This window comes from Ixodes scapularis, unplaced genomic scaffold (assembly GCF_016920785.2).
Source record: "Ixodes scapularis isolate PalLabHiFi unplaced genomic scaffold, ASM1692078v2 ptg005017l_1__unscaffolded, whole genome shotgun sequence".
Taxonomy (NCBI): domain Eukaryota; kingdom Metazoa; phylum Arthropoda; class Arachnida; order Ixodida; family Ixodidae; genus Ixodes; species Ixodes scapularis.
The window spans coordinates 1-68,037 of NW_024610437.1; the positions used below are offsets into that span (position 1 = coordinate 1).

The 68,037-nt window shown below is 46.7% G+C and overlaps 2 protein-coding genes across 2 annotated transcripts; one reads left to right on the forward strand and one right to left on the reverse strand.

Moving 5' to 3' along the window:
- Positions 1-19,419: 19,419 nt before the first annotated feature.
- On the reverse strand, positions 19,420-50,057 carry LOC8052920 (galactosylgalactosylxylosylprotein 3-beta-glucuronosyltransferase 2). Its single transcript, XM_042288453.1, has 6 exons — positions 49,875-50,057; positions 32,076-32,166; positions 27,651-27,877; positions 25,406-25,609; positions 22,133-22,417; positions 19,420-19,539 (listed from the first exon to the last, which is right to left on the reverse strand). The coding sequence occupies exons 2-6, from the start codon at positions 32,161-32,163 to the stop codon at positions 19,420-19,422; spliced, it is 924 nt and encodes a 307-aa protein (XP_042144387.1). The 5' UTR covers positions 32,164-32,166; positions 49,875-50,057.
- Positions 50,058-57,033: 6,976 nt separating this feature from the next.
- LOC115328884 lies at positions 57,034-59,274 on the forward strand (the record flags this gene model as incomplete). Its single annotated transcript, XM_042288452.1, has 1 exon — positions 57,034-59,274. A coding segment is annotated over exon 1 (2,169 nt), but the record flags the coding sequence as incomplete, so codon positions are not given.
- Between the last annotated feature and the right edge of the window lie 8,763 nt (positions 59,275-68,037).

The window sequence follows — 68,037 nt, forward strand, 5'->3', positions numbered from 1 at the left end:
CAGCGTAGATTTCTTAAAATGAAAAGTATTGCCTGTGCTGGACCTGCTGAGGTCGCGAAATGTTGCAGAAGTCTGAATATACCCAGAGTCTTTCGTTTTAGGGTTTTATATTTTTTTTAATCGGGGCAAAAGAGGGGGGGGGGGGGGGGGGGGGGGAGCAAAAGTGGGGTGCTTTATTCCGAGCTGGTAATCAGAAAGAAATCATTTTCTTCCTGATAATGTTGAAATTCAGGGTTTTCAATTAAGTAGTTAGAAATGAATATCTATAAATAATTGCAAGCATGGCGCCTCCCATGAGTGCATGCACGTTCAGCTTGCGCGTGAACATAGCTTTGGCAAGCTTGTCCGCATGAGCAAAGACATGACGGGAGCTGTTTAAGAAAAAAAGAATGTTTTTGCAATGAGGTTATTAAAGTGTGGAAAACACATTCTAACATGATATGAGACATGGCCCCCTCTAAGCGTTTTAGCTGAAGGGCCGGATTAAGGGTCAGACACAGTTTTGAGGGTGGGGAAATAAATAGGAGAATATAAATAATGAAATACTAAATAAACTGATCTAAATGAACACTTAAAGGGAAGTTAAAGCGGTTCTGTATGTGAGTAAAAACACTAAAATCGTCTTTAGTTGGCTTCCAGGATCAGGAATATCACGATGATTTTTCAATTTGGAGCACGGAGGCTGCGGAAAATAATTTTCAAAGTGTCACTGAAGCCACTCCTTCCAGGTGCGTTACGCCATAAAAGGAGTATGGCAAGCTTTTCTCCACACGCCCACACGAGCGACGCGCGCTTGGCGGCCGAAATATCATTTCATGACGTAACGACTGGTTGGAGGTTTTTCGTTTTTTTTTTTGCTTTTAGATACGCCGTAGAGGAAAACGAACGTGATATTCCGATTCACGGGATAAAAATACTCTAGAATTCATCTCTAACCTAGAGCTAAAATTGAAGGGGAAAAAAATAATAACGTGAGTATATGAATATACGAATTTTCGAGTAGTAGTTTCGAATAATATGCTATTCGATATTCGCTTCGAGATGAACTGCGATATTAGTACTTCCGAAGTGTCGATCGTAGCGGGTGAGCTACGCTGAGTGCGCTTTTTACGGAGCAACTGTGCACTGCGGGGAAGCAATGCCTGCAGAGCCCGCGGGATCCGCCGGTATTGCTTCCCCGCAGTGCATGCCTGGGGAGAAGCGCGCTTAGCGGGGGTATCCGACCGCAGCAACGATGTCTTGACAATCCGCATTCATAATTCTCGCATTTTTTTCCATTTTTGTTAAATGTAAAATTGGTATAAAATTGTTATGTGGCAAACAGACTTAGAAATCCCATTAATTGGGTCAGCTGCAACAAATTTGATGTTTACATGCCGCAGTTCATAAATATAGTTACCTAGTATTATTTTAAAATTAATTGAGTTTAGAAGTGGACAAGTAATTAGGAAAAACATTCACGAGTTAAGCTGAATTTTCGCTTAATCATGGTGCACGGTAGTGAGAAGCTCGGAGAAACTATTTGATATTCGATTCGTAGAATATTCGGACAAATCCACTATTCACTTCGAGCTCAAAATGCATTATTCGCACATGCCTAATACTTAATTTTAATATCAGTGTGTTGCTACTTATGTCATTACAAAATATTTGTGACCCAGAAAACTTACTTGGCATAAATCAAAGCGCATAAGTACTTTGGTATATTAACACAGAGCAGAAGGCTAATGAGAATGGTAGATCAGACAATATGCAATGGTTATGACACGTGACACTAAACATCATATACATGAGAATACAAAAACAATTAACATAGTTACACAGTCATTAAACAGCGGACTACGAATAACAATGCTGGTGATGACAATGCACAATAAATAATAAGGCGAGGAGCCCCTTTTTTATGCAGTTTTTTTCTAATTCTTTTTTGATACATTAATTTGCGCTTTTGATATGCGTCGGAACGCACTCTCTTTCTTCCTTTCTTTAGGCGCGTTTCGTTTTAAATTGGCGGCTGCGGGCCGGGCGTCACTGGAAAGACCGTGGCCGACCGCGGGCCGGGGTTTGGAGACCCTTGATATAAGAGGTCAATTGGTCTTTTCGATTTTTTATGAAGCATTGTTCTTTACATATAATCATCTGCATGCGTGGCATCTTGGTCTCCATCTCATGTATGCCTGTCCGGTCTTTGGAGATATCTGAATTGAGAGATCGCTCTCTCAACATCACAGCTCTTACAATGCACTCTTTTTTTTTTTTTTTGCTGGTCAAAATGGAAGGAAAAAAGGACAAAGGATAAGTTGCAATGGTCAGACAAACAACATTTTATGGCGCGTTTATACTTACGGATACGCGCAGGCGGAAAGTGAATTTTGTAGCCGAGTGGCGAAATCGACCCGTCGCTGACGGAAAATCTGGATCAGCCTGGGACCGCCCGCGAATCCCCGCATGGGTAAATGCGCCATTAAAGGTGTACTTCGACGGCCACACCCTCTTCCCGAGAATCTCTTTTGCGTGTCCCAGAAGTCGCTATTGTCCCCCTACAAGGTTATAGAGGATTAACCGGTCACTCCAAATTCGTAGAAAAGCAGCCGCTTCGGTGACTGGAACGACTAGGCTATCCTCTCGACGTCAGCCTCGCCGTAGCTTTGCTCGTCCCGAGACGAACTACGTCACGATTGCGTTGGATGTCACGTGCTTTCCGCTGGCCGTTCTCCGAGCGCTTGGCCGTTTATAACGAAAAATGCGGCCACCAGGTTGACAATACAAACGTGCGATTGTCATTTACGGACATTGGTGATCATATTCAACCTATTTTTGAACACGACGGGTATATATCAAATTTCGTTGAAGCATCTGTCACTCCAGTTCAATGGTGACATGATCTAACATTGTTTCTGAGTTCCGGAGCTAGCGTACGTGTTCCTACCAACTTTTTGTTTCATAAAAAAATATTTCCGGGGCAAAGTAATTCTGAAAATGGTATAAAAGTAAATTTTATAAATTCAAATAAAAATTAAGATTAACCCGATTTAAAAAAAAAATGTTCGGGATGTAAGTATTGGAAAATATCGAGTTTCTTTTTTTCTCGTTTTCCATTCGTTTCTTGTTGCAGTATAAGGTACACTGTTAGAAAATTGCATCAATCTACGTGGAAAAATCGAATAGAACATGTCCCGTTTTCTGGAAATGCATACAATGTGTTGTTTGCTTTCAAAAACGGGAATTGTACCATATGCATTGAAATGTGCTATTTAGGCATTAAGTATGAGCTTATCCGTATAAATAAAAAAAAACCTTACAAGACTACAGTTTATAGTCGGTTCAACTGGTATAAGCGAATTGAACGCGCCCAAAAGTGCCGGATATCCAGCAATTTTTATGGAACTCTATCAGACCGCGGAAGTACAGTGCCCGTGAGCCGTGTTACGCCGCGAGCAGGAAGACATCTCTCACCCGCGCATGCGCAAGCCGCTGCCGGCCGGCGTGGGCCCGTGAGCTGCGGAGTGCTGCTGCCCGTTCGGAAGGCGAGTTCGACGTCGTTATCGCGTCGTCAGAGGCGTTCAGCGGTGCGTAGACGGCTTTGTTTTCCAAGGTACGTATACTTTGAGTTGTTCCTAACGCAGTGTTATTTTACTATCTCTAAGGGTGTCGTATATTCCAAGTTCGGGATGCCCAGCGTGTAGCGTCTCGTCTTCCCAGCTGCATAAAGCTGAGCCTTTTATAGTTCCTGATTCGGGGCGGCATACGGCCCGACCCTACTTAGTATTGATGGTATGCTGCGCTGCGTAGTTACGCGGAAAAAAACTGGAGAAATGAAGTTAATGCAGAAGGACAGACAAAAACATGCATGAATTGGCGCAGACTAACAACTGTTTAATTTCTTTCTCTTCTTTCTCCCCCGACCCGTATTTCCGAAATTGCGGCTAAGAAAACGAATGGTTGATGTTTTGAATTTGTTGGCTTCTGAACTTGATGGTGTTTGCTGTAGCTGCCTCTTTGATATACGAACTGGATGGTGTGTTTTTGTAGCGTTTACCTGGGGCCTGATCAGTCTTGTACACATTACTAAAAAAAAGTAATCGATTACAATTACTATTACTCTTGGCTAAAAAGTATTCGATTAGATTACTTGATTACTCGACGGCAAAAGTAATTGGACATTACTTAAAGAAGTAATCGTTACTTTTCCGATTACTTTATTGCGTGAAGACACATCTGTAGCGCTCATAACAATGAGCTACTTCCAACCTATATTTCACATTTGCGCAAGTATTGAAGAAAAACTGGCTACCCCTTCGTGGTCGTTGCACCTCCACAAAGCGGACAGAAGCATATAATTCGTTTGAAGACGTTTAATGATTTGGGCGTTCGCCAGTGTGTGTGTGTGGGGGGGGGGGGGGGGGGGGGGGGGGGGGGCGGGGCGGAGCGGAGGGGCTTCTAGATCTTGTTAAGCTTGAGCAAGGGTTGTCGCTGAAAGTTTGCGTCGCTCATTTTATTATTCACATGTGGATGAGCTCGCATGTTATACAAAAGAGCAGCAGCTCTAGGATTTGAGACAAATCATATGTAGTATCCATTAGCGGAAGAGATCGCCCCGACCACTTCTCAACTCGAAACATTGCTTGTCACAAAGACCACGTAGGGGAAATGGGAAAATATTTCAACTGCCTTTGTTATAATTTGCATCCGCTTTAGGCATTCTACGGTTCTGGTTCTCCTACAGGCTGCGAGTAGGTCTAAGCAGGATTTTTTTATTTTTTTTTTATTTCTGTGTGTGTAGGCGTGAGGGGGCTAGTTTGAACAAAGGACTCACAAAGCTACATTCTGCTTCCTCAAACTTCGCCCTGAAAGGCCTTTGTCACGCACTGTGGCTTCCCTGGGGCTTTCCACTCCCAGTCCCAGCTGGAAAAAAAAAAAAAAAACGGACATTCCACAGGAACTTTACATAGAAAGAGATTGACCTCGTTTCCTACAGCTCCGCAAAAATCTTTCTTTTTTTCTGTTCGAAAAAAAAAAAAAAGCTAATTTTATTTTTGTCATATCATAAAAAAAAGGCGTGTGCCCGGGGGGTCCCGTGGACAAATTGTAACGGTTACAAGTAATTTTATTACTTCAAAAAGTAATCAGATTACTCTTGTGATTACTGCCTAATAAAAGTAATCAACTGATTACAAAATTACTCCAAAAAGTAATCGATTACAAGTAATTTGATTACTTGTAATGCGTACGGTACAAGTCTGGGCCTGATGTTTGCTCCGACAAGTTTGGTATCTTATTGAGTAGATCTATTTCTTCTTGTCGCAAAGCTAGTGATGGCTCACTGACGCACGCTCCGTGTCTACCCGAGGCCATGTGAAAAGCCTCGATTATTTCACGCTTTGTTCTGTCCTTTGATCTGGCCAAGATGGAAGTAGTGTCAAAAAGAGCTTTGCAGTTGCATTTTGAACAATGCGCTGCAAGGTTGCCAGGTGCTTGCAGTTGCCCGCATGCATGGTTGTGCTCCCTTAGTCTGTCGTTAAGGCATCTCCCAGTCTGCCCGACGTAGGGTCTTTCACACGACAGTGGTATTTTGTATACCACACCTTCGACTCATTCAACAAATTTGCTCCTGTGTTTCACTTGACACAGTGCCTTGCTGTTAGTCTCGTCCACTTCATTGTTGACCTTCCTGCATAATCCTTTGAGCCTGAAAGGGGCAGATAGTGACACTCTGACTTCGTACCTTGCGGCGATGTTTTTTATCCTGTGTGAAAAATTGTGTATAGACCTTTTCACCCTCCGCCGCATGGGCGCTGCCATCTTGGAATCACGTGATGCGGCCGCCATTAGGTTGCTTCAACTTGTTGCTCCGCTCTCCCGTCCGCGCCCGGGCGGATGCGTTGAATTCGTGTTTTTCGTCACGTTGCACCGCGTCTCTTGCCCTACTCCGTAAAGTGTCGTCCGATACTTATACTTACCATGCAATTGCATTACATCAATACGCGCGCAACTTTTGTAGTTGATTTTGTAACACGTTTTGAATATTTTTTACCGTCGGCGTGCGGGAGACGTGTGAAAGGTTTTATAGGAACAGGAATCAGCGTTAGCACTTGCGCACATTGAATACATATATGACTTGAAGAGAGCCTCGAGGGTTCAAATACCAATAACTTGTGAGAACTGAGGTTTGGTTGCTAATAAGGGCGGAACATTTACAATAGGAAGCCCAATGTTTTTATATATATGAGTGCGCATTGGTGTCAAGGAAGAAAACAAAAACACTCCGCGTAATTAGCCACGTGTTTTTCCTGAAAACATGGTAGTTCCAACATATCGAAAACAGTTTCTTTTGATTACACTAGGGAACTAGTGGACAAGGCGCGGGAACAAACATTTAGTTTGAATTATTTTTTATGCTAGAAATAATGGTACCTTAACATTAGGCAACTTGTTTGTTCGCAATATCACACCTATATTTGTTTTACGTTCTTAATCGCATGTGTGATTCGCTTTGTCGGTTTATTTATGAATTCCACGGAATTGTGTATCGTGCTTGGTCCCATGTCCATAGTTTTTCAGTTGCTTAAGTCATATTTAATATAATCATGCAGTTTCAATTAATTTATTTGAACACAAATATTTGAACTCCCCGCGTAAGAAACTGTCACAGACAGTTTGATAGTGCCTATGGTTCATAAAATGTGACGCTGAAAAGAATCCTTCTGCATGAAAATCACCCGAGTGCAGCCGGTTGTCGACGGCGAATAGGGAGTTATTTTCAGTAGATGGCGACGTCAAAATGTGCAAAGCGCATCGTTTCAAATCAGTGAACAGCTTTCTACACAGAGTGGCGCCTGGCGTTCGACATCAGCCACACTTATCGGAGATAATTTCTTTTGCACTCTTCAATTTCATTCGGCAAATTTTGCGGAAGATGAATATCAGACTTTATTTGAAGTCTGGCATTCACTTATCTTACCATTCTGATACCTTGAGAACGTCGTAAGCAAATGTCCATATAACAAAAAGTTTATTTCATAAGGCCAATATTTTGAAATGCTGTAAATGAGCACTTTAGTTAAAGAAATTTTCTAGTCAGCCTAGGCTGGTCTATCAAAATATCTTTCGAGCGCTTAATTTCTTCAAATAGAACAGGCCGAGACATTATCACTTTTTTATATTATCTACGTGATTATATTAAACTTTTCTAGTCATTATAAAAGACGTTTCCAGTCTCGAAGTTAGAAAAGGTTGGTGTACGGAAACCAAACATCGAACAGTAAACTCGTCAGTTCATCTGTTCTTGGTGATTCAGCAGATTGTTAATCATGTTGTCGACCTGATTTTTCCCTAAGCACTCATGCAATATAGTCTGTTGCAATATAAGATGATCACTTCAATATATGACTTGAGCGCGAGCTTTCTACTTCCGTACCGCTCGGTGCCCGCACAGCCAAAGCACGGCAGCAGGCAGCGGACGCACGCTGCAGGCGGAGCTTGTCCTGCTCTTTATTTTTTTTTTCTTGAAATTAGTGTCCGCGGGTACGGCCGTGGACAATGATACTTTTCCCTGTGCATCAGCGCAGTTGTTTCACCGCCGAATCTGGCCGAAATTAATGATGGACGGAATCAGACGCATATAGTGTTAGTAAAAAAAAGATCGCAATTTAGGCTCGAAACCACTTCGTGTTTGGCCAAGTGGCTCAATACTATTGTTTCATTCGCTGTGGGCAACTAAAAAAAAAATCATATCGCAAAATTATTCGAAAGTGGCATGAAACAGCATCACAATCGCGTGTACGTTGAAACCGAAACCGACCAAATTGAAGCAACCTAATGGCGCCGAATGCGCCAGCGCCCTCTGCCCGCCGGTCAGGCAACTACTGAAATGAAAAGGTCTATATATGGCAGTACCACCATTGGTCTTTTGTCCAAGATCTTCTCCTTGGTTTTGCACTTTCCTGTGAGTGTGGAAATACATTTTTCTGCGACAGCTACCAGTATGGGTTCAGGATAATCGCTTCCGTGTAGTCTGCTTGTCTGCCTCTGTAAACTTTCTGAGACTTTATGGTGACACGATTTTTGAATTGCTCGCCACATGCATCCTGAGGCAACACTCCTCTTTACTAACTTTGTGTGTCCAGAATCATACGGCAGAATTCGTTTTTTTCCTCTAGTTTTGTACATCCAGCATGTGTGTCTGTAATCGAAAGCCATGTGGATGTCCAAGAACTGAAGGCTGCTTTTCTCAGGTAACTCAAAAGTAAAATCCAGTCCTCTGTGCGCTTCTCGAAACTTCTCCATGATGTACAGGGGGAACAGCGCACCCGCAGAACAGTCATTCAAATCAACATACACACAAAAGAAAGAAACACTTACTCAGCGCTGACTGACAACTCTCTATATTTACACTTTTTCTTCTTCTATTTGTGCTATATGCAAGGGCCGGGGAGAATAACTGGTCTTTTTTTCTTTTCTTTCGATATGATGCTAAATAGTGAACTAAATTGAAATTAATGTAAAGCTAGGTAGTCTAATTCTTTTTGTGACAAGGTTAAAGACGGAGTACTAACGCATGTGCCGTTATGTTTCGCAATGTTCTCTGCCTCGATAATTTCTCTTGTGAGCTTGTTATGATGCTTGCCAAGCACGCCGCAGTTACTCAGCTGCACTGAGCACCATGATCTTTGAACATACCTTGTCTGTTAGTTCGTGTATTGGAAAACACACCAAAAAATCGTCTACATATCTAAAGCACTTGCTGACTCCATTTTTCTGGAAAAACCCCTGTAGTTCTCTATTTCCTTTTGCCATGTACAGGTGGTACTGCCATATATACACAATGTTTCACTCAGGATAAAAAACATCGCCGCAAGGTACGAAGTCAGAGTGTCACTATCTGCCCCTTTCAGGCTCAAAGGATTATGCAGGAAGGTCAACAATGAAGTGGACGAGACTAACAGCAAGGCACTGTGTCAAGTGAAACACAGGAGCAAATTTGTTGAATGTGTCGAAGGTGTGCTATACAAAATACCACTGTCGTGTGGAAGATCTTACGTCCGGCAGACTGGAAGATGTCTTAACGAGAGACTAAAGGCCCGTTCACACGATGCATTTTTCTCGCGCATCTAGTGTCGCGAAACGTAGTTTCGCGAAATGGTTGCGCCGTCTGAACGAGTCCGAAAAGGACGCGCGCATCTAAAAAAGGTTGCGCGCACACCTCGCTTCTGGAGCGATCTTTTGCTGAAACTTTGCCGAATCCTGTCAATCACTCTGAGGGCGCCGCCAATGGCCGCTCAGAAACGCTCTCACGTGGCCTTTGAGGGGGGAGCGAGCTGTTTGAGAAGACCACTTCACTGCCGGTGTTGTGGCCGAGCCAAATCTGAAAAAAACCGAAACCACGAACGATGGATACTGCCGGCGCTTCCGCGAGCACGTCAAGCACCACTGAAGGAAAAGTGAGTAGCATATCGGAAAAAAAATCCAGCGATGGACGAAGACGTAATTCGTGATGATGACAATTCGCGTCTATTTTTAGTCATAATTAAGAAATAAAACCTTGAGACCAGGAAACAAAAAGGGACGTACACAGTACCGTCTCAAAACCAGCACAGCGTACAGCTCTCATTTACTTCCACAACAGTCTTCTTCTTTGTCAACCTCCATCCAAATTATACATATTCAACAGTAAATATAGTAAATGGCAGTAAATGACAATTCAACTAGTAAATGACAATTTAAGAGTAAATTAAGTAAATGAAAGTAAATGACACGACGCTGAATGGCTAATGGTGATGATGATGATGTTGGCTTTCAACTGAAGCGCCACTTTATGGTCAACACCGAAACTATTTTCGCGAGTCTGAACGTCATCGTTGTTGCACGTGAAGGGGTACGTGTGAACGAGCACATTTCGCGAAACTTGAGTGTCGCGAAACTGTTGCGCGCCAAAAAGATGCCTCGTGTGAACAGACCTTAAGGGAGCACAACCATGCATGCGGACAACTGCAAGCACCTGGCAACCTTGCAGCGCATTGTTCAAAATGCAACTGCAAAGCTCTCCTTGACACTACTCCCATTTTGGCCAGATCAAAGGACAGAACAAAGCGTGAAATAATCGAGGCTTTTCACATGGCCTCGGGTAGACACGGAGCGTACGTCAGTGAGCCATCACTAGCTTTGCGACAAGAAGAAATAGATCTACTCAATAAGATACCAAACTTGTCGGAGCAAACATCAGGCCCCAGGTAAACGCTACAAAAAACACACCATCCAGTTCGTATATCAAAGAGGCAGCTACAGCAAACACCATCAAGTTCAGAAGCCAACAAATTCAAAACATCAACCATTCGTTTTCTTAGCCGCAATTTTGGAAATACGGGTCGGGGGAGAAAAAAGAGGAAGAAATTAAACAGTTGTTAGTCTGCGCCAATTCATGCATGTTTTTGTCTGTCCTTCTGCATTAACTTCATTTCTCCAGTTTTTTTCCGCGTAACTACGCAGCGCAGCATACCATCAATGTAAAACCAACTAGCCCAACTCCAAGCATTCATTATTCCTACTTAGTAGTTGAACACTAGGAGGGCACAGTTTTCGCAGTACTCCCGCATTATTATGCCAAGCCGCTGTCAACACGCGTGCTTCAGCGCGTCGAATTAAACTTCTTTCGCCGCCAAGTTCAACCTCACATGGTTCAAAGTTTAGCGCTTGATCGAAGAGGGGGATGGGGCAATTGGAGGATGAGGGAAGATTGGAATAGAAGGCGTGAACATTGGTCAGTTATGTTTTAAGGAACGAAGTATTTTCATAAGGTTGAAAGCGTAATATATTCACAATAGAGCGTTTGAGAAACGGAGCTTGTTTTTAACTTTCTTTTTTTAAATGCGTCTGAAAGCATAATGAAGCACTGCGTTCCTCTGCTACTCGACCGTGTGAGCGATCATGGCAGCTTGCTAAATATGCGGTGAAATAAGGGTGGCACCTGCTTGATGCAGAGAAATAGTGCAGGCTTTTGCATCTTAGGAATAGTAACGCATTATCGTGCTATATTTTGAGTCGCCCAGTAAACTTATCCGCGCTGAGCCAGTAATCAATCATCGTCGTGGTAATACTCGTGTGCGTGCCGCGTATGCTCCGGGCGTTTTGCGTACTCAATTAATGCCATTTTTTCAGGACTGATATTTCCTAAATAACTTGAGCTTCTGATAAACGAATTTACTTCGAAATTACCCCGGTCGAGTTGAAACCTTTATTGTAATAGGTGGTATTCACTGGACGCCACATCGGAGCTCTCTGAACGCTGCGCATGCTCAGAGTGAACTCCCGCTTATGGCCTGAGGACACCCTTTTTATGTAGAGTAATGCTACATGCACGACGTCGTGCAGCTCAACCAGAAGTGGCTGTACGCACGACGCGCGTTGATGTTCTTTGATTGGACGACCCGAATCGTGGCCATAGTGGCAGAGCTTCGCTCTACCAATAAAAATACTGCAGAGCCCCCCAAACAAATATTTTCGCCCCATCATGACCTAACCAACCTCGCAATTCACGAGCTTGCTCGTGAATATGCGACATGCTCGTGAATTGTAATTGGGTTTTAAATGTCAAGATCACTTTTTTTTTTTTTTTGAGGATTGGATTTGACTTGTTTTCATCGCTTATCAAGTTCATTCACCTCAACGGAGTGCGATTTCTCCTTGTGATTTAAAGGAAAATACTGTATATATCACCGGAATAAAGCGATAAAACTCGTGGATATATATGTTAACCGGAAGAAACTTAGAATCTCCTCCCCAGATAAAAACTGAAAAGGTGTGCCATGTTTGAAAAAAAATATAACTCCCGAAGTCCTAGGTATTAATGCTCTCAAACACAGTTAAAATCATAAACGTTCGGTTCAGCGTTCCTTTATGACTAAAAAAATCGACTTTTTTTCAGGCAAAAGCATCTTCGACTGCCACTGGATGGCACCAGGTGCTTCGAAGGAGTCAACTTCCTCTCTGCCATGAAGCTGATGTACGCCACATACCTAAAGTACCCTGTTGAGCTGCTAGCAGCGTTGAAGTTCGTTTAGAGGTAACTATAGATGTGCCTTTCAGTTATAAAAATGTGCGCTGTGAATTTCCTTTGTAAAAATGTATCGTATGGACAGTTCTAATTCCTTCAGGTGGTAGAATTGTCTAGTGGATATTGCATTTCATGAAGAAATAAATAGGAATTTTTTTTTGTCTGGGAAGCAGCAATAACTGCTAAATATTTTTTGACAGCATTAATGACATAATAGGCCGTTAGCAATAAATTATGTAGCTAATCTGTTATCGTGTCCTTGCCAACATCCTAAGCAGTTTGGCATTCTTTTGAATGATGGTGTGCTCTTCAACGTATTTCCGGCAAAGCCAATTTGGCTCAAAATTAGAAATTTCGAAGACTGTAATCGACTTATTTTTCGCAAGAACCTAATTTTCGCAAATCGCCTACAATTTGAAAAAAAAAGGTCCCGCGAACAATTCTGGTAAAATGTAAACACATTGGAAACTATATTGAGGTCCCACCGCATCGTGAAAATTAGAACCCGAAAATTATTCCAAAACTTCAACTTTGACCTCAATCGGGAAATATTGAGCCCTCGAAACATATTTCGTTTACATTATATAATATGGTACAAGTCAAAAAAGTTCAAATTCTGTTTTCATTTGGCAATGTGCAATGTTTCCGAAACTTATAGGAACACACCAACTGTTCATTACCTCATAAAAGTGCTAACTTGTCGGTGGCCAAACGACAACTATAACATGTTGCTTAATGCAACAATTTTGTGCGCTACGTCATGGATTGATGTAATCTCCAGAGGTAATACAGTAGCGTGTTCCTTTGGTGAGCACTGTACATATACAGGGCGTTTTTTTTTTTTTTTATTCTTACAGATTTGTTTAAAGAAAGCCATGAAAGCTACACTTATTCGGTTTCTGCAAGTGAGTTCTACGCCAATGGGGACATTATGTGGGTGGCTAATCTTTGCGATTAGTCGGCTAATTAATTAAAATTTGTTAAATAACTTTTTAATTAGTGAAAATAGACATATGGTTCCAATTAGAAACTTGCTGAGCGTTATCGAAAACCACTAAATCAGTCATTTTTAGAAAGACTTTCAGCGCGTGAGAAGCGTAGTAGTGCATTTAAGTTACAACTCGTGGAGCACATACAAAGCTAGCTGTCGCGGTAAGGCGCCTGTGCGATTTTTCTGTCTCTTATTTAGCCCCAGCCTTGTACCTGCTCCACTAGTAGCTTCAGCGCACTGTTGCTCTTTTCACGCGCTCAAAGTATTTCTAAAAATTACTGATTTAGGGGTTTTGGACGACGCTCAGCAAATTTCTAATTGGAACCATATGACTATTTTCAGTAATTAAAAAGTTAATTAACGAATTTTAATTAATTATCCGACTTATCGCGAAGATTAACCACCCCCAAATGCCCCCTGGGCGTATAACTCACTCGCACAAATCGGATAAGTGTAGCTTTCATGGCTTTTTTTTTTTTTAAACAAATCTGTAAGAAAAAAAAAACAAAAACGCTTGGTGTAGCAGGCGCATAACGATTCCTCAAACGTATTGCAGTATTCCCATGTAGATATTAAGGGTTTCATTCAGCTTGGTCACACTTTCGCTGAGGCATTGTCAATTACATTAAACAAAGTGTCTAACTTTCGGCAGCAATTCGGAAAGAAATATGTTTTGTAGAGCAGAATATTAGCGTTAGCTTATGTGTTCGTTTGGCACGTTCAACAGCAACCTGGAACATGTTGTACCATGTTTTTGTTGAAACTTCGAACTAAGAAAGGCAAAGGCCTGATGTTAACGTGCTGCTTTCTAGACACCCTTATTCACAATTCGCTTGAAAATATTCGTTGCTCATATTAATTGGATGTGCTGCAGTAACTGCGTGACCTCCTTGGGAGGACCGTTTCTCTGTAAGTCATATTATTATGTTGCAATATAATGAAAGAATCAGGATGAATCTGGTATTCAGATACATTGTCATATAGAACCAATACTAGAACTTGTGCATCCTACGGAGCATGCAACTTATATTTTAATCCGCCTTAGTATCGATCGGCTTCAAATACATGAGCCCTTGTGCTGCAGGGGCACACGAATATACCTGCGACCGGGCTATGCTTATCAGTTAGAATAACTAATATGAACCAAAAGACATGAATGTTCAGCATTCTAATAATGGGTGTATCTCAAAACGTCCCATTCGCATTTGAACCTTGCACATTTCGTCCTATTATCATTTGGTCCTTCTCGTTTGAACCTTCTCATAAGATCCGAATCTTGTTTTTCGCAACTGGACCCATTCTCATTTTGTCCGTTCGCCCTACGACCGAATGGCATTACTTCGGCATGCTTCTAACGTTGTTATGCTTTCGTGGCTTTGTTGACGAGCCTTACCTTGCTTGGGCCCCCAACATACCATTAGGTATATGTTATGTGTAGAGGTGCGCACTGAGAATCGTACAATGACGCGTCCTTCCCTTCCTCTAAGCAAACGAAAAAAAAAAAGCGATGAACTTTTATTTTGGAAACTTTGTTTGAACAGAAATAGCATACATATTAGCAGTGGTTCTCAACCATTGATGTTTCGCGGGCCCCTTGTAGAAAGGCGGAGATGATGGAGGACCCCGCTCGGGGTGAGGGGAATAGAAAGGTATAGGCTATCATGATAATGATTTAATAAATGAATATAACTAATTGCTAGTGTGAAGTAGACTTATCTCATTGACACACGCACGAGAGTACTCACCCAAAAATTGGAACGTTTCTTAACGACGTGAAGAAAGACAACTAATATTGTCGTGCTTGACTGATTAGACATGGCTTCGCCGACCCCTATAGATGTCTTCGCGACCCCCTTTTGAGAAACACTGCAATATAAAAGTGGTGGCATTGTCCTAGGTCGAGAGACCCCAAAAAACGTGACATTTTGGAATATGAGTTGGCTGCGATAAATAGTTGGTCTGTTTTATTGTCAGCTAGTAGCTTTTCACGACGATCTCGACGCACTGCTAAAATCCTTGGCAGAGAGAGTATGACTGTAGCGTGACACACACACACGCACGCACAAAATATATCAATGTACTTATTAATATAACCCCCCCCCCCCCAAAAAAAAAAAAAAAAACGATTTTCGTATAGAACGAGTCAAGTGCGACGGGTCAAAGCGAGATATTTTTGAGAATGGCTGTTTTGAAAAGGGCCAGGTGAAAAGGGCGAAACGAGAACGGACTCAAATGAGGAGGGTTGAAATGCGAAGGACGAAACGGGAAAGGACCAAATGCGCCAGGTCCAAGAGAGAAGATTTTTTTGAGAATGGTTGTTTTGAGAAGGGCCAAGTGAGAAGGGCGAAACGAGAACGGGCTCAAATGATAACCTCCCTCTAATAATAACCAGAATATTCTGCTTAAGCACTCCAGGCAAGTTTTTTTTGTAATATTGCATTTACTGGTACTGTGAATTCCTTTTTTTAACCGAAGTATCGTTGGGTACAACTTTACTAGACAGGCAAGCTGGTTAATATGACATTCTACAAACCGAGATGGAGGCTTCGAAGACATACGTTTCAATTGAGATGGATGTGTTCGTCCTTCTTTGTAGCCTCCGTCTCGGGTTGTAGAATGTTTTAGCGTTGTGTGCTGACACAAGATCCGAAATGTGTCCAGTTATTACTGAGAACTGATGCCAGTAAGCTGAATCGTTTTTTTTTGTTTTGTTTTTTTTTGTTTTTTTGTGTACAATCACAATTCGTCTTGATGCAAGGATCAGACTTGGAGGCTCATGGTGTCTGCACGGACTGTCCAAATTAAGGGCGTGTCTCGGCTTGAAAGTATACTATAGACGAGGTTTAGAATTTTTTCAGATTGGATTACTAACCGATAGAGAAGTTAAAGAAGGAGCCAGGAACTCCTTAGCTTCTGTTATACATCCTCCTCTAAGAAATCTCACCCATTATTTATGTTATCTTTTTTTCAGGCGACTTGTGGCAATGAACCCGCAGGAGGGGTCCCGGCAGTCGTCAAGAAAAGTTGCTCTGGTGCATCTGAAGGCGCAGGGAGCCCTCCAAAAGTTCTCGAAGTTCCAAAAGAAGTGGAAAAAAACTTCGGTGCTTGTTTAGATTAATCTTTCTTTTCTATTGTTAATATTACAATTTGTTGTATACGCCAAGATGGTTCTTTTCGAGATGTAGCATGTCAGCATAATTTTTGGTCACATTTTTTTAGGAGACTGCTCACTTTGATATTTTTTTTATGGCTGAGCTGCCCCCCAAAATATTTGCGACATGAACTGTGTTTTTTTTTATTGTGTATCTGCTCTAGTCATTTAAAAGAAAAATAAATGTAAATATTTTTGAAGCAGCAAACTGTTCAGTCTTCTTTGCAATGGGTCCGTTGCTATGGGTTGGAACCAAAAGGACCAAGCGTGAACTTAGTTTGATAACGATTTTTTTACAAATGTTTATCTGCCTTTATCCCCGTCACTGCATGTACAATGCTCTCTAAACTTGACGTAGCATGTGAACACTTTCTCATGGCATTCCTGGCTGTTCTATTGACTATATATGTCACAGATTCATTGTTCTGTTTTCAGGATAGTGCTCGCATTAGATACGACAGTTCAAATTTTCCATACATACAAGTTTGGGGAACATTTGCGCATTGCAGGTAATTTTATGTTGCGAAGACGTGCATCAAGTTGCGCCTGCAAACTGCCACGACATCCCTGTTTTGCATGTCGCATATCAACGTTTTCAAGGAGGAGCTTGGCATGTGACATACAAAGCCCGGATGTACTCATGAATAGCGGCAGTAACATAAAATGGGGCGAGTACTATCACAAACAAGGCTGAACTTTTTCCGTACGTACAAGAAATGTAACCTGTGTCGTTTTGGACGCATTGGAACATGTAATGTACTTCGTAAAAATGGTACATGTTCTGGCATGGCTTGCAACAGAACATGTGCTGCTGTGTGCCACAATGGTACATTTCCTGTAGCATACAGTACTTGTTCCGTGATGATGGTGTATGGAACTTGTTGTAGCTGCCCATACAGCAACAACATGTCCCGTACTAAAGAAGTATGGAACATGTTCTGTAGTCCTGTAATACAGGACATGTTGTGGCAACAAGGTTAGCATGTATGTGTCCCATATTTTGACAGGAGTTTTTCTAACAGTGTACACGGCAACAAGATAAAATGGTAAACGAAAGAATATATTCACAATGTTTCACGGAATATCGGCCAAATGTTTTACGTAAAAATTACGCATAGCACGGAAGCTCCACAAGTTTTTGATGGGAGCGAAACGTTAATTTTTACGAACCCAAGTGCTAATTATGTGACACTAATTAAAAACTTAGTTATGCGAAAAGCTACGTACCTCACTACGGCACCACTTGATTTTTTTCTTACGCGATGCTTAGTTTTCAACAAAAAAGTTTCTACAATGTCCGGTGAAATGTTACAGACTTCTGTGTCCAAGTCTGCAACTTTTCAACGAACATCGTCGAAAAGGAAGAAAAAAAAAAAGCAATGGACACTAGGTTTTCTTTTCTTTTGAGATCGTAGATTGCTGCACAGCATTTCAAGATCTCGAAGGGAAAGGAGGGCTAGCATTTGGTTGTTTTTCTTTCTCTTTTGACCTCTTCACTCGCTGAAATGTTCGCTCTTCACTCGATGAAATGTGTGCGTATCTAACAATTAGAACCTCCATTAGAGCCCGACATTCCACAGTTGTATGATTTCCTTCGTAGATTACGAGAAAAGGTTGGTACCAAAGGGTAAGGGCATCCCGTTAATCAGTCGAGAAAACCTCTCGCATTTGGCTGGTGCGAAATCAAGAACGATTGAATTATCAAAAATGGATGACGCCGAACTGAGGATTCCGCGTCGGTACATCGCGGTGTGCCAACGAAACTCACCAGACGGGAGGCTCGGACATCGCCGGTGGAATTCCGAACTGCTGCATTATGGTCAGCTTGACGTCTTCCTGTGGAGGAGGCGATCCCTTCTGGCTCTTCCACACCCAGACCACGGATGCCACCCCGAAAAGCAGCAGAAGCCACCGCTGCCGGCGCATCATCGGTGCCGTCAACTGGCAGCCGCCCGTCGCGATTTCGCCTTTCCCCGGACATTTCCGTCGACAAAAACGCCGCTTTGTTCGTTCGCTTCTTTGTCCCCTTTTCTGTGGTCGGAGCCCGTTGAATGGCCGCATCCGCTGCCATGCGGTAACCTAAAGGAAATGCTGACGAGCCACGTGCAGACCACAAGGAGCGCTGACGTCCTGCTAAACGCGTCGCATTGTTGACGTCCTGTTGGTGACTGGCTTCTTTTATTTCGGCAGCCACCCGCCACCTCTCGCTGGTATCGAAGCCATTACTGCTGTCATGTATACAAGGAGTTTGAATTTTTTTTTTTAAGTTTTGTATTTGCGATTGTTGTACTAAAGACCGAAGCAACCCCTAAATAACTCAGGGTGTCAAAAAAAAAGTAAGCTGCATTTTTTTTATAAAACACAAGAATAAGGGGTATACTCACGTCATGTACAGTCACAATCTTAAATGAAGCACGGGAAAATTTTTAATGAGGAAAAAATTTAAAACGTAATAGCACGATCGGGCAACGAGTTGTGTGAACCAAAGATATATAACAGAGATGTAATGTTCCATCGAGACAAATACACGAAATCAATGCCAGAACATGTATACTAGCACGTCGAGAAACCCCAAATATGTGGAGTAGGCTTAATGTTTGTACCCGTTTAGTGTAATTGTGACAATATGTTTGTTTAAAAGTAAAACCATTATTATTTTGTGACATAGTCGACTAAGGACTGTGAGTGATTAACATTCTTTTATAAAAAAAAAGATGGCCAGGCCATGCTGAAAAATCAGTAGCTTTGGTGTTTAGTCAGACGAGAGGGCCGACACTTCCCGGACGCGGTTCTGTCTCAGCCATCTAAAAGGGGGAGAAGTTGCGTATGTCAGCGCACGGCAGCTCGGAGCGCAAGCTCGCGCTGCAGCAGGGATCCTAGCACTATTCCCAATCCTGCCAAATGTTGCTTCTGCATGTTTCGATTTGTGGATGAGCATCCCACTGGCGCGTGATCGTTAAAGATCCCGGGTTAGCTGTGGTACAGCGCTGGCTAAATCTCTTCTCTATGACGGATATACCGGAGCCAGATTGGGGCTGACTAACTTCCCGCTGTCCTAACACACGGAGCATAATTCAGTTATGCAACAATTTTCCAGTGGTCAAGCTGTCCAGAGTCCAGAGAGTGGCCAAGCGTTGGATCTTGGCGCTGCTTGCAACCTTGTTTGGCAAAGTCAGTAATAAAACAAGAAATAGACAGTTGACAGTACTGCAGTTCTAATTTTGTTTATTATGATAACATAGATTTTAGTAACCGCTGCAAGTTTGTGTTCTGTCGATGAAATTTATCTTTAACATGCCCGGGTTTGGGGAAGACTGAAGGCACCGATTTCGTGTGCCACACCAGAACCTGAAAAGGAGAGCATTTCGGCTTAGTGCATTGACGTCACTATCCGATGTTATGTATGATTATGCTTGGAAATACGTGTAAATCTATATAGTACTTTATTCGAGCTCTTCACTGGAGCCTACGAACAGACACGAGGAACAAGGACACAATAACTACACGAACAGTGCACACGCGTCCACTAGCTTTCAAACATTCGTTTCTCGTTCGAGCATTGTCCCCTGTCACGGAACCTTCGAGTCAGGCACGCGTGACAGCTTTCCGGAATTCATTGGCCCTTCGAGACATCCCTAAATTACAAACGGTCGTTTTTTTTTTCTTTATTTTTATTACCTCGCAGGTGTTAACAAATCACGTTCGTTGAGCCTAATATAGGTTGCGGCTATAATGGATACATTTTGCTAGTTCGTGGTGTTCGGTTTGTCGGCGCTGGAACTATTTATTCTTCTAGAGCAATTAAAGTGGGACAAATAGGTTTGCTCGAATAAGCGGGAAGTGATGTGACTGACGCTTCGGAATACCACCAATCTGCAGTGCGTCTGGATGTGGGTGGTGTTGTTGTGTAACGGAGCATAACCGGCTGATACGTTAATCACCCGACGGAAGGTTGAGCTGTATTGTTTTGCGAGGAAGGGATCGACAATCCTCCGTTGTCTCGAAGTGCAGAGAGAATCTCCCGGGAATTTAAAGTTGTGGAAATGGCCAAATATATACTGTCCAAACATATTTCCATATCTTAAACGAAGCGGCCGTTAGTCGTGCTGTCCACGTACACTAACAGTTGTAGAATACATGTATATTTTTAATGAGCAAAGTTTACAATGCAGAGGCCACCTATTGTGCCCAGGAGACTGATCAGCCGTGGTCACATTGTTCATACGTCGTACAAACGACAGTCCGCAGACACTGCGTGAGAGTGTTACTTTCTTCTGTAGCGGTCACTTTGGTCATACAAAAACTGCCTGCATACCTATTCCAAGCATGTATGAAGCAATGGCATGCTTGTAAGATGCATGAGGCCTGTCCTCAGGTACTTATGGCACCATGGCTACAGCGGAACACCTTGCCTTTTGTGCGGTGTATCGAGCGGTGTGACTGGGGTTTTAGAGCTCGGCGATTTCGGTCACCGCAGAGATTTCACACTATCTACCCCGTGTCCCATATAGCGGCCAGGCTCTTTAAACCGACCGCAAAAAACGGTTTCTTAACCTATCGCGTTCTGATTTTGTACTGCGTTGGCCACGGGTGGTACATTTTTTCTATAAAATTTGCAAAGAGCGAAATTACCTGAGGAAAAATAAAAAAAGAAAAAGGCTTAACTCCTATGGAAAACGGAGCGAATCCACCGGTCTTCAAACCATAGGGCGCCCTATGGTTTGAAGACCGGTGGCTTCGCTAAATTTCTATAGGAGTTAAGACTTTTTTTTTTTTTTACTCTTTCCTAAGGTAAGTTTCCTCTTTGAAAATTTTATAGAAAAAATGCACCACTTGTGGCCAACGCTGTACAAAATTGGAACGCGATGGGTTAAGAAACCGGTTTTTTCGGTCCATTTAAAGGGCCTGGCCGCTATTTGGGACACGCGGCATATAGGGCTTTCATTTCTGCCGAGGCGTTGGATACAAGACCAGGTTGACCGCTGGAGCCGGATTCGGCTGTCATCACACTGAAGCACCCTCTTACTACGTCGACGTAATCCCTACGACTGCACCGACGAGCTCTGCATGCTGAGGGCTAGACGCATAGAACCAGTCCGTTTCTATTCTTTAAATTACACGGCGACAAGGTAGCACGGATACGAGCGTCGCGTGGGAGTTGAGGTACTACCTGCGCCGCACGTATGTCAGTATGATTGGTATGATCGTGTACACAGGGCGCATTGAAGTTGAAAGCTATTTTCGTTTCCTAGATCTTAATAAGTAGTTTGCTGTTAAAGGAATCCGCTCAAAAACACGCTGCCACCCCCCCCCCCCCCCGCCCCCCTTTGACGCGGAAACGGCATTATATATATATATATATATATATATATATATATATATATAGGAAGTTTTCTTCCATATTACTCTGCATCCATTGAACAGTGATGAATGATCATTTAAACTCCGGTTATATGCTATGCGTAGTATATAATAGGCTTGATGTACTAATGTATGTTTATGCTTCAGAGGTACTTGGCGAGTATATTTTGAGATAGGAAGCATCTAAAAAAATCCAGTGCGTCTGCTTTCCAGTAAAGCACCTGGGGAGTACAATCCCTGCAATCTAGGGAGCAAGCTCGGCGAATAACGAGACTGAAAACGTCATGCTTAGTGTCACTGCTAAGACCCCTCTTGTGTTCAGGTCTAAACATACTTTCATTCCCGTCCTCTCCCGAAATTCCTCCGTGGATTGTTGAGATTTTTGCTTAGGACTTTGCGGGAAAGTAGACACACTGCCGTAGTATACATTTCGCGTCTGATTACTCTCCCTGCACGCTAATAAATACGAAGAACGATATTTTAAATATGCCGCTTATCTTGAAGATAATGGTATTTCCTTCGGTTTCATTTCCCTCATCATCCCGTGCCCAAAGCGGACGGCAGTCACACCGGGACCTGCCTGAGTGCAGTTCCGCGCCAGCGGTTCCAGCTGGGCGGTAGTGACGTTGAGGCTCTCGAGGAAGCGAGTTTCCTGCATCCCGAGCACGTAGGGCATGTCCGGCTGGCCGTCCAGCACCAGCCGCAGGTTGACCGCGAAGCCCGCCATGTCGACAGGGAAGGTCCGTCCCGAGTCGAACGAGTCGTGGAAGCCCACCACGCGTCCTGCCACCACCACGGGGCTGCTCACGCCGAACCGGCCCACCAGTCCTACGGGGAGCACGCCCACCTTCCGGACCCACCGGATCTGCACGGAGAGAGCCCGGAACGGACGCTGCCTGCCAAAGCGCATGGAGGCTGCGGAACGAACTGAAGGACCTCTGTGCCGTTCTCACTCTGTCAATGCAATGCCACTTAGAAGGCGAGGCCTTCGCATGACGTCATCGCTAGTGGATCCCCGACGACGCCGAAGCTGGACCAGAGTCCCCGCAAGGCGGCACACGCGTCCGCCTTGGCGTCGCGCTCGTTGTGAGACGGATGCACGTCTCATAGGCGGCACGCTGCGTCGAACCACTAGTCATGACGTTTGGGAGGAGGCCTTGTCTTCTATGTGGCATTGAAGTCACTGGATGGCCGCTGAGAAAGCGCAAAGCTCCCCCGTATGGTCGCCATTCTGGCTCGGAGAACGGGCAGCTTTTCCTTGACCTCTCCATTCTTGGTGAGCCGATCTTAATTCGCTCGTGACGGATAGCTTTATACAGATACGTTTCTTGTAATACTTCACTTTTGACACGCAAGGAGCCGCATGCGGCTCGCGAACCGCAGCTTGGCCACCTCTGGCTCTGGTATAACATCACTGGCATAACTTGCAGCACTTCCCGAGCTCTAAAGGCTGGTTCAGACATTTGCGACTGCTAACGGCTGTTATACCTCGTGTGGTATACAGGTTGGAAAGAACTTTATTTTTCAATTTTGTTTTGACTCTCTCCACTTAGACTTCTGCTTACGACCGGAGAGACTAAAAGCCGGGTTTAAACTTTTAAGGCGAAAGCCTTACTTGTCCCATTACGCGAAAAAGCTGCGGTGTTGTGCCCGAACGATGGTCACACCAAAACGTCATCAGGCACGCGCCTCAGAAGTAAAACACAAAGAAAAGAAAAGCAGCGCAGATGCTTCGTCGCGGAAGCCATCGTGAAGCCGGCGGGGTTCGCCGCACCTGCGCAGTGGGGGAGTGCGATGTCACCTACGGAGCGCCGTGTGAAAAAGGAAAATGTGGCGCGTTGCTTGTAAGAACGCCCAGCGGGTAGGAATGCATTTCGCCTTCCTACACGTAAGCAATATTAAGCGTCTCTGCTGAATTTTCTTTTTACTACTTCTGACTAGCTGCGCTGTGCGCAGACGGTCGCAAGCAGTCACAAAAGGCTTAACCTGTTTTTAAGACGCAAAACGACGTTCGTCGGCCACTATGTCGCGCCGAGAAGCGCCTGAACCACTGTACAGTGGTTCAGGCGTTTCAGAAGCTGGACTGTAAACGTGTGTTTACAGTCCAGCGCGAGCGCGGTCCAGCGCGCCTTCATTTTGCGCATGCGCGTCCCCGTGGTAACCGTGTCGTCTCGTGTAGAGGATTTCCGTTTCCTGGTCTGTACCAATCACGCGCTCGGTCGGTGTGGTCCGTCCGTGTCGTGTGGTCATGAATTCGAAGCAGCGATTTGGGGCAATGGTTAGCAGTTCGAAAAGATGAAAATGAAGGGGATAACGAGTGCAAACCAACTTTTATTTTCTCCAAAATATCACGCAAATGTCGACGAAAAAAAAATCGCAATATCGCGTCCGTCGAAGATGGCCGCTTGGCAGGATAGCCGGTGTCGTGTCAAGCGACAGGTGAATCCGCCGGGATACTTCGATGAAAACGATGCACTCGATATTCCACAGAGACATCTTTCTGAGAGATGGTCAGCGAGCTATCTTCATAGCTACACTTCCACATGACCCGAGACTGACACCGGTTACAGAAGACAGGATAAAGACACGATGGCTAAATTACGCAATGTATACGTTCCGAATTATAGCGGTGCTTATACAAACAATAAAGGGTCGATTTAGTCTCCTCTTTTCATCGCCCATCGCTACTAGCGTTTACAAGCTGCCCAGTTGAAACTTTCTGGTCGGCTAAATAGTTCGGACGTTTCACTGGGTCCGCCGTTCCCGTACATTCAATGGCGCTTGTTGTTTCGATCGGGAGCGACTGCCGTGGCGTACGACTAGCACATTAGGTCATCCTTAATTATTTCTAGTTAACTCTACACAGGCAACTAGCCAGGATTTTGTTTCGGGGGGGGGGGCACCATGATAGAATGCTGTATGAGGGGGAGGGGGGAGGGGAGGACCCGTGCAAAATGGAAGATTTCGGGGGGGGGGGGGGGAGGGGGAGGGGCCGGATTCCATGGTCCTCCCCCCTGGCTGCGTGCCTGACTCTACCTTTGGCGCGTCATCGAGCTTTCAGCTTTTGCCGGTAAAACATGCATGTGCGTCCGGTTCGTAGCTTCTCAGGGGGTAGTGAATTCTCGGAGCAGTCCACGTCCCGCACACACTCGTCCAGTCGTATGCACACCAACACGGGAACATGTGAACAACAGCACACGACACGCGGCAAGAACGGCACGTTCAGATCGCAGAAATGAGCGTCTCACACACTCCGACTGGTCCCGACATCCAGCTTCCCAAATGGGGCGCTCACGTGAGGGCTTCTGAGAAAGCCACCCTCGTTGGTTTGCGCTCGTCGACGACGCGAATAGAGCGTGCTCTATTCCGTCGTCATCCACGCCGACGCGCCCTGAGCGCTACGCCGCCTTGCGCATTACATAGACACCCGTTCGCAGCCAGCGTCGGCCAACGCGATCGGGGGCTCGTCGACTCTCCTGGGATCTCTTACGACGAGATAACACAATGGCGCCACATATCGGATAGCCGTGGAGCACTTAAAATTTCCCTATATCCCCCCCCCCCTTTTTTTTCGCCTGAATTTTTTTTGGAAATGTTATAAATTACAATATTTTATATATAGTACGTACATTTTATCTCGCAAATATTGCAAAACCTTCGCTCTAGTGAAATGCAGTTCCAGGGTCACCTCCTAGATGCCAGCGTGCCAGTCTGTTCTCTCGCCGCAAGCGATGAGAACTCGGTCGTAAGCGATGGCGACTATATGATAACCAGCCTTCAGTCTTTCCGGTCGTGAGTGGTCGCAGGTGTGTGAGCCATCCTTTAAAGCCCCCCGATAAGCATACCAGGTCACCTCGTCGAAGAGCCGGAAGTCGTAGGTGTTGTCGTCGTCGGCGAAGTAAAGCACCCCCGGGAGCGAGGCGTTCTGGCGCAGCCACTGCAGCGCTCTGCGGCGGCCCGCGGCGCCTCGTCCGGAAGAAGGCTTGCGGTGCTCTTTGGGACAGGGGCCCAGCAAGTGCACGCTCGGCAGGCCGGACCCCGCGACGATCGAGGCCACCTGAGAAGACCCAGAGACCCGCCACACTCTCTCGACCGCCGTCACACATGGTCATATATACACCGCCCAAAGGAAACGAGGCTATGCCAACACGTATACAAACTACATCACCAAGTTAGGAAAAATTGAAAGAAAACGCCCGCTTTTATCTTAGAAATTACACCGTAACAAAGAGGTTTCTTGGCCAATGGCTATACTCTGTTCACGCTGAGACTCCAGCCAAAGCTACAAGCGCGAGCTTCTGGCTTTGAGGCGTGCATGTTCTGCGGAAGAACGCTTCAGAGCAGAGACCTCAAGCTCTCGTGCTTGTGGCATTGGCTGAAGTCTCAGCTTAAAGGTTGGTTCACATGGGGGCATTAATTTCATTAGCGGCCATAGCTGTGTGCGCGAATGCTGAGCGCGTGCTGACGGCGAGCTTCCACAGTTCTTTTGCAACGTGCATTCCGCACCATCAAGAGTGCCGGTCTTAGCAGACTATTGATGTGAGCTCGTTCTGAGCATGCGCTCTAAACAGCACCCACAAATATGGCGTCCAGTGAATACTCCCTATACGTTACGTTACGACCGCTTACGTCCCGAGTCATCGGGACATCCGTGCTTCGAATGAAGCGTGGCGACCGGCTCAAGGAGTAGCTTTGCACGCGACATGCGAAGCACGAATGCCCCGATGACTCCTCGCGCAACGTAAGAAATCGCAAGGAAACGCCCGTGTGCACCGACCTTAAGGGTGAACGGAGTATAGTGCCAGTAAGCTCGTGAAAAGTGAAGAACATTCCAGCTGAATATCGTTGCACCGCCTATTTAAGGTGAGAATGCAGCCAATGCCACAAGCACGGGAGCACCAGGTCGCTACTTTGAAACGTCCTTCCGCAGAACGAGCACTCGTGCTAGAAATTTCACGGCTCAAAGCCAGGATCACAGGCTAGCTTGCGCTTGTAGCTTCGTCTGTAATCTCAGCTTCAAAATAAACAAAATAAACCGATGTTAAAAAAATAATAATGATGCCAAAGTTGTTGTCGCTACGCTGATTCTGGACGAAATGCGTTTGCATTTAGCGCAGGGGTTCCGAACCGGAGAAAAACGGGGATTCTAACCTCGCAACGGTCCGCACTGTTGTGTTCGGTGAGCCAGAATAGGGCTGGGTGCCCTACTCCGGACACTTGGCGAAAAGGTCGGTGAGAAATCCGGCGGTATTCGACAGCCAATCACAGCCGCGGGATTTCTCACTGACTTTTTAGCCAAGTGTCCAGATTATAAGCCCCTTATTGCCATGGCGTCGGCGGTTTCGGATGCAGGCACCCACAGCTTCCTCCCTCTCCTGCTCCGCGACGCGTCATTGGAAGCGTGCCAGAACGCCGGAAGACGCTTTCCCTCTTGTAAGAAGGAAAGTGGACGTAACGAGCGAACAAACGAAGCGAATGAGCATGGCGCCGCGGCCACACTAAACCAGTCCAATCCAAACCAGACCACGACCGTCCAAACGAAAAACGGCTGCATGCACCGAAGCAATATAAAGCATAAAGAAAAAAGATGAATTAGGCACAAAGATGGATGTTGACGATGTTGGTCGTGCGGGACTCTGAAAATGGCGACAACAGGAAGCGAGGTAAGGGGAGAGGGTGTACGCATGCGCAGAAGCTTACAAGAAAAAGATTCATTGGCAATTGTTACGATTCGAAAGTACGACTTCCCAGAAGTTTAGATAGGGTGTTAGAAAGCTCAGATGGTTTATCTCTGTCGCGGACTATCTTCACATTTCTGGAGGACGGAAAAGCGTTTCCCGCGATTTCAGATTAAGCTTAAGATAACTGGCAGAAATGTGTCGTCACTCCTTAGCGTCTTATATGGTGCATCCATGGAGGTAGGGAGCTTCTGGAAGTGACACCGGGCACCCGAGGGTGACCGAAACAGCTGTGGTTTTGGTCATCGTTGGGGTCCGGGCGTGCCCCTCCACACTTCTGGCTTCACCTCTGGTGTTACCATGTCGCCTCCAGGAGCTTTCAACCTCCGTGGTTGGATTCAGTCAAAACGGAGCACCGACCAGCTCGGAGCGCCTGGTGGCGTCCTCGACGACGACCCAGAAGACGTTGGTGGAGAGCATGAGACTCTGCGAGACCCGGAGCAGGTCCGGTGCCTGTGTGGGGCGCCGGTACGTGGGTGTGACCACGTACACCGTCGGCGGAGCCTCCAACGGCGTCTCGGAGACTTTGAAGGACCAGGGGCGACCACCAGGCTGCAGGCAGGCCAGGACGCGCAGCGTGGACCTTCCTGCGCCGATGTTTGTTCTGCAGCCGCGCCTGACGGGCCCTCCCGATCCCACTCCCCGCGCGCGCATGCAGGGCCACATGTTGTACCGACCTCAGCTTTTAAGTTTTCTGGTTAGAAAATTGTTCGATGTTGTGTCGTTGAATGCCAAAACCACATCATTAAAGATTTTCGTTCTTTGAATAACCTCTCAAGAAAAGCAAAAAACAAACAAACAGAAAAATAACTGTCAAAATATTTATTCGACTAAAATCAAGTGGATGCCCACAGCAGGCTCCCGACTTCGAGAAGTATAGGAATTCTTGCATTGACTTGAAACGCTCATTTATATAATAGAGCTGTCTTTGAAGTCGGGAGTATACGCGGGTACGTTTCTAAATAATTGTTAGTAGCTTCGATTTCGTGACACAAGCCCTTGACCTATAGTTGCTTGCCCATGAAGTTATGACGCTGATCCTGCCTATTGTCAAGGCCATAATGCTACTATTTGCAGCGGGAGACAGGGAAGGCCTATGATAGACATTGCGCAGCTAATTTTTCCTGCCTTTCTTTCCAAACCATGAAGGGAATACATCTTTTATGACTTCCAATATATGTAGTTTTACGTATGAAAAAGCGTGTTTGGTGATTATTGTCTCTGGGTAATTTTTATGTACTGATACGATGGTGGATGATGCAGGATCTCAGCATTGTTATGACTAATCAACTGAATTTAAATATATTATTTCAAAACGAGTCAGCTTACTATTCGCGGATAGTCGTCTAACGCTGAGTCGCTCGAAGGTTATTTAGTAACGTCCCGGCTTCCTCCAAGTTGTTCAGTTAACGATAGTGCTGTCTCATTTATGAACGATCTCGGTTAAGCCTCGCGGTAGACGAGCACGGGTCGATCGTCCCACATCTTGCGTATCGCCTCCAGCAAGCCATCTCATTTAACAAATTGAGGTATGATAAAAAAATAACATAAAGCCGTTTAATAAAAGAAAAAAGAAGTTTCGTAAAACTAACATCTCAGACGAATGGTTTTAGCTCGTTTTACATTCTAACTTACAATTGTCTTAGAAAACACGGGTACACTCCAGAGGATATCTTGTGATCCGATGGTATTCTCTACGCTCGCTAATTCAAAAATTCTATCGAAAGTTCGTCAGCTACGAATAAGAAGTTTTTGTCGTCGTCCTTCTCTGGAAAACAAGAGAAATTAACTAAAACTGAAAATAAATGAAAAAGAAATGTTTAAAAAAAAACACGTCTTTTGCGCATTGGAACGCAGGGGGACCCACGCCAATCAACAGACAGCAAAGAGAACGCGCAGAGAACATGCGACGACGAAGCAGCTAAGAGCGCACCGCCATCGGCCGAGATGGGAGGGAAACGAGGGTACGTGGACGCATCTGGAGGGTGAGCAAACGCACGGAGTGCGCAAAGAGCAGACGAACTTGCAGGCCGTATTGAAATTTGGGCGACGTACCCAGCGCACGCGACGCGTATGAACGGGCTGCTGTCGCCGTGCGTACAGAGGAATAAATCTATATTAAATTCTTCCTCAATTAATTCGACTACTCGGATATTTGCCGATGACTGTGTTGTATAAAAAAAATTACTGGCCCAACAGATCATTACATTCTTCAAAACGACCTTGACACCATAAGCTGCAGGTGCACCCAATGACAGATGAAAAATGCGAAACCCCGAAAAATGCGAACAAATGACCGTCACCCCCAATTTGATCAAATCATCTAGCGAATATTCATTACTCTCACAACAATTAGAAATTGTCTCATTGTACAAATATCTGGGTGTCCGTATTTCTTAAACATTATCGTGGAATCAGCGCATCGACAACCTAATCTCCAGCTCAGCGAGATCATTGTCTTTCTTGAGGCGGAACCTCTTTCTGGCCCCTGCTGCGACAAAATTTCTCGCCTAAAAAACACCAATTCGACCCAAACTTGAATACGCAAGCGTTGTGTGTTTTTCGATTATTAATATTAGAATCGAAGTGAATCTTAAATAGCCTACATTCGATCGAATATTCGAAACAACCGAATATTCACACAAGCATGTACCGGGTGTTTGTGAGAGATCCGAACCCGAATTTTCGCACCGCAAAAATAAACGGAGCTCCAACTCCGTCAAAACGTAGCCCCAGCCATTCGAGCAAAAGGCCAAAGTTTCAGCACCAACCGTTATCTTATTCAAAAGTTATAAACGATTTTCTCAAAATTTCAATGGAAAAATGGCGGCCAACGGAGTTCTCAAATACATGGAGCTCTATGGCGCTTAAAACCAAAAACGGGTGAAAATGGGCCCCATTTTTCCATTGAAAATTTCACAATATCACTTATAACTTCTGAATGAGATAAGGGTTGGTGGTGAAACTTTGGCATCCTGCTCGAACGGCTGGGGCTACGTTCTGACGGAGTTTGAGCTCTCCGCGACGTCTAGTTTATTTTTGCGGTGCGAAAAGCCGGGCTCGGATTTCTCACAAACTCCCGGTATATTGTCATTAAGCCCATTATATATTTCTCCTCGAATTGACTAGATATGTAAACTTCTTAAATACCGACCCCATAATAACCCCCTCGTGTTCTTTTTTTTCTTTTTTGCAGAATGGTTTTGCCAGATCGGTGTTGCAACCAACTTAGATATCAGAGCGTATCAAGAAATGGGCGTGCTTTTGTTTAATGAGTAGTCTAGAATTATATTTGCAGAACGACATATCCGTATTCTTTTTAATAATTTTACCATAAAATAAGAACCCGGGCAGGTTGAAAATGTTCTCAAATCTACAATAGAAACTTATGCCAGATTCCTTCGTCGTACTTTACGAAACATTTGCTTGCATGAACATATCGAGCTGAAGGACAAAATAAACTGCCGCTGGTTGATGATGATAACACTCTATCCTACGATAATCTACGAGTCGATATGTTCCAGACCGAGATGGGAAAAGAGCGCTCTTTGCAGCACCCTCCTCTTGCGTCGATGCCGTGAAAGGTGTCCGTCTTGCAATAACGGAGCCAATAGGGAGTTTTCGTAGATCGTTTTCGCCGTCCCGCAACGCCCTCCGCAACCCGCTACGATACCCGAAATTCTACAGTCAAGGCTGTCGGCGCGCAGGCACAGTAGCAACTTCTTCGTTGCGGAAGGCTTAGCGGAGGAGGAAACACGGTTTACTAAAAGTTTTAGTAGACCGTGTTTCCCCCTCCGCTACGAAGAAACCGCCATTGCGCCTGCGTGCCGATGGCCTTGGCTGTAGAGTTTCGGGTAGCGGGGGGGGGGGGGGCTTAGCGGAGGGGGAAACACGGTCTACTAAAACTCGCTAATAATATCTTGAAGTAATAGGGAGTTTTCCCAGATCGTTTCCACTGTCCCGCAACACTCTCCACAACCTGCTACGATACCCGGAACTCTACAGTCAAGGCCACGGGGCGCGCAGCGCATTAGCGGTTTCTTTGTTGCGGAGGGCTTAGCGGAGGGGGAAACGCGGTCTACGAAAACTCCCTATTAAAGGGATACTTTAACGAAATTTGAAATATTCCCGTCGTGTTCAAAAATAGGTTGAATATGATCCACAATATCCGTAAATGACAATCGCAAGTTTGTATTTTGATCCTGGTGGCTGTATTTTTCGTTATAAACGGCCCACTCTGGCAAGCGCTCGAAGAAGGCCCAGCTTAGAGCACGTGACATCCAACGCAATCGTGACGTAGGTCGTCTCAAGACGAGCAAAGCTACGGCGAGGCTGACGTCGATAGGATGGCCTAGTCGTTCCAGCCACCGAAGCGGCTGCTTTTGTACGAATTTTGAGTGACGGGTTAATCTTCTATAATCTTCTAGGGGGACAATAGCCACTTCTGCGACACACAAAAGGAATTCTCGGGAAGAGGGGAGTTCCTCCTTCCCCCCTTCTCTTGTCGTGGCCGGAGACGAGACAACCTCCGTCACTAGCTGTCAAGGTTCCTAGACGAGCATTACAAACGAGGTGTTAGCGACATCCACCAGGTGCTCTTTGCTAATCGTTTAATTCGTTTTAAAATTCCTTTTCGAGACTTTTTAACAAGATATTGGTATGTTCCATTTGATACTGCTCTTTTGAACACATATAGACGAAAAAATGAGCGCCGAAATTTCGTTGTAGTATCCCTTTAACACAGTAAGTCACGACATGTCTCAAAATAGTAAACTATCCACCTACCTCGCAGCACAACGAGCAAGCAAATAGCGGACACGGCTCCTACCCTGAGAAATGTGGACCACCGGCGCACCAGGGCTCGGACCTGCATGATCTGCACCGAGTTAAAAGATGTTTGTGTGAGGGAAGAATATGCAAGCCATATTCTTTTAAGAAAGAAAATCATGAAGATGTTTGAACCCTTGATCAGAACTTTGGAGGTACTTCGCGAGTTTCGGGCGTGAGTTACCGGTAAAAAAGAGAAAAACTAGCGAAAGCATTTCTAGGAACAGTGAGCTGATCGGGGAGTTTATGATGAGCCGCCGAGTCACAGATCTATATTTATATCGCACATGAACGCATACGCAACAAAATTGTAAATAAAGGGTAACGGCTTTGAAACATTCTTCCGTAGAACGAGCGCTTGCGCTATATAAGGACCTGCATCGAGTTAAAAGAGGTTTGTGTAAGGGAAGAATATGCAAGCCATATTCTTTTAATAAAGAAAATGTTGAAGATGTTTGAACCCTTGATCAGAACTTTGGAGGTACTTCGCGAGTTTCGGGCGTAAGTTACCGGCAAAACAAGAGAGAGAGAGAGAAAAAAGCGAGCGAAAACATTTCTAGGAACAGTGAGCTGAACGGGGAGTTTATGATGAGCAGCCGAGTTACAGATCTATATTTATATCGCACACGAACGCATACGCAACAAAAATGTAAATAAAGGGTAACGGCTTTGAAACATCCTTCCGTAGAACGAGCGCTTGCGCTATATAAGGACCTGCATCGAGTTAAAAGAGGTTTGTGTAAGGGAAGAATATGCAAGCCGTATTCTTTTAATAAAGAAAATGTTGAAGATGTTTGAACCCTTGATCAGAACTTTGGAGGTACTTCGCGAGTTTCGGGCGTAAGTTACCGGCAAAACAAGAGAGAGAGAGATAGAAAAAAAAGCGAGCGAAGACATTTCTAGGAACAGTGAGCTGAACGGGGAGTTTATGATGAGCCGCCGAGTCACAGATCTATATTTATATCGCACACGAACGCATACGCAACAAAAATGTAAATAAAGGGTAACGGCTTTGAAACATTCTTCCGTAGAACGAGCGCTTGCGCTATATAAGGACCTGCATCGAGTTAAAAGAGGTTTGTGTAAGGGAAGAATATGCAAGCCCTATTCTTTTAATAAAGAAAATGTTGAAGATGTTTGAACCCTTGATCAGAACTTTGGAGGTACTTCGCGAGTTTCGGGCGTAAGTTACCGGCAAAACAAGAGAGAGAGAGAGAGAGAAAAAAAAGCGAGCGAAAACATTTCTAGGAACAGTGAGCTGAACGGGGAGTTTATGATGAGCCGCCGAGTCACAGATCTATATTTATATCGCACACGAACGCATACGCAACAAAAATGTAAATAAAGGGTAACGGCTTTGAAACATTCTTCCGTAGAACGAGCGCTTGCGCTATATAAGGACCTGCATCGAGTTAAAAGAGGTTTGTGTAAGGGAAGAATATGCAAGCCATATTCTTTTAATAAAGAAAATGTTGAAGATGTTTGAACCCTTGATCAGAACTTTGGAGGTACTTCGCGAGTTTCGGGCGTAAGTTACCGGCAAAACAAGAGAGAGAGAGAGAGAGAAAAAAAAGCGAGCGAAAACATTTCTAGGAACAGTGAGCTGAACGGGGAGTTTATGATGAGCCGCCGAGTCACAGATCTATATTTATATCGCACACGAACGCATACGCAACAAAAATGTAAATAAAGGGTAACGGCTTTGAAACATTCTTCCGTAGAACGAGCGCTTGCGCTATATAAGGACCTGCATCGAGTTAAAAGAGGTTTGTGTAAGGGAAGAATATGCAAGCCATATTCTTTTCATAAAGATATTGTTGAAGATGTTTGAACCCTTGATCAGAACTTTGGAGGTACTTCGCGAGTTTCGGGCGTAAGTTACCGGCAAAACAAGAGAGAGAGAAAGAGAGAGAGAAAAAAGCGAGCGAAAACATTTCTAGGAACAGTGAGCTGAACGGGGAGTTTATGATGAGCCGCCGAGTCACAGATCTATATTTATATCGCACACGAACGCATACGCAACAAAAATGTAAATAAAGGGTAACGGCTTTGAAACATTCTTCCGTAGAACGAGCGCTTGCGCTATATAAGGACCTGCATCGAGTTAAAAGAGGTTTGTGTAAGGGAAGAATATGCAAGCCATATTCTTTTAATAAAGAAAATGTTGAAGATGTTTGAACCCTTGATCAGAACTTTGGAGGTACTTCGCGAGTTTCGGGCGTAAGTTACCGGCAAAACAAGAGAGAGAGAAAAAAAAGCGAGCGAAAACATTTCTAGGAACAGTGAGCTGAACGGGGAGTTTATGATGAGCCGCCGAGTCACAGATCTATATTTATATCGCACACGAACGCATACGCAACAAAAATGTAAATAAAGGGTAACGGCTTTGAAACATTCTTCCGTAGAACGAGCGCTTGCGCTATATAAGGACCTGCATCGAGTTAAAAGAGGTTTGTGTAAGGGAAGAATATGCAAGCCATATTCTTATAATAAAGAAAATGTTGAAGATGTTTGAACCCTTGATCAGAACTTTGGAGGTACTTCGCGAGTTTCGGGCGTAAGTTACCGGCAAAACAAGAGAGAGAGAGAAAAAAAAAGCGAGCGAAAACATTTCTAGGAACAGTGAGCTGAACGGGGAGTTTATGATAAGCCGCCGAGTTACAGATCTATATTTATATCGCACACGAACGCATACGCAACAAAAATGTAAATAAAGGGTAACGGCTTTGAAACATTCTTCCGTAGAACGAGCGCTTGCGCTATATAAGGACCTGCATCGAGTTAAAAGAGGTTTGTGTAAGGGAAGAATATGCAAGCCATATTCTTTTAATAAAGAAAATGTTGAAGATGTTTGAACCCTTGATCAGAACTTTGGAGGTACTTCGCGAGTTTCGGGCGTAAGTTACCGGCAAAACAAGAGAGAGAGAGAGAAAAATGAAAGCCGCTTACAACTCCCTGTAACGCCGAATTAGAGCGCAGCTCTTGAGGAGGAGGAGGGAAGGGCACTGGGGGGGGGGTTAAACTAACCAGGGGGGGGTCACGTTACCTTGGGGGTCACGTGACCCCCAATGCCGATGATGTCATCACTGACGTCACTGATGACGTCATCAGTGACGATGACGATGCGGGTACCGATGACGTCATTAGTGACGTCACTGATGACTTCACCAGTGATGATGACGATGACGATGCGAATGTCGGTGACGTCATCAGTGACGTCGCTGATGACGTCTTCAGTGATGATGACGATGACGATGCGGATGCCGGTGACGACATCAGTGACGTCACTGATGACGTCATCAGTGATGATGACGATGACAATGCGGATGTCGGTGACGTCATCAGTGATGATGACGATGTGAATGCCGGTGACGTCATCAGTGATGATGACGATGACAATGTGGATGCCGGTGACGTCATCAGTGATGATGACGATGACGATGCGGATGCCGGTGACGTCATCAGTGATGATGACGATGACGATGTGGATGCCGGTGACGTCATCAGTGATGATGACGATGACGATGTGGATGCCGGTGACGTCATCAGTGATGATGACGATGACGATGCGGATGCCGGTGACGTCATCAGTGATGACGATGACGATGTGGATGCCGGTGACGTCATCAGTGATGATGACGATGACGATGTGGATGCCGGTGACGTCATCAGTGATGATGACGATGACGATGTGGATGCCGGTGACGTCATCAGTGACGATGACGTCATCGGGGGGTCACGCGACATCGGCGGGGGTCACGTGACCTCGAGGAGGGGGCCACGTGACCTCAGGGGAGTCACGTGACTTCGGGGGGTCACGTGACCCCCCACGAGGTCACGTGACCTTGGTGGGGGGCTCGCGCGGTGCATTATGGGACATTTCCCATGATGCACCGCGCGGTTACGCCGACGCCGACGGCGACGGCGACGGCGACGGCGACGCCGACGCCGACGCCGACGGCGACGCCGCTCAAGCCGGAAACGGGCCCCTAAGAGCTGCGCTCTAAAAAAATGAAAGCCGTTTACAACTCCCTGTAACGCCGAATTAGAGCGCAGCTCTTGAGGAGGAGGAGGGAAGGGTACTGGGGGGGGGGTCAAGTGACCTCGGGGGGCGGGGGGTCACGTGACCTTGGGGGTCACGTGACCTTGTGGGAGTCACGTGACCTTGGGGCGTCACGTGACGTCGGGGGGTCACGTGACGATACCGATGACGTCATCAGTAGCGTCACTGATGACGCCATCAGTGATGATGATGACGATGCGGATGCCGGTGACGTCATTAGTGACGTCACTGATGACGTCATCAGTGACGATGACGATGCGGATGCCGGTGACGTCATCAGTGACGTCACTGATGACGTCATCAGTGGCTATGACGTCAACGGGGGTCACGTGACCTCGGGGGGTATCCCCAGGTCACGTGACCCCAGGAGGGGTCACTTGACCTGGGTAACCATCGTGACCCTCGTGAGGGTAACCCTAGTAACCCTTGTGAGGGCAACTCTCGTGACCCTCGTGAGGGTAACTCTCATGACCCTCGTGAGGGTAACTCTCGTGACCCTCGTGAGGTTAACTCTCGTAACCCTCGTGACCCTCGTGAGGGTAACCCTCGTGAAGGCTACCCTCACGAGGGTTACTAACCCTCGTAACCCGCGTGAGGGTTACGAGGGTAAGTAACCCTCGTGAGGGTCACGAGGGTTATGAGAGTTACCCTCACGAGGGTAACCTAACCCTCGTAACCCTTTTGAGGGTTACGAGGGTTAGTAACCCTCGTGAAGGTTACCCTCACGAGGGTTACTAACCCTCGTAACCCTCAAAAGGGTTACCTTCACGAGGGTTACCCTCACGAGGGTTACTAACCCTCGTAACCCTCGTGAGGGTTACAAGGGTAAGTAACCCTCGTGAGGGTAACCCTTGTGAAGGTAACCCTTCTGAGGGTAAAAACCCTCGTAACCCTCGTGAGGGTTACGAGGGTAAGTAACCCTCGTAACCCTCACGAGGGTTACGAGGGTTGCGGTTACGCCGACGCCGACGCCGACGCCGACGCCGACGGCGACGCCGCTCAAGCCGGGAACGGGCCCCTAAGAGCTGCGCTCTAAAAGAAAAGCGAGCGAAAACATTTCTAGGAACAGTGAGCTGAACGGGGAGTTTATGATGAGCCGCCGAGTTACAGATCTATATTTATATCGCACACGAACGCATACGCAACAAAAATGTAAATAAAGGGTAACGGCTTTGAAACATTCTTCCGTAGAACGAGTGCTTGCGCTATATAAGGACCTGCATCGAGTTAAAAGAGGTTTGTGTAAGGGAAGAATATGCAAGCCATATTCTTTTAATAAAGAAAATGTTGAAGATGTTTGAACCCTTGATCAGAACTTTGGAGGTACTTCGCGAGTTTCGGGCGTAAGTTACCGGCAAAACGAGAGAGAGAGAGAAAAAAAAAAGCGAGCGAAAACATTTCTAGGAACAGTGAGCTGAACGGGGAGTTTATGATGAGCCGCCGAGTTACAGATCTATATTTATATCGCACAGGAACGCATACGCAACAAAAATGTAAATAAAGGGTAACGGCTTTGAAACATTCTTCCGTAGAACGAGCGCTTGCGCTATATAAGGACCTGCATCGAGTTAAAAGAGGTTTGTGTAAGGGAAGAATATGCAAGCCATATTCTTTTAATAAAGAAAATGTTGAAGATGTTTGAACCCTTGATCAGAACTTTGGAGGTACTTCGCGAGTTTCGGGCTTAAGTTACCGCCAAAACAAGAGAGAGAGAGAGAAAAATAGCGAGCGAAAACATTTCTAGGAACAGTGAGCTGAACGGGGAGTTTATGGTGAGCCGCCGAGTTACAGATCTATATTTATATCGCACATGAACGCATACGCAACAAAAATGTAAATAAATGGTGACGGCTTTGAAACATTCTTCCGTAAGACGAGCACGTCTGAAAGACAGGAGTGCGGGCTAGCTCGTGCTTGTAGCTTTGGCTGCTTTGGCTGCAGTGAGAAGCTCGCGGTGAAAAGCTCGCTAGGGGCGCTTTTTTGTTTTCCTCACTATGGGTAGTGCACGTGCTACCCACGCGGTTATGTTTTAATTTTTATGGCGCATAGAAGCTTGGCACGGCACGTGCTTGCACTAGCAGAGGAAGTGAATCGAAGTATCTTCACCCTGGGTTGTGAAAAAAATCCACGTGGTGGCGATACCCAAACTTCTTGCCTCCAATAGAGGGTAACATACGAGGTGAGATCAGAAAGTTATGAGACTAATTTTATAGTGTAAAAAGAGATGGCAGCACGGTGATGCGCACCCAGAGTCACAGAAAGTAACCTTTGTGTCTCATTATGCCAAAGGGCGTCTTTATGTGAACCTTGCACGAGCTTTTGTGACCAGGTGCAGGAGCACAATGGTGATTTCACCATAGTCTGCAAACCAGAGCGAGAGCGAACACCAATTCTGCGTCAAACTCGCCATGTTTAAAACAAAGACCTTTGATATAGATGGTTAAAGTCAGCGAACAACGTGAGGAAACTGTAGAAGAATACAGGAGACTGGAAAGACGCTGAAATCACAACTCAGTATCTGATCCAGAAGAGAAGAAGAAAGAAGATGACATGTAACTAACAGGCACGTGCTAATGGCGCGAGAACTCTAATACCCCTGTTACACGGGCACTCTTAACCGCGGTTAACTCAGCTTAACTGCTGTTACGCGGCACCACTGATACCGCACTATATACTCTCATACAGCTATTTCAAAAGAAGTGAAGAGCGCGCGTGCACAGCTTCGATGGATGATCAAGATGCTCAAGCGAACGTTCGCCGATAGCTTTGACTGCATAGCCGCAGAATGTTGTCGGAAAATATTGTGCGCTAACTGTGGCTTAGCGTAACTGCAGTTAAGTCTGCCCGTGTAACAAGGGTATAAGGCGCGGGTACAGTGTAGGTGCGGGGCAGTGGTTTTAGCGCATCGAAGCGTTTAAAAACAAAACTACCTTTTCAGGTCTAGACCAATTAACCCAGGTCAGCACACTTTTACAAAAGATCTTTGAGGTGATTCAGGTGCCTTATTTAAGCAGTGAATTGTGCGAAGTGTTTTGAGTGGCAAACTCACTTCAAGAATGGCAGAACATTGCTGGAAGACGAAAAGAGGTAAAGCGACCTTCTCCGACCTCTACGTCTTCCAGTGATGTTTTGCCATTCTTGAAGCGCGAGTGTCACTCAAAACACTTAGTACAATTCACTGTTTTTTTACATAAGCCTCCCCAATCCTTTGAAAGATTTGCCAAGTTTGACGCAGAATTTATGTTCGTTCTCGCTCTGGTTTGCAGTGAATGGTGAAATCGCCATTGTACTCGCGCACCTGGTCACAAAACCTTGCGTAGCGCAGCTCCAAATGTTCACAGAACGACTCCCGTTGGCATAATGGGACACGAAGAGGTTCTTGCCTTCGACTGCTGCTTGCGCGCGCATCGCCATGCTGCCCTCACTTTTTACGCTCCAAAATCGGTCTGCAACTTTTTGATGGTACCTCGTATATTCGAGCGTCCCGACCAATCAGGAGTGGTAAATGACTGTTCAGAATGTTTGTCATCGTATGGCACCCCAAATTACTTTAGCCCGGGCCCTGAGAGTTGACGTATTGTTGGGGAAGTATAGGGTCATGGGCGTACCAACCCCGGGGGGGGGGGGGGGGGGGGGGGGGGCAAGGGGGGCGCTTGCCCCTCCAGTTCTCAGAGTGGGGGGGCAAGGCATGCGTTTTGCCTCCCCCCACCTGAAACGGCCGCCACTGGGCAGGGCAAGCACTGGCCGACGGCGCCCAAGGAATACGAAGGGCACTGCCTCCCGACCCGCGCGGGCATATTTTTAACGGCATATTTAAACCCTCTAAATGGCGCTCACGCCAGATTTTCTGGTTCGTGGAGCCTTGCTCCACGAACAAGGCTCCACGGTCCTCTTGCGGAATCCATCCGCGAGACGTGGGCCGGACGGGCCGTCCGGACCAGGACGTAGGCCCTTACACAAAATAAAGTTTTGCTTGCTTGCTTGGAGATAGGCGCTGCCGCCGTCAACATAGGCAGCGGATACAATGCGAGTTTCCGAAGAGGTATTGGTGAGAAGTCTTGCTCATACGTATCAGACCCGAGTTCTATTATGGTGCGGGCTTACTTCTTTTTATTTTTTTTTCCTCGAAATTTTTGTTCTTTCGAGGCATTTGGCGATATTTACGACATTTCTTTTTTTTACCAAAAACACTAAAAAAAGAAACTAAAAAAAAAAAAAAAAATGTCGTTGACGAAACATTGCTGAACTAAATCGTATGGGACTCTATTTACGGAGGTGCATGGGGGACAGCGGGGCTTGGGTTGCCTACTGGACGCCGCAAACGGGGGGAGGGGGGGGGGGGGGGCGGCTAAGTGGTTTAAAGGGGCCCTTGGAGCGTTCTGCGATGGTCTATTTATGGCGGTAACTCAATCTACAGGCCCTAAGGATCCTAAAAATCATAAAATTGCGGTCATGCTTGGCGGATTTCCCTATTAAAATTGCTATCAAAGTCCCCGGCACGCCCCGTTTCTGAGATGACCCCGGAAAACGGGAGGGGCATCTCTTTACGCGTCAGCCGATAGCAAGCGAAGGATTCCGTCGTCACTGCGCGTCACCAACGCGGCTGACCGCCGACCCGCGGAGGAATCTCTCGAACACGCGCGGACCGTCGTCAAGGAGCCCGGACTGCCCGGTCGTCGTTCGTCGCACCGCACCGTCGCGCTGCTACTGCAATACGCAGTCGCATCCCACAGATGACAAGGAAACGTTTGACTCGTTGACGTGGAAGGATCGCAAAGCCATGGCTTCGGAGTCGGGATCCACGGGAAGAAGGAACATGTGTCTCGCAAACGCACGCCTGCGGACGCCCCGTGAAGCAGACGAGCCGACGCGCCGACGCATCACCCAACACGCTTGCGGGGAGAAAACATAGTTCGCTGGTTTTGGAGCGATAATTGCGGACTATGTTTCCCGCACCACACTTTCAGTTTACGTTTTTCTCAAACTCTAATTTACAACAAGCTTAAAAAGTGTTGCAATAATAACGTTCACATTCACCGCAAGATGCAGCATTTTCATTGGTTAAGTTTTAGCGATGGGCAGGGAATGGGGGATTGTCTTCCAAGAGGAAATAGTCCCGATATATTTCTTCTGCCATCTGCTTAATAAACGGTTTTGTAATCTAAAACTTTGTATACATATTAACTTGCACCTACTACGCAATATAACAACATAAACAGACGATCACAGAAAGCTCCGGAGGGCCTCCAGATTTGTAATTAGCAGCCGCACATTGTCGCCGCGAAGCGGCGTGAACGCAGGCGCGGGGTGGGTTAACGCGCTTCGAGTGATACACCCGCCGTCCGAATCCGAAATTTAAGTTCCCGCACGTTGCCGAGCAGCCCATCGGCGTGAGCGTCGTTGCTAGGGGGTCTATCGCCTGCGCCGTAAAAGGAGCTAGTGACCAAGGCGCCCGGTGCGCATACACAATAGGCCCTCTCCTCCCTCCCCCCCCCCCCCCCCCCCCCCCACACTCTTTTACAACGCCTACACGCACACACGCCGTATATACACGAACTCATCTCTGTTACGTCATGGCGCGGTGGTGGCGCGTCGGTCGCATTTCCGGTCTGGGGCTGTGGGCAGAAGTCCCCATGCCAGACGTGTATTCCTGCGTTGTTTTGAAAGGAACGAGACAAAAACCTGCCTTCTTGTCAAAACGCCGCGACTGGGGCCGTACCAAAAGTGTCGAGAAAGGTTTGAAGGTCAGTTTTCACGTGCTCGGTTCGTCCGAGAATATGGATATGTGCCGTGAAAAGGGAAAAGCAGACGCCGTCGGACAACGATTGTTTGGGTGGGAAGCACTTTGGGTTGAATTCACGGATAGCTGTGATCATCAGATTTATTTGTTTTGTTCCAACATGAACACCAAAAAACCGTCAAGTTGCGGACTACGTTCAGTGCGTCTTCAAGTTCAAACGGCCACCTGATCGTTCGAACTGTCGTCTGCTCTTTCAGACGTGTCTGCTTGTCGTCTGCTCTCTCAGACGACGCCGGCCCGTAGACAGAATCTTGGCCCGGTACTTGCGATAAGAAGTAATGCACGCCTCAAAAGACCTAAATTTGAAGGTTGGTGAGCAGGCTCGATGTAAACAGTAGATACAAGGAGACGTTGATCATTGTTACCAGTGACCATCACCGACTTGCTAGGCCTGATTCGCATAGTCCGGTTCTGCTTTAGATTTTCAGTATCGACGTCGACCATCTCAGCTTCGGTTCACGCTTTTGCAGCCCGAGCGACGTTGCGACTGAAAATAGCGAGCGAAATCTCATCACGCGAATCACGCTTTAGCGTACATTCTGCGGCGTCCACGCGGAATGAATCGCCGCATGTCACATTATTGACGCGAAGTTTTGCGGTGTAACGAGCCTTGTTAATTTCGTTGAGGCCGCTCAAGTAGTCAGACATTGCCAGGAAGACGTAGAATTAACAATTCGAACGCGAAAAAGGGCAGGGGGACTCACACAGACGCCGATAACATCGCATTTCAATGGTTTGTTTATGGGCGACGGCGAGCGTCTTGCCCACATCGCCATCGCGCATGCGCGGCGCCGGTGGCGTCCGCTAGAGGCGTTCCGGGCGCTCCGGTTTGTTTGTAAACATGAGTTGGTCCATAAGTTAGTGATGGACCGAATCTGCCGTACTTGAGATTCGCAAAGTTCCGCACATGCCGATATTTTGAAGGAAAGTTCGGCAAAGATTCGGCAAAAATTTGGCAAATGGCTGCGCACGCGCACGAACGCGACGGGGCCATAGATCGCAAATGGACGCCGCGCAGTCGCGCGGTTACCATCGCACAGTTTAGTACAACCATCGGTTACGGCGAGGTCTGGAGTAGGCTACACGGTAACTGTGCGTTTGTGAGCTTTTGCGAGTGTGGTTCTCTTTAATATTTTCTGCCTCAAGAACAGAAGATAGACCAGTAATTTACTCAGTCAAATGCGCAAGTGACAAATGATGCGGTACATTCTGGATAACGTGATTTTCATTTGACCTCTCCATTCATTCAACGTGGTAGTTGAAACATTGACTGACAACTGACAATTACGCTTATACCCTTGTTACACGGGCACACTTAACTGCAGTTACGCTAAACCACAATTAGCGCACAATACTTGCCGACAACATTCTGCGGCGATGCAGTCAGAGCTATGGGCGAACGTGCGCTTGAGCATCTTGAGCACCCATCAAAGCAGTGCACGCGCTCTCTTCACTTCTTTTGAGATAGCTGTCCGAGGGTATAGTGCGGCATCTGTGCTGCCACGTAACCGCAGTTAAAGCTGAGTTAACCGCGGTTAAGTGTGCCCGTGTAACAGGGGTATTAGTGTGCGCAGCCCACTGCCGACAAACGGGGCAGAGGCTTGCCAGAATGTATGGGATGCATCTGGCATCCTCGTCATATTGTGATACATGTTTTCTCCCTTCGTTTCTTTCCTTTTTACGCATTTTCTGTAGTGTGTACATTCTGAACATTTATTTGTTTGTTTTGTTTTTTCATATGTGGTGGCGGGCTGGCAGCAGACATGTGCAAGCTACTCAAAAAAGTAATTAGGTTAAGTTACCCAGTATTAGCCTCAAAAGTAATTTGAGTAGAGTAGAAATTACTCAAATGGAAAGTAATTCAGTAAATAACTAACTACCGTAAAAAGTAGTAAATTGCTTTTGAAGTTACCTTTATTTTTTTTTTCTATGCTAACAAGGAAGTACTTACATAGGTTTTGATACATGAGCGAAATTCTGCTAGCCAAATATAAAGCGGCCTGTGTTTTCACAAAAATGCTTTAATACCTGGTTCTGCTTCTGCATGCCTAGTTGTTGTGTACTACTTTTTGGTCAAGGATGTTCTGCGGATGTATAATTTAACCTTTGAGGTTCAGCACTGCCTGAGCTTGATTTTGCAGACAGTGTTTGATTGCTTACAGTGTTGCGTAAAGTATGTCTAAAAACTACTTGGAAGTTCAAAGTAAATGAGAGGTTATGTACTTCAAGTAAAGTAGTAAGTACACCGAGTGCAATGTACTTTAAGGAACATACTATAAATACAATGAACTTCCAAAGTAAAGTAGGAGTACTTTTTAACACACTCTTTCAGAATGCCCTTTCATTCCCTATATACAGCGTTGTTTTATTTATTTTTTTCTTGCCGGTATAAATTGTTTTAGGGGAAATCGGTGGTGCATCCATTTTTTTCGGGAAGGGCGGCAAAATCGGAGGTGCATCAATCTTTTTTGCTTTGAAAATGGCGGCGACTAATACGCCATAGAGTAATTGCTTTATTCTCGCTGATGAACCATTTAACACGATCAACTTATAAGGAACTTATTCATAGCCGCTATTTCTTCACTCAGAAAGATGACCAGATGACGCCTCGAAAGACAGCACAAGCTATACAGGAGCACCAGATTAACTTCAGAGCGGGTGCTACACTTTGTTACCTCCGCTGAGTGAGGATGCAGTGTGTTCACCTCCTGTAGTGGGCAAGAATAAGAAGCGGGGACAAGCCCTTTCTTTTGGGAGCTTTCATGTGCGCTTTGGAGGCACCATACCTTTCTTCAAATGCGTCGAGTCTCCTTGAGCTTCGGGATACAAAGAAACGCCACTATTCAGAGCTAATCCCACAGTTACTCGGCCTCTCTTGCGTCATGTCTGTTCGCTCCCCGCGCCTCGTAGCAGTGTTGTTGCAGTGGGGGGGCTCGTTAAAATTGTGTGTGTGTGTGTGGGGGGGGGGGGGGGATTGGACTATCCAAATCACTTTCTTCCTTCGCCCCCCCCCCCCCCCCCCCCCCTTTTCTACGCCACCATGCTTCCCCCTCTGCAAATAGCAGCTGATCTTCCAACATCTTTTCTCTCTTGATAGGCAAAACAACCTTTTCAGCTCTCTGCCTAGCCGGCACACCATCACATGGGCCAAGAAAGGTGTAGTTTTACTGCATAGGAGAAATTAGCAGGGTCCAAGATGGTGACATAGAAGGATAGGGGACTGTTCCAGTCGCTGACGGCTTGTGGAATAAATGACCGATTGAAAGCGTTAGTAGAGTCAGAAATGCGTTTGATGGTGCAGACGTTGTTGAGGCGAGAAAATGTTCGGTCGGGGGGTAATAACAAAGTGGTTTTGAGGTCGGGAGTGTGGTAGTAGATTTTATGAATAAGGCGCAGCTGAGAGTCCTTCCTGCGAAGCTGCAAAGAGGACATGGTTAGTTGAGTTTTAGCGCTGAGACACTGAAAGAAAAGTCATAAGTGGACGAAATGAAGCGAGCAGCTCTGTTCTAAACTGCCTCTAGGGTACTGATGAGGTACAGGTGATGGGGATTCCAGATGGTTGAAGCATATTATAATTTTGGTCTGACGTACAGTGCTAATCATACTTGCCTATAACGCGCGAGCGTGCGGCTTCTTTCGGGGAGTGCTAGACTGGTGGCATTCCCGGAAATAAGCTAGTCACGTGGCGCAACATGGAACGGCCCACTCGAGGGGTGTCCTGCCCACTCTATCAGCTTGATGAGCGATAAGCGTAAAGTACTTTATGATATATTTTTTTTTTTGTTTTTTGATGACGACATCGTTGATACGCCTTCATGCTTTAGTTTGTTCATTGTTCGAGCAAAGATGTTTGTAAAAAGCGTACGAGCAGCCTTCCGCGTTTGCCGCCAGCTGATAGAGTGGGCAGGATGACACCCGTCCAAGCAGGCCGTTCCATGTTGTGTCACGTGACTAGCTTACTTTCCGCGAATGCCACCAGTCTAGCGCTCCCCGGAGAAAGCCGCACGCTCGCGCGTTATAGACAAATGTGATTAGCACTGTACGTGTCAAAGGTTAGCTTACGGACAAAGGGTGGAGTGCTTCTTAGGTTACGTCTGATTAGTCCAAGAGTTCTGGATGAATCGGCAGTAATATGGCTTCAATGTGGTTATTCCAGGAAAGGTCAGATGTTAGTCTTACACCAAGGTATTTATACACAGTAGCGGTCTCAATCAGATCGGACTCCAAGAGGTAATTGAATGACAGGGTGGTTTTTTTCCTGGTGAAGTGAATTAGTTTGGATTTAGACTTGTTTAATTACATAATCCACTCTTTGCATTAATTGTTCATTTAATCTAGATCTTCCTGAAGCTGGTTATTATTTTGCACACAAGTTACTTTGCTATAGATGACGCAGTCGTCGGCGAAAAAGCGTATTTTTGAAGAAATTTTAATGGGAATGTCATTAATAAATATTAAAAAAAGTAAAGGCCCGAGTACGAACCCCTGGGGAACACCAGAAGATGCATTTACTCATGATCATTAATGGACGTGAGCTGTACACGGGAAAAAAAAGGAAGTCACGGATCCATGCAAACGGTTATTGGTTGAGGCAAAGAGATGATAGTTTAGAAAGGAGGCTTTGATGGGGGACGCTCTCGAACGCTTTAGAAAAAATTTTAAAAAAAACTGCGTCAGTCTGGACGTGACATTCAGTGTTAGTGTGCAAGTCATGGATGACGTCGCAGAGCTGTGTTTTGCAGAAAAGTACCCTTTGAAAACCGTGCTGCTGTTTAAAGAAAAAATAATGGGATGATAGGTGCCTTATGAGTTTGGAGTAGAGGATATGCTCAAAGATGTCTGCATGAAATTGAAGTCAAAGAAATAGGGCGATAATTAGATGCGGAAGAGCGGCTGCCATGTTTAAAGACTGGGATTACCCTTCCCACCTTCGAGTCAGATAGAAGGCAGCTTTGAGATAAGGACTGATTAAAGATGAGTTTCAAATACTCACTAGAAATAACACTGGTGTTTTTTTTTTTTTTTTTTTTTGTAATTTTAGAGTTGATGTTATCGGTTCAAGCGGACGAAGTAAGTTTTAGTTTATCAATAAATTTTCAAATACCGGCGGAGTTAACGTTAATAAGATGCATGCGCTCGTAAAGCTCTTCAGGGAGATTGGGAACGGAGTCCAAGCACTCGTTAGTAAACACTGATGAAAAGTATTCGTTAAACACAGAACCATCATGCTCGACGTTGCACATCCGATATTTCTAGCTCTCCCCATCTTCCTAAACGTCCGTGTGCGTCCTAACACCAGAAACCGGAATTTTAAAGGTTAAAAACGGCACGATGCGAATATGGAGCGCGCACTTTCATGCAAAGCTGACGCCAAGTGACTCAAATCGAAAAACATGCCCATTTACAATATTGTTATTTCTTCTGGCGAAGGCTCAGCAACCGTTGCATTCGTTTTCGCGCACGAAACGGTGACTCCCAAAGAAAGCAAGAACGCAGGGTTATTGCCTTTATTTTAAGAATGTAAACACACTTGCAGGCGTGCGCTGATGAATCCTCAGAATCAAAACTCTCGTAGCGTGATTCATGACTGCGCCGGCTACTACCAAACCTTGTTGTCACGGCACTTTCTGCAAGCAAACACTAAAATTGCCAGTAAACACACAAAAGCGACATCGATACAATTATCTTGTAGAATATCCCCTTATTTAGTCATAACTGTTTCAATAGGCACTACATGTTGTATTTATTTTAAGAAGGAAAAACAAAACGTTTTTCGTTATAAAAAAACAAAATACCAATGTTAAGTCTGGTAACATTGTATTTTTGCAGAATCATTGCCAAATCTTTAGAAAAGAAAAGTTGCGCCGAAGTTTCGATTCGGCAAAAGTTCGGCCCACCACTAGTAAAAATATGCGACCCAGGCCGGGGAAGGGGGGGGGGGGGGGGGAGGGGAGGGGAGAGGAGGGGGGGGGGGGGGGAGCCTAGTTTGCCTTCCCACTCAAAAACAAGTTGGTACGCCACTGTATAGGGTTGTCTGAATTGTATGCATGCGTCGCTATCAGCAACGCCGTGTTGCGAACTGCGACATGCTACGATGCACATCGGGAGGCCACTGACTTTTTCGTCTGTATAATCTGCAAACTACAACCACATGCGACGACGGTGGCTGCGTCACATATACTGCGCTCAGTGCACTGCCACCCTCGTGCACATTTCCTTAGAAATAAATGAGCTTCGATAGAATATATTTAATTATGTCACTCTCTTCCGATGCTCACTGCTTTCTCGTGAAGAGAACCATTTCCACTGACGACACACTGCAGTCATATTTATGTCACTGTGCACGTTCCAATGTCAAATGCGATTTGCATTTGACATTGGAACGTGCACAGAGTTGTTTACAAACAAACCGGAGCGCCCCTAGCGGACGCCACCGGCGCCGCGCATGCGCGATGGGGGTGTGGGCAAGAAGCTCGCCGTCGCCCATAAACAAACATTGAAATGCGATGTTATCGGCGTCTGTGTGAGTCCCCCTGCACTTTTTCGCGTTCAAATTGTTGATTCTACGTCTTCCTGGCAATGTCTGACTACCTGAGAGGCCTCAGCGAAATTAACAAGGCTCGTTACACCGCAAAACTTCGCGTCAATAATGTGACATGCGGCGATTCATTCCGCCTGGACGCCGCAGAATGTACGCTAGAGCCTGATTCGCATGATGAGATTTCGCTCGAAATTTTCAGTCGCAACGTCGCTCGGGCTGCAAAAGCGTGAACCGTAGCTGAGATGGTCGACGTCGATACTGAAAATCTGAAAGCAGAATCGGACCATGCGAATCAGGCCTAGCAAGTCGGTGATGGTCACTGATAACAATGATCAACATCTCCTTGTATCTCGAGCCTGCTCACCAACCTTCAAATTTAGGTCTTTTGAGGCGTGCACTTACTTCTTATCGCAAGTACCGGGCCAAGATTCTGTCTACGGGCAGGCGTCGTCTGAGAGAGCAGACGACAAGCAGACACGTTTGAAAGAGCAGACGACAGTTCGAACGATCAGGTGGCCGTTTGAACTTGAAGACGCGCTGAACGTAGTCTGCAGGTGGTCCGTACAACTTGACGGTTTTCTGGCGTTCATGTTGGAACAAAACAAATAAATCTGATGACCACAGCTATCCGTGAATTCAACCCAAAGTGCTACCCACCCAAGCAAACATTGTCCGACGGCGTCTGCTTTTCCCTTTTCACGGCACATATCCATACTAACTAGCTAACCAACCAACTAGCTCAGCTCAAGCCTGTTACATATCCATATTTTCGGACGAACCGAGCACGTGAAAACTGACCTTCAAACCTTTCTCGACACTTTTGGTACGGCCCCAGTCGCGGCGTTTTGACGAGAAGGCAGATTTTTGTCTCGTTCCTTTCAAAACAACGCAGGAATACACGTCTGGCATGGGGACTTTTGCCCACAGCCCCAGACCGGAAATGCGACCGACGCGCCACCACCGCGCCGTGACGTAACAGAGATGAGTTCGTGTATACAAACAAGAGAGTTTTTCTACAGCTCCTTTGGACAAATGCCATTGTTTATGAGATTCAGGCGCGTAGCCATCTTTGAGATATCACAAGATTGTCTTGGAAAGTTGATGTATGCTTCTGTGTGAGAAAACTGTTTAAATAATACTGCAATAAAAGTGTGAACATACACATCTGGAATCTTTGTTTCTGTCTAACGAGTTTAAATATCGCATTCTATGGTGACTGAGCTAAAAAAGGAAGTACAATTGTCACGTCCAGTTTAGGTTATTAATCTTATCCGGATTGACTTTTGCTGACGTTGCCCTGGCTGGTGGGCGGCAGTGGCCGGTGAGCAGGAAAGGGAACCGAAGACTGCTCACCTTGCGGGAAACGTCAGGGCCGCTCTCCAGCGCCCACGTGTATAGTTGCACCTTCCCCGGTGGAGTTCGCCAGAAAAGCGCGCCGGTCCCCCGATGCGCGAAGGGCTGATATGGCGCTTGGTGCGGCAGGCTTTGCTTCCGGCCCTGGCGTGCTTCCTGCCTCCCAAATGAGAGGCGAACCCCCATCACAACTAGCCCCGAAACGGAAGCCTCTCTTTCCTAATCACGCCGGTGTAGCGGGACAGAGTTTGGGCGCTTGCCGCATTTACGACGAAAAAAGAAAGGGCGTCAAGCACGAGCTGACAGGTCGCAGGACTGAAGGCGCAGAGCTGTGACCATTACCTGCGTTTGGTTTCTGAAACAACGCGATACCCCTTACCCCCCCCCCCTTCTTTTTTTTTTTAAAGCCCCCATTTCTCATTTACCATCACTACCCACGAAAACAACGGCGTCCTACATATGTACTAGATCTTTTTTTATATATAAAATTAGTCTTGCTATCAAGAATCGCCAATGATAGAGAACTCAAACAACTGTCAGTTATATATAAATTAAAAACAAAAATTTGGTTCTTCCGAACATATTTAAAGGTAAAAGTTCATTAACTTCAAGGTGCAATTAAAAAGAAAAAAAACACTTATTTTCTTCAAATTCAAAGATATTACTGTCAACGACGTGACTGTCTTAATCCATTAAAAGTGTTGCATCATTTTGTCTTCGTCAAACCTACAGTGTTCAAAATGTAGGTACATCGCACACCGATGATTTTCGTGGCACGTTATGAAGTGTCACCTGTGTAAGATACTTTAATAACATTGATACCGAGAAAGCTCAATTTTTGTTATTGAATACATATTCAATATTATATGTTCACAACACAATTCGCTACATACATTTTAACTAACGAATGTTTACAAAACCTAGCAAAACCGGTATCGATTTTCTCAAGAACCCCATCTTTTTGCTTCTTAATGTTTAATTAGCAGCAAGGTATGATGTTGGTTCATCAAAAAACACAAAGAAAATATCGTATTTTGGTTGTATAACCTTAAATCTTGCAAGTTGTTCGTTGTGGTAAAATTTTAATTGAAGGAGCTGTGCAACGATTTTAACGTTGAAAGAATTGGCATCTTTTGCTTTTGATATTGTTCACCTTGTCACAAATGACAGAAAACACACCTCCTTTCATCGAAATGTTGCGATTCCGCCGCGTAATAGCGAGGCAAAACTTAGAATATTCCCCGACCTGCAGCCGCGAGCTGCGGCCATGAGAAACACGGGGTGTGACGTCAATGGGGAATCTTGTAGAAAGATAGCAAGTTGTGCGGATACCTGCTCGATAAAAGGTAACTTTTCTATAAATCTTGTCGTTCCAACATATATATAAATTCGTCAAAAACCTGGTATCATCGACAACTTTTTATTATACGGAGTTTTAGTGGCGGCATCTATCCTAAGTCCACAAAACCGTCAGCTCTCTCTGCTACTGCGAACAGCCGCCAGAAGCCGAAGGGAGACTTTCCTCCTTTCACCATATTGTTCGCGCGGTGTCCGCCAGCACGTGGTTAAAGGCCGCCGTACAGTTCGCGCTTTCCACTTTTTCTGCGTTTCCTCCTCTCCTGCCCTCCTTTCCTTCCTTCACCGCCCTCCCCCACCTGTTTACCGCCCTCCCCCGAGGGGACAACATGGAGAATGGATTAGGAGACACCTCCGTCAATCCGGCTTAACCCGCCGAAAAGGGGGCCTGCTGCTAAACTAAAAATGATTTCGCTGCTCGAAAAAAAAAAAAAAAAAAACGCCGCGGGCAGCGATTGTATGCGTTTTGCCGGATGCGCAACGCTCCGTCCGCCTTGAACAAGCTTGTATGCATTGGACTAACATTTTTTGAAGTGCGGCAGGTTTAGTGTAGGTCCTATTATATGGTCCTGCAAGACTTCCCTGTCCGCCACAAGCTAGCCAATAATTCAAGAACATAACGACGGCAGCGTAGTCAAACAGTGTAAAATAAAATGTATATAATCTTTCTAAGAACACTGCTTGGCTTTCAAATTCTTAGCGCAGCCAATAATCGTAATCAAACTATTTTTATGATTGAAGACAACTCGTCGTGCATCGACCCCAAGATTACGCTTACGTGAAACATGATTCGGCGCGGGAGCGGCTCGACTCACAGTAAACATTTTTTTTTTTTCAACGTGGATTTTGCTTTTTTTTAATTTAGGTGAGGCACCACTGGCAGAACACGAATCGCATACTGGGAAGGTATATACCGTCTGAAAACTCATATAGCTGGTTCAGTGAATGCAATACAATCGCATTCGTTGAAGCTTGATTTGTTGATTCGAACTTCAACAAATCACACGCACCCATTCTCCCTATTCCTGTTTACCCAGTCATAGTCGTTCCCTCGCGATGCAATACGAGTACAAGTAACTGCAGTTTATGCATTGTTGACGTTAATTGGACAGCCGTGATCACACGGTTTTTAGAAGCGCTATAGAACGAGCACAAGCGTCAAATTCCGGTACACTGATTCATTTCTGTCTCACCGCCGTGACGCCACACGAGAAAAGCGATTTCGTTCTGTCTCTGAAATTAGGAACACAGAAATGAAGCTATAATCCCGGTAATAAAACAAAGCGAAATGGATCTCTGCAGCCAATACCCAACCGTTTGCGAGGTGACTAGGCGAAAGCATATATTACCTCCGTGCCTTTACCCTCTGTACACTGCCAGAGAGAGTCATACAAACTCCTTGGAGCTATTCTCAACACGAATGCGTTTGCAAGCCTCTAGTTTGACTCGGCTGGGATTCGTCCCTTTCATAGCTCTCTATGAAACGAGAAAGGTAGATACTTTTCTACATTGGGTGGGTTTGCCCGGGGCCTCCAGTTATTTACGGCCAAAATCACACTGGAGGCGCTTCAGCAATGTTCACTCTGGTCGACACACGTGCACACTAAAAATGCCAGTCGTCTGCCTTCCCAAAAGATACTTGAAGAGCCAATCATAGAGACCGACGGATAACGAGGCCGAAATTATGCTCATACTTCAAAAAAATTATAACACAAATTTGGCCTCGTCATTACCAAACTGGTTGCCGGACGAAATTCTCTATGCGTATTGTAAGCCAGGGTTGGTAATAGTAACATAAGATACGTACGGCAGAATTCCCTGCCATAAATAAAATGATTTGGCTAACGCTAATGTAACGCGAAATAGGTGCAAAGAGTTTTGCAAAAGGGAGCGTAAACCGAAAAAAAGAAAAAAAAAAAAAAAAGAAACAGAAGAAAAGGAAAAGTAATAATAATAAAAAAAAAATCTCTGGCGACGTGTCCAAAAAAAAAATTCTGTTCATGTGATTTTTATTGTCACGTGACCGAACAAAAAAAAATAAACGAAATAAAAAAAGAACACGAGAAAAAATCATCCCCTGCCCGGTTTCAAAGCTAGGCCCTCTTGATCGTGGAACTAGCGCGCTATTCGTTGCGCCTAGTTGCGCCGACATAACTTTTTGTTTTCTTTCTTTATTGCAAGTTGCGCCAACATAACTCTGCCTGTAATGCTCGCGCATTTTCACATCATAGGAGAAAGCTTAGGTGCCTTCGTAGTTTTTCATGTATGTGTTATTTTTATTTGTGGCAAGAGTTCACGTTCCAGAATGCTTTTAGAGTTTTGGAGCAAAACGAGTTTTCTTCATCCGAGTCACCTTCTAGAGCCAGTAGACCACACTGGGTCGTCCAGCTAATCAAGCAGCTATTTTCAAATTCTCTGACGTGCCCGTCCTCGCATCCGAGGTCGCCGTTTGACGAGCTTATCTTCCACCTGGTAGCCGGAACCCCAACGGCAGCTTTGTTCCGTCCCCACTCCCTCTCGAGAGGATGGCTCGCCCCGAGGCTAATCCCCTTCTCTAGACACCCTTTCCACCCAACGCTGGCCCTTTCCCTCCCCGTCTCCAGCTTCGGGAGAGAAGGTTCTTCCCTGCAGAACGTCCCGTTTGTACAGCGGCCTTTAAAGGGATACTTCAACGAAATTTGAAATATTCCCGTCGTGTTCAAAAATAGGTTGAATATGATACACAATATCCGTAAATGACAATCGCACGTTCGTATTTTAAGCCTGGTGGCTGTATTTTTTGTTATAAACGGCCCACTCTGGCAAGCGCTCGGAGAAGGCCCAGCTTAGAGCACTTGACATCCAACGCAATCGTGACGTAGGTCGTCTCAAGACGAGCAAAGCTACGGCGAGGCTGACGTCGAGAGGATGGCCTGGTCGTTCCAGCCACCGAAGTGGCTGCTTTTGTACGAATTTTGAGTGGCGGGTTAATCTTCTATAATCTTCTAGGGGGACAATAGCGACTTCTGCTACACACAAAAGGGATTCTCAGGAAAAGCGGAGTTCCTCCTTCCCCCCTTCTCTCGTCGTGGCCGGAGATGAGACAACCTCCGTCACTACCTGTCAAGGTTCCTAGACGAGCATTACAAACGAGGCGTTTGCGACATCCACCAGGTGCTCTTTGCTAATCGTTTAGTTCGTTTTAAAATTCCTTTTCGAGGCTTTTTTAAACAATATATTGGTATGTTCCATGTGATACTGCTCTTTTGAACACATATAGACCAAAAAATGAGCGCCGAAATTTCGTTGTAGTATCCCTTTAAAGTGAACTAGAAAAGGGGTAGTGAGGTCAGCGCGCGCTGACGGCGGCCGCACTTCGTGTCGACGGCTCGAGATGGCGCCGCGAATGCATGGGCTGGATGAAGCGGGTGGCCAGGACGGCTCGCATTGCATTTGCAGCGCGACTAAACACTCTTTGTTGGAGCTTTTCGGCTCGAAATGTTTGCCGTTTTAGGTCCGAACCCCATAAAAGAAATACGCGACACAACACTGACGCAATTCGTCTGGCCGTGTTCGCTTTGCGCGGGGTACGAAGCAGAAATGCGCGACGTGGAAGGCGAACACCACCAGTCCAATTTCCTGGGCGGCGTTTCAAAACAAAAATGTTCGTGCTATTTTTTTTTTTTTTATGGCAGGTGGGTTTGTTAGGAGTCTCTCATTAGAAACAGGGTGAAGCTATTTAATGGTCAAGAAGTCCTTCACTCGCGCGCATAAATGACTAGTTGTAATATTGAGACAGGATCGTATTGTTGTTTCCTAGACCACTGCCTAGACATTTAAACAATTACGGCTCAAGCCTCAAGAATTGCATGCAATCCTTTTAACAGGATGATTCCTTTTATACCTAGTTTTGAAACCGTGCATAGCTAGCCCCAAGGTTTAATCTCCTTTATTGATTCACCATTATGTCTCGTTAAGCCAATTTCAAAGAAACCTGTAGGGTAAATACTGCTGGACAAAAAGAACTCGTGTGACAGCAAACCCTTTTATTTATAGATCAATACACTTTTTATTAGTTAAACTCGGCAAGAACACAATAATGTAAACGACTTATTTTTCGCGGGTTCAATATTTCGCGATTTAGGTCGAAGCTATAATTTCGAAGTAATTCGAGGGTTCTAATTTTCGCGACGCGGTAGGATCTCACTATAGGTTCCAATGTGTTTACATTTTACCGGAATTGTTCGCGGGACCTATTTTTCGCCGGCACCTCCACAGAGACGATGGGAGTCGACGTCTCGGAAAGGAACCTCCGCTTCCTCGCAGCTGACGAGGCGTCCTCCTTCAGTCATGCGGCCACAAAGAGGAACAAACACCAGGCATGCTGTCCCGTGAAAAAATCACAACTGTCTCGAATAAAACTTCATTGTCACACATTTTAAGTTTACAATACACGAAAACACTGAGGCTCGGAACTCGGTGACGGCTCCAGTGCTCGGAGGGGACACGCAGCGTGGAGTATTCTTCGGGCATACAGGCTTCATCAAACGCCCCAGTTGCCCCGGTATCGGCTGCAGCCGATGTGGTGGTGCCAGTGCTGCTACAGGCAGTTGGAGAGGCAGTGTGTGGCCTTTTTTACCGTCAACTGAGAAAGCATCGGTGTTTTTTCGCTTTCTCGTGGACCTTGGCTGCGACGGTTTCTTTGATTGGTAGCTCGGAGCAGTCGGAAGCAACGCTGGTACAACGCCCGGCAAGAGCTGCGGTTTTCCACGCGGAATGCGCACCTCTTCATCGTTTATAATGTGAACGAACTCTCGCGTTATAAACGATGGCTAAAAATGAAGCTCACAGACCGAACACGTTTCGTCCAGGAGCTTATCCTGGCGATGCAAGTTCCGTTCCCAAACTTTTCTTTGCTCTTCCGCCTAAGGTAGTGAGAACAGCGACGGCTGCTCACCTTTCCGCCACTGATATCCCCTGTTGTAAGTTTGAACTCTGACTCGGAGCTCGGGAGGGCAAGAAACAGAAAAACCGACAACGAGATGGCGATAAATCTCACGTGGTACGGCGCAGCGTAAGAACGTAAACAGACAAGACGAAAAATAAGCACACACAAAGAGACAACACCGATCACGAGGAAAGCACGTGGATGCTCGGGTAACCTCGACTGGCACCTGACGGACTGAGCTTTGCCCGCGGCCTCACGTCATGTTTACACCAGCTCGGGCGAACTTGAGCAAGACGAGATGCCTGCCGCCGCCATCAACCATCTGGGGGTGCGAAGAAGCGGACGGGAAAAGAAGCGGAATTTGAAACGTCGGTGAGAGGAGAGAGAAGGAAGACGCGAGCAACAGCCACAGCCCGGTGTGGGAACAAGAGAGATCGAAAACGAACGCCACGAAAGACGCCACGCAAAAAGAACTCTTCTGTGTTTAACGAAGCTTAAGTTGTAGATTTAGAATAATAAAAAGTTCGTATTGGGTTAAACCTTGCGGTTGTCATTTTACAACAAAAACTTTCTGGTGCCGAAACCCGGGATTAACCGCCAACGCAACCCCCGAACGAAGAAATGGCAACTCAAGCTACAATCGACCGACTGAGACGCAGAAGAGCAGTGGTCCGAACGTCAGCAACGAAACTCCTGAACGAAATCGATGTTCTGCTGGCCGCGGAAGACACGCATACGGGTGAGCTTCAAGAAAAGTTTGAACTTCTGGTGTCCAGAGAATCAACGTTAAAGGAACTGGACCGTGAGATGGAAGAAGTTGTGGACTGCGAATCGATAGAAGAGGAGATGACAGGCGCGGAAGTTTACCATGAAAGAATCAGCGTAACGAAGACGCGATTGCGAAACAAGCTGACAGAACGTGAACAAGCCGCTGCCAGGTTATCTTTGATGCAGAACACGGCCGTCAAAACTATCGCAAATCAAGGACGGATGACTACGACAGTGAAGCTCCCGAAACTTGAGATAACGAAATTCCAAGGGGACATACGAGCATGGCAAGGATTTTGGAGCCAATTTGACTGCACCATTCACCAGAACGAAGTTCTCTCGGAAATCGACAAGTTCAAGTACCTCAAAAGCTACCTGACCGGAAAAGCTGCTGCGGCAATTGAGGGACTCGCCGTTACTGCCGAGAACTATAAAGTTGCAATCATCCTCCTGAAGGAAAGATTTGGTCAACAGGAGCTGATCATCGAAAGTTATCTGTCACGGCTTCTAGAGATCAAACCAGTCCATGACTCCAGGAACGTCAATGCGCTCAGAGCGTTATACGATGAAGTGGAGACGGGAGTTCGAAGTCTTGACGCCCTGGGGGTTCAATCGGATACCTATGGAACGATGCTCCTTACCGTTCTTCGAAAGGTCGTGCCGGCCGATCTGAGCTTGGAGTACAACCGGAGGTCCGCCTCACGAACAGCGACAGAACACAACGAGCTGAGAGACTTTCTGGACTTCCTGAAAATCGAGATAGAAAGCCGAGAAAGAAGCTTATATGGGTCAGGACATTCCGTGCCACGAACCGAGGATCAAAGAACCTTTCGTGCAAGGAGAGATCAGCAGAGTCGTTATCCTCCTTCTGCGTCTGTACTAACAACAGCAGCAGGCCTGGATGAAAAGAACTGTGTGTTCTGCAAATCAGGTGCTCATCTGACTGCGGACTGCACATCCTCAATGACCAACGACGAACGCAAGCGTGTTCTGAAGGCTGAAAACCGATGTTATCGTTGCACCAAGAAAAACCATCGAGCAAAGGATTGCAGAAGTGCAAAGTGGCTGAAGTGTGCGCAGTGTGCAGGGAGACACGCAAGTGCCATGTGCGACCCGAACTTCAAGCCTCAGCATAAGACTACGGTAAAAGAAATGGCGAACACCGGTGAAACATCAACTTCGGAGGGAACGACACTCCAGTCAACGCTCAAGATAACAAACGGAGAAAGGAACAGTGGAGCGCGAGTACTTCTGCAGACAGCTCAAGCCTGGGCAGAAGGTGAAAGAGAGCGTTGCCGGATTAGACTTCTCATCGACGGAGGAAGTCAGCGGACTTTTATTCGCCAAACCGTTTCCAAGAGGCTTCACCTGAAGGAACTGGGTGAGGAGGACTTGACGATTTTCACGTTTGGAGACGCAGCAACGAAAACGAAATGCAAGCGAGTGGAACTGTGGCTCCGCAGCCAATACGACAGAAGATGCGTAAAAATAGAAGCCCTCGAGGTTCCTCACATCTGCTCAGATGTCATGAACAACCCCTCCGAGGAACTGCGGGGGCTGCCTGACGATATGAACCTCGCGGACGTGGAGCTCTGGGGCAATCCATGCGAGGAGGGAATCAGCCTTCTCATCGGAGCCGATCACTTCTGGGACATTGTGAACGGCGGAGTCAAGCGCTTGGATGGGAAGCTGATGGCAGTCGACACCATCCTCGGGTGGACACTTCAGGGTCCCCTTACCTCTACTTCTGCGACAATCTACTCGTCAACAACTGGAGTGATGAGGGTGACTGTGTCCGATACAAACGACGCGGAAAGTTCGGCTCAGCTCAGATCATTCTGGGAACCTGAGCACATAGGAATAGCTGACAACGTGACGAAGATTTCAGAGACGGAGTTGCTCAGCGAATTCAAGAAATCCGTAAAGTTTGAGAACGAACGGTACCAAGTTTTACTGCCATGCAATGAAGAAGGCTGGCCAAGTCAAGTGGAAAATGCTTGCCAGGTTGCGGACAACAAAGCAGAAGAAAGGAAGGCAATGGTGTTACAAGTAACAGCACCAGCTCTGTTTCCAGTTTTCGACTTCGAAAGGTACAACTCGGCAACCAAGGTGATCCGCGTAACTGCCTGGATCAAACGTTTCGTGAAGAATTGTGCCAAGGCAGCAGACAAACAAAGCGGACCTCTCTCAAGCGAAGAACTGATAGAAGCCGAAACGTATTGGCTTACCATTGCACAAAACGAGACTTTTGTGCCAGAAATCACGAGCTTGCGTGAAGACAAACAAGTTGACAGGAAATCGACTCTCAGGAATTTGAACCCTTTCTTGGACAGCGACGGATTGGTTCGAGTGGGTGGACGATTGCAGCACAGTGACAACAGCGAGAATGTGAAGCACCCAATCGTCCTTACCGCCGATCACCCTTTCACCACCCTTCTCATCGCTGGAGAACACCGTCGGCTGTTCCATGCTGGGGTTCGAGACACGTTAGGACGGCTACGGGAATCCTACTGGATCATCAGAGGACGACAAGCAGTAAAGAAAGTAATTCACAAGTGTTTCGCCTGCCGAAAACGAAGTTGCCTGCCCGCATCCGAGCCAATGGCTCCCTTACCGGCGGACCGAGTCACAAGAAGCGAGCCTTTTAGCATCACGGGAGCAGACTTCGCAGGACCTTTGATCTGCCGTCAACGGAAAGGAAGCAGCAAGTGCTACATCGCTCTATTCACGTGCGCTGTTACACGGGCGGTCCACCTGGAGTTGGTGAGTGACCTCTCCTCCGCCACATTTTTGTTGGCTTTCAAGCGTTTTGTCGCACGACGCGGGATCAGCACGACAGTGTATTCGGACAACGCTTTAACATTCAAACGAACGTCGAAAGACCTTGAACTAATTTTCCGTGCCATCCGGTCTGAAGAAGTGCAGGCATACTTCTCGAATCACAGAATCCGTTGGAAATTTATCGTCGAGAGGGCCGCATGGTGGGGCGGATTTTGGGAAAGAATGGTGCGATCCGTCAAGGTGTCTCTGCGCAAGGTGTTGGGACGCAGCAGCCTGGATTTTGAGGAACTAACGACTGTCCTGGCCGAGGTCGAGGCCGTCATAAATTCTCGCCCTCTGACGTACGTGTACGCAAACGCCGAGGAACCAGAGGTGCTCTCCCCAGCTCACTTCCTAGTGGGGAGGAAACTAACGAGCCTTCCGCCACATCGACTACCAACGGAAGCGCGACCAGCTGGAGATCAGCTTGCTCGAAGATGGAAATACCGCACTGCGGTGGTGAACAATTTCTGGAGACGGTGGCGGCGAGAGTATCTGCTCGAACTAAGGTCAGCGCACCTGGTCAAACCCACTGCCTCATCGGGACTCCAAGTGGGTGACCTGGTTCTTCTAAAGGAAGACCGTCTACCAAGACACATGTGGAAAACCTGCAGAATAGAGGAGACTATTCAAGGAAGGGACGGCAGAGCAAGAGCATGTAAGCTGATCCTACCCGGGGGAGGAAGGCTTCGCCGGCCCATTCAACATCTGTACCCGTTGGAGTTAAAAGAATGACCGTGCCCGCTCATTCCGGGGGAGATTGTTGTAAGTTTGAACTCTGACTCGGAGCTCGGGAGGGCAAGAAACAGAAAAACCGACAACGAGATGGCGATAAATCTCACGTGGTACGGCGCAGCGTAAGAACGTAAACAGACAAGACGAAAAATAAGCACACACAAAGAGACAACACCGATCACGAGGAAAGCACGTGGATGCTCGGGTAACCTCGACTGGCACCTGACGGACTGAGCTTTGCCCGCGGCCTCACGTCATGTTTACACCAGCTCGGGCGAACTTGAGCAAGACGAGATGCCTGCCGCCGCCATCAACCATCTGGGGGTGCGAAGAAGCGGACGGGAAAAGAAGCGGAATTTGAAACGTCGGTGAGAGGAGAGAGAAGGAAGACGCGAGCAACAGCCACAGCCCGGTGTGGGAACAAGAGAGATCGAAAACGAACGCCACGAAAGACGCCACGCAAAAAGAACTCTTCTGTGTTTAACGAAGCTTAAGTTGTAGATTTAGAATAATAAAAAGTTCGTATTGGGTTAAACCTTGCGGTTGTCATTTTACAACATCCCCTGGCACCCCGGAGCGAAGCAGTGGCGTTGTCGACGTCGATTCGGCACGGCACTTCAATGACCGTAAACGACAGCAGAAACGGGTAACACGGGGTAAAGAGCGGTTCAGAATGGGGGCCACTTCGAGCTGCCAAAAACGCAAGCCAACTCTCCTCGTCCAGGGTCTTCGGAACGCTCGGAAGCGGTCGGATCCTACAGCCACTACGTCCGCAGCGCCACCGCGTACATCCGGGACCTTTCCACACGCTCCGTTTCACAGAAATGCATGGCGCGCCTCGGCGGCTGATCTCACTACCCCTCCTCTAGTTCCCTTTAACGTGGTCACGCGGTCTCGAGCGGATGAGTTATCGCTGCTCACTGATGGCTCTAAAGAGAGAACTTTTCCGGAACCCCGCGCCTACCCCATCAACGTCACTGCGCACGTGACCCGGAAAACGACGTACGAGTTGAGAGGCAACAAAAACCTGGATGTTTTTCATTCTTTTAAATAAAAACTATGGTATCCAGGCAAAATCTGTTTTCTGTAGTTCACTACGGAAGAGTCAGGTATCAACTTCCACGATTATTTAAGCAAAGCCCTTAAGTTGTTGCATAGCTCCTTTACGGAGCCACGAAACGATTTTTCTGCTTTCGCTAAATACTACTTAGGATCACTCTTCAACGTTAATAACTGTATAAACTTGCCTTGTTTTTTTTTCATTTCTAATAAATGGCAGTTACAAAAAAAAATCGATAAATATGAGCATTGTTCATCCCCTCAACTCGGAGCCAGAACAAGCGACCACGTTGCCTGGTGCCTATCCTATGCCGCCCACTTTAATCATACTATCATAGCCACGCGCTGGGATTGGCTAAGTAGAAAACGGATGCTGAGCTTTAGGCATAATGAGAGTTCGGCTATTCTCATGACCGCAGTGGTTGGACACGAACAACTGCCCGAGTGTCCGCCAAAGCGTTGATTGTTACGAGCAATCACGCATGCCATGAGCCCCGCTTGTCTGTCGTCAGGCCGGTGGTTTCGATCCAACGCTATTAGATTAGCTCAGTTACAAAACTGCGAGCGTTACGACCCCCCCCCTCCCCCACCCCCTCACACACCTCGGTCCACCGGATGGATGGATGGATGGATGAATACGGCTGAGCCCTTTGGACCGGGCGGTAGCTTACGCCACCTAGCCATTTTGTTTTACCATTTAAGCTTAGAATATTTAAATGTGAAATCTATATTCACTCCGCAGTGCAGATAAAGTGAGGCTATGAAACCCCCTTGCCATCAATGAATAAGAAAATACCTATAGTTTTCTCTCGATTTCTGCCACTGTTAGAAGGCGGCCATTGCAGGGACTACAGTTGGATAGGGCGTGCGTAAGGCCGTGTGGTCAGGAGGACCTGTGAAGCAATACGGAGACCAAGTCGTCTGCTTCTTGCACAGAAGTTGCGGTGACGTCAGAACGACGTCACCTTTTGCTCTTCGCGTTTTTCGAGAGCGCGGATCGTGGAAGACGAGGCAACCAGCCTTTCGTTTCGTTCTTCCTTGGCGGCAACTTCCACAGCCTCCTCAAAGGTAGCCGGGTCACTTGACAAGACGAACCGTCGGACCGGGTCCCGTAACCCATTTACAAATCGAAACAGAAGCTGTCTGAGCAGCATGGACTGCGCAGCGGCATCTACCTGCTCCGCGTCAGCGCCCTCGTGCCTGCACAGTGTCTTGACTCCCAAACCCCGAATTTGCCCAACTTCTCGCTGTCCGGCTCATTGTCGTACCTCCTGAGTACAAGCTCTTTAAAATCAGCGTACGTCTTCACAGCCTTCATCTGCTTATCATGCCACGCAAACGAGTATGCCTTCCCGACCATCTTGCATTTCGCCATTCCAATCCTCTGCTCATCGTTCCAACCCCCATTTGGGACACCTGGCCCAGCACCTCTAGAAACTCGCTCGGAGTGGGTCCCGCTTCATCTCCGGTGAATGACGGAACCATGGCGCCTAGCGCGAGAACCCCTGCTCCCACCGAATTCGCCATTATCCGAGAAAGGGTATTCACGGCCGGGACACTCCCGTCATCGTCCGCCATAGGTACACTCACGTACGCGGGGGACACCCGCACAAATCCCAGCGACAGGTCCCACCGGTGCCCTAAAATCTTTGTCTCGTTCACTAAGTCGTAACGGGCCCTGTCGCTGGAGCGAGGCACCCAAGACGGTCGATAACAAAAATTGCAACTTTATACAGGTAGGGAAATAATTACGGCACACAGTCCCTCACACTCTCGCAAAAAAAAAAAAAAAATTAGGAATGTTTCGGCAGAGTTCTACGCCACTACGCGATAAGGAGTTCCAAGGCCGAACACTCACGACTGATGGCTGCTTGGGTGGAGTATCAGAGGGAACTTGGACGTCTCGGAGGTTGTGCCGAAGTTGCGCCGAATCCAGAAACGTCGAAACTCTCGTTGGTGTCGCCCCGCAACCTCACCGATTCCCTAGTTCCGCTTCCCACCGGCCTGGCCACGCTTCCCACCTTTCGTGTCCGCCGCCCAAAAGAGATGGTCGCTAAAAAAAAAATAGTTTGCTTTGTATAACCATGTTGAATATACCTGAGACTGGGGTAGAAAAAAATATAGAAGTCGAAGAAACGGAACGGGACAGGACGACGTCTCAAACGTATATTCAACATGGTTAACATCCACCAGCTCGCCTGCACCCTTACTATTGTATCTTTGCTTTGTATGTTTATACAGCCTTGGTGGAGATACGCCACAACGGGAAATCGGTCTCTTAGCTGTAGATGAGAAATTCAGCCAGTGCAGTACAACCGCCAACCTGGGATTTTTAACGTGCATCACGCAGTAGTGATTACACGAACGCGTGCCGGTACGAAACTCATCCAGATCGAAACGACCGAGGCCGGTGGAGATCGAACCCAGAAGGTTCCCAGCGCAAGCTTTCGCTCCACGCTCCGAGCTGAGACGCGTTAGCCCACTCGGCCACTTCCTCCCCTAGAGATGGTCGCTGGGCTTTCTTCCCTTTTTGCTCCCTTCTTCAGGCTTGTCCATTTTCCCCATCGGAGGGTAGACGCCTATACTTCGTTTCAGCTTCGGTCCGAGCGCGGCCGATGTTATGAGCGAAATGGCCAATCAAACAGCGCAAAAAGCGCACCGTCAGGGAGTGCTCTCTGCAGTTGATAGGACTAGCCGGCGGAGGAGCGCGCACAAAGAGACGGCGAATAGCGGCTGGTCCTATCAACTGCAGAAAGCACGCCATGACGTTGTGCGTCTTTCGCTGTTTGATTGGCCCTTCGGCTCACAACATTGGCCGCGCTCGGACCGAAGATGAAACGAAGTATAGCCCCATCCCCCCATCAAAGGGTAGATGCCCAGCAGTCTCAGAGGCGTGCATCAGCATTCCTCACCGCTCCCGAAGAACCCCTCCTTGCTTCGCTCTTCTTCCCTCTCACACACGCACACACGCCCACGCGCACATTGAAGACTGATTGTGAGGCGCACCTCACAGTTTCGGAGAGAATACGCATTGTTCATTAGACGGGAACGTCACATACACACGTCACGTCGCAACCATCTGGCTGACTAAAGGTGTGGCCAAGTGCATTGTCATTGGGCACGTACCGGCGCAGCCGATGAGGAGAAGGTGGCGCCACGTCATGAGTGTATACAATGAGCGCGCGTCACACACCGAATCAGCAGAAATAACGCATGTCGAAAAAATAAATCGAAAGCTTTTCACTAAAGGGACTACAATGCTTTCGCATTTTCACACCTAAGCAATTTTAAGTGTATGTGCCAAAGTTACTTTTGTATTCTTTTGCCACAGCCCCTCAGACACATGCATGCCTGGAAATAAGGATTATTATTATTATTATTAACTTACGCACACTTTCCGTCATAATATTTATTTTTATTTTTAACAACATGTACACGGGAGTACCGCCAAGCCGTCCAGATCATCCATAGTTTAGTGTTTCTTCACGTTCCTGTTTACACGTTCACGTTCAAACGGCAAAACACCGTAGACCTTATTCTCTTTTGAAATGACAACGAACCGTAGACGACATGAAGGTATATGCACGCTGTCTTCACGATAATTTCGAAATAAAATAGTCAGAAGCCTTTAAAGACTTATAAACTCAAAGGATGTTCAGGTTGAATTAACTCATGGCGAATTCCACGGGGCGTTTTGGAGCGCGCCGGGATCAGTTGACCAGATCCGGAATGGAGCAGACGATCCGAACGGGGTCGCGCCGCCTACGGATCCCCCGTGGAACATGACCACTACTCTGGGATCGGCGGATGCCTTCCCGTCATTCAACTGCCCGGGAATCCCCTTTCCGCGGCCGCCATCGTTGTTTCGAAGACGTTTTCGCAATCGCGGCGCTAACACGTGTTCGACGCACGGGAGGCAGGAATGGCTCAGCAGCTTCTAGCAAATATTGCCGGAACGCCCGTAGCGCGGAAAAACCTTCTCTTCTCCTTCGTGGAAAACGAACCGGCTTTCGAGCCAAGGAGCCGAGGGGTAAGCAAGCGGCCATTACGAATTCTGAGGCGAGATCAGGCGAGGTGCCCTGCGAGAAAGGAAGTCACGTGTGTGCGCCGAGGGTGGCCCGGCTGGCTTCCGGTCGAATCCACCGAGATCGCCGGAGCGACTTTTCTCGGATCCAGATCGAGATCTGGAACGGGAGCTAATCCAAAACGACCAGTGGAACACGTCCGTCTCGATCCCGATCGCCCAGTGAAATAGGCTCGCTCCAGAAACGTCGATCCCGGCGCGCTCCAAAACGACCTGTGGAATTCGCCATCAGTGTAAACAGTAAATACTGGTGCTGAACATTGTAACTGGTAGAAAACGTCGACTTGTTATGTCTGATTTACATAATCCGACTCTGCTTGAAATGATCAGTTTCGACATCGAGGACCGAAGTTTCCGTCTACAATTATTTTGCAGCACGAGACCTCGCAACTGAAAATAGCGAGCAGAATCTCATTCGGAATCTTTAGGCCATTAACAAAAGCTATGCAATAGTAGCCAGAACCAGGGTCGCTAAACTCGTCACACCCAAATATTCTTTGTATTATATATGATATTAGCGGCGAGATGTTACGGTGGCACCCTCTTACGGTTCCCTCTCGTGACGTCATAACCTTGCGAACAAAGTTTGATGGTGTTTGTAGTTAGCATGGTAGAAGCTTGAAATGATAGCGCTCTGAAACCAACCTTACCAACACCGTCAAAACTGAAGTCTTTACATTCCTCTTATTTCCGTCGATTCTGACGGAAATAAGGATTCTGACTATGCCGTCAGAAATCCTTTGCTGACGGCATAGTCAGAATTCGGCCAATCCTGGAAGGCCGACCACAGCGACGCTTTCGATCGCGCACGTCGCCAATAGTCCGGGAGGAGCTGAAAGATTGCCGCGAAGTTTTCTTTTCTCCCAAACCCGCATATCCGTTTATCGTCGTGACGTTTCTCTTTCAAGGGGCGAAAAATCCCCACCACTTTCTAGACGCCGAACTGGAGCAGCACGAGACAGCGCGCGGAGACAAACGTGGTTCATACATGGGACGTCACGAGGAAGATTACCATTCTCGACCTACATGGTTCATAGTCTCTAAAAAGCACAGCAGAGGCTCGGGATCAGCTGCGTAGACTTTCCATTTTCCCGGGGGGGGGGGGGGGGGGGGGACAGGCTGAGAAGTTTCTCCGGGGGGGGGGGGGGGGGGGGGGGCTGGTGGCGTCCTTTGAGAGTTTTTACGCCCTTGACGTCAGGGTCAGGATTATCCGTTGTGAACGACGCATTCAATATGGTGCATGTTCGAAACGACGGTGACAAGTTTGATTGTATATGATGGAAGCTTGGAGTCATCGCGTTCTTAAAACATCATCGTCAATAGTGACAACCTGAAAGTACCCTTGTTTCTGTTTATGAAAGCAGAATTATGTCCAGTCTGGCTAATCTTGGAAAGCCGACCACACCGACGCTTTTGCTAGCCTACGCGGCCAATAGTCTTTAATTAGAAAAAAAAAATAGTAAAATGATTTTGTCCCGCTGAGGGGGGGAACTGCCCGGAGGTGAAATCCGCCCGAAAACGGACAACGCAGCTCGGCGGGTTCTGACCACGGTGTAAGATGCACTCTTTAGGTGAGGACACGGCGGGGCTGAACGCGCGGCGCGAGGAATCAGATAGCGTTCGTTCGACGGGCATCCGGAAGGCTGCATCATTCCGCGGCCACCCTGCCCGCGGCTGACAGTGTCGCCGGCGGCCAAACGGCGAAACTGTGTGAGTGCGAAAAAATTTATCTCGTTGCCATGACCACCCCGGCACACCGTGGTCTTTCTGCACAAGCGACAACTTCGCTGGAGCTCTGGGCGTGTGAAGCATGAGGCGACACGAGCCGTCTTTGCCGTGCCCACGGTGCCCACGCGTCGACGAGTCATCTGCCGGCGCCGCTTGAAACCACAGTGAGAGAGAAAGAGAGAGAGTGCAGGGGCGCCTCTACAGGGGGGCAAGGGTGGGCAGCCGCCCCCCTTAAATTCCTGCCTCCCCCCCAAAAAAATGCTGTCGGGGGGGGGGGGGGGGGAGTTCAGTCCGCAAAGGGAAGGTTGTGGTTTTCTGAAAGGAAAGTTAACGTCGCACATTACGGGCACTAGCAATGGACGCGGAGCATCCGTTCTTTCAAGCCAGCCATCCGTCCTTGGAAGCCAAAGCAGGCAAATCAAATATAAGAATAGAGAAGCGCGACACTATTTTTAGAAGAAACAGCTTTACAAGAGACATACCACTCCCGTCTAGCGTACCTTTCTTACTTTGACTGACTTCTTTCGGTGGAAGCGGGCCCTGCAGGACCACTTTGTCCAGAATAAGTTTTCTGGTTTTCGTGAACAATTCCCGAAATCCGGACGCGTCTCCCTCTTTTGGGTGCGTGCCATAGCCGCTTGACCTTCAGCAGCGGCACGACGCTAATGTTGCTCGCGGATTACACC

Coding starts and splice junctions, on each gene's coding strand:
- LOC8052920 (XM_042288453.1), bottom strand. CDS start 32,163: ATGCAGGTCCGAGCCCTGGTGCGCCGGTGGTCCACATTTCTCAGGGTA. Junction 22,418..25,405: donor ACTTCCGGCTCTTCGACGAG/GTGACCTGGTAT, acceptor CTCTCCGTGCAG/ATCCGGTGGGTCCGGAAGGT. Junction 19,540..22,132: donor TGGCGCGGAACTGCACTCAG/GCAGGTCCCGGT, acceptor TCTCCTTTTCAG/GTTCTGGTGTGGCACACGAA.